This window comes from Cornus florida, unplaced genomic scaffold, assembly GCF_030987335.1.
Source record: "Cornus florida cultivar Cherokee Brave unplaced genomic scaffold, ASM3098733v1 CherokeeBrave_3.0.0_Hap2_Chr11, whole genome shotgun sequence".
Lineage (NCBI taxonomy): Eukaryota > Viridiplantae > Streptophyta > Magnoliopsida > Cornales > Cornaceae > Cornus > Cornus florida.
Genome location: NW_026775581.1, coordinates 65,829,884 through 65,901,972, shown reverse-complemented (window position 1 = coordinate 65,901,972; position 72,089 = coordinate 65,829,884). Strand labels below are relative to the sequence as shown.

Here is a 72,089-nt window from a genome sequence, read left to right as displayed (position 1 = left end):
CAACTAGTAGTACCAATCAAACAAACGATGAATATCTCACGAGACAAAGATTGCAACCTACACAAGAAACATCTGTAGAAAATAGAAACATAACAGACATGTATACTTGGACACCACAGCGTAAAGGATACAATAATACTCCAGCACACGATGCATGAACCATATTAGATATATCACGACACGATCCCCAAGATTGGTCAAGAGTAATCGACGATTGGGAACAATACTGCATTAGAACAGCTAATTTAACTCGGTTCGATAATAGGACTCAAGCATTAACTTATTGCGAAACTCTATTAAGAGGAACAATTCAAAACTAGTGACAATCTTATAAAGTTACTTACATTAATGATTACAACATCTTAAAAAATAATTTTACAATCCAACAGTTTACCAACTTAATCAAAAGAGTATTACTAGGTGAAGATAGATTATTAGATGAAACTTAACTTAAGCAAAATGAGGCCTTACGAAATTTAGAGCTATTACAAATTTGTGATTTTAGATACATACATGACTACACTAATAAGTTTTTTGAATACTTCGCTGCTACAGGAAAAACCGGAGACATAACCTTATTAGATAGATATCTTCAGAAATTATCAGGAAGTGTAGGAACTAAGATTTGGGAAAAATTGTTAGAAAATCCTCGAAGAGATAGATTAACTATAGGAGATAAAGTTAACCATGTTTATGACATGTTAAAAAAGGAATGTAGACAACGTAGAGAATCCAAGCAAATTAAGAAACAATATTTTGACGTATGTAAACATTTAGACTTTCTGCCACAATATCCACAATATGGTTGTATACCTTAAAAAATCTTCAAAAGGAATAAACCCAAAAAATATAAATTAAGAAAGAGTAGAACCTATAAAAATTACAATAAAAAACTATATTTTAAGAATTTTAAAAGTAATCCCAGACCATTTAGAAAGCGTCCTTGGTATAAAAAACGAAAAATAAATACAGATAAAAAGGATAACAAAGACAATAAAGATAATAAAGTTAATACACTACCCACAAAGGAATGAAAGTGCAAATGTTATATTTGTGGAGATCCAGGTCATATAAGACCAAATTGCCCTTATAGATATAAGTAGAACCCTATTAAGCAAATACAAGAGAAAATTAACATATTAGAGGATATTGAGGAATAGATAGAAGAGTTATATGAATTAGAAAGCGTTTATGATTCCGATGATGATAATGAAAGCATATATAGTATATAAAGTATTGACTGTGAAGATGATGAAGATATTGAACAAGGACTTCATTCTATTGAAGATTATATTTGCACTATAAGCAATTCTTCATGTCATTATGAGTTAGTTAAATTTTATTTCTCCGAATACAACTGTAAACAATGTAGCTCTTTTATTAAAGAAGGATATTATTGTAAAGACCATTGTAAAAACCTATTATGTTACGCATGTTATAATAAATACGAAAATAAGTTAGAAAATACATTAGTTGAATCTATAAATTCCTTATATAAGCCCTTTAGTTTAATCCAATTTCCAGTAACATTAGAATTTAAAGAAAAATTAATCCAAACTTCAGTTATGTTGGATACTGGAGTATCTAAAAGCATAATTCAAAAACATTTAGTACCGGAGGAAGCATTAATAAAATTAAATTATAATGTTAATATGGGTCAATATAATAATGAAAAACTACCAATAACTCATTGTGTTCAGAATATTCCCATATTAATTAATAATAAAAAATTTGTGTTACCATAAACCTATGTAATTAACAATATTCCTAGTACTTATGATTTTATTTTAGGATTAAATTTTATAAATTCACTCACTGGAGTATTTATGTATATCCCTACGGGTTTACAGTTCTTTAAGAAAGAAACATTTATTCCATCCAACCCTCCTTGTATTCCACAGAAAGAAAACGGAGCTATTACTTATGTCAATACTTTACCTACGACAGACGAAACCACAAAAGAAAATCTATTTGATGTCACTGAATTTTTAGAAGATGTTTTTGAAGCGTTAATGTTCCTTAGCCACTTAGATGAACCAAAGATTTTTCTTAATAATAAAGCTATATTAAAAAAATCCTAAATTAAATATTGATAATCTTATACGATTAGCTGAAACTACTGAGATTCTAGGCGAAGATCCTCAGAAACACTGTTACAAAAATGAAATTGAGGCCAAATTAAATATAATAAACCCATTCATAACCATAAAAACACAAGATAGTCCTCATACCTTAGATGATCAGGAAGAATTCCAAAAACAAATTAAATAACTTTTATCACTAAAAGTAATAGTAGACATAGGAGTCCAACTTTTATGGTTCGAAATAATGCTGAAATAAAACGAGGAAAAGCTCGTATGGTTATCAATTATAAAAGATTAAATGATAATACTTATGATGATAGTTATAAAATTCCTAATAAAGATGTCTTAATAAATCGAATACAAGATAGAAAATGGTTTTCTAAATTTGACTATAAATCTGGTTTTTGGCAAATTCGTATGGCTGACGAATATATTGAATGGACTACTTTTACATGTCCTGAAGGACATTATGAGTGGTTTGTTATGCCTTTTGGATTAAAAAATGCACCACAAGAGTTCTAGCGAAAAATGGATACTATATTCAATAAACATTCAAAGTTCTGTTGTGTTTACATAGACGACATATTAGTGTTCAGTCAAACAAAAGAAGAGCATAGAAAACATCTTGAACTTATATTCAACGAATTTATAACACAAGGACTCATTTTAAGTAGTAAAAAGATAATATTAGAAAAACAAGACATTGAATTTTTAGGTTTATATATAAAGGATGAAAAAGTCGAATTACAATCACGTATTGTTAAGAAGATTTTAGACTTTCCAGATAAATTAGAAGAAAGCAAATTAGTACAAGCATTTTTAGGATTATTAAATTATGGTCGCAATTTCATTCCTAAATTAGAACAATTAGTAGGACCATTATACTTAAAACTAGGAAAGCATGGACAAAAATATTTTAATACTCAAGATATAGAGTTAGTTAAGAAAATTAAATCTTTAGTCACTCAGCTAGAGCCTTTACAACTCCCACTTGAAAATAGTTATAAAATAATCCAGACAGGTGCATCAGTCAAGGATGGGCAGGTTTACCTCTTCAAAAACCTACAAAGGAATCTTCTCGAGATGAAGAACAAATTTGTAGTCATGCTAGTGGAACCTTTAATAAAGCACAATCTATTTTACCATCAACGGACCTAGAAATTTTAGGAGTCACAAACTCTATTGAAAAATTTCAGATATTCCTTAATAAAGAATTTCTTTTAAGAACATATTGTGATAACATAGTTAAGTTTGCCAACAAAGCAAAGCACAACGGATGTCTGCAAAGAGATGGATTTCCTTTATTGACTGTATTACTGGAAGAGGCTTTAAACCCATATTTGAACATGTCAAAGGAAAAGATAATTATTTAGCAGATATTTTATCCCGTTTACTAATTGATTGTTAAATTTTGCAGGTATGGAAACAAAGAGCAGCAACAGTTATAGCCTTATACTAGGCACTTCTAATCTTCTTTTGATTATCTAAAACCCAGCTCAACAGTTCCGCGCTAGATATAATCTTTTTCCAGATCAAAAACTTATTTTATATAATATTTGGTTTCTAGAAACAACCCCGATAAAACACTCGTCAGAAATCTAAATACCTTAAGTGAATATTTTGTATCATCTAATATGGCATATCAGAATTTACAGAAGGAACACGAGACTCTTATATCTCATTATAAAAAGCTGAATTTAGCTTATCAAAAAACGACAGCAAACCCCACAGAACTAACCATTTCTGAGCAAAGGACTAATGAAGACGAAAATTTTCAGAAAGTTCGATTTTTGCAGGTACAAACCAAGTATGCCAAGCTTCTACCCATTTTTTCTCCAACCTACAGAGAAATCCTAAGACAACAAGTTGAGCTCCTCTTCCCTGATGATCTCAAGGACCTTAACCTTGAAGAAGCTAAGTCTGATGGTTTCAAAGAATGGGTTGATATCCAAAACCACCTCAAAAACAACAGTCCACCCAAAGGAACCCGCTATAACTATTTTTTCCTACGATTTATGCAAACAGATAACCTTACACCTATGGCCATTATCTTGTTAGATGTCGATCCTATTTTCTTTATTCCTTTTGAAATAACCAAGAAAACCCTTTTCTCTACAAAAATAACCATTTGTTATCTAAGTACGCTATTAGAATTAGGAATGATCTACAGTATCACCATACCAAAAGACACGCCTTTAGAATACCTAAATTCTTGATGTAATTTTCCCAACCGTCTAAATCAAGCCATTGCCTTCGAACAGAAATTAACTCAAAATTTTATGCCAGAATGTCCAATTCTCCTTCAAATCCATAGTACTCCTCCAGAATGGGTAAAAGATGGAACTATTATTTTGGGACATCATCAAATTTACATTCATTCTGATCCAACTGAAGTCAATGTTCTAACACGACATGTTGATTTTGCAAATAACTTTCGTAATGAGATAGAACCAACTACCTTCAACCATTTGGTGTACTATAAAGCTTATCGTCAAGTTAACCCAAGTTACAATCCTGGTTTCAGACTATACAATTGTAATATCAACATGGAAATTTTTGTCAAAGCAAGAATTCCCCATGTCATTAAGTCTCCTCCAAAGATTGAGATCTTTCCAGAAGTTAAAGAAATAATAAATGAAGAAAAGATGTTGTTGGAACAATTTGAACTAGCCTACAGAAATGAAGAGACTAGCTCACCAGACAGCACCGATGCATATTTGGCCTGCATGCACAGTGATGACAGTCCACCAGATAGCACGATTGACAAAAATTTGTCCAATATGCAGTTTACAGTTTATAGATAAAGGCAGCCTCAGCATCTAAGAAAAGTAAACTCAACAGTGTAAATATAAAAGCAAATCCACCGAAAGTAGATTCTCAACAGTTAAAGCTGATAAGACTCTGACAACTACAGTTCAGCAATAATTCTAGCTTATCCCTAAAGCATCTTTAATCTCAGTCGTATATGCAGCATCTGCAATCTCAACCGACGATTCATTTCCTCCTTTTTCCCTATAAAAGGAGCCTCTCTGCTTAAGCAAGGATCATCGAGTTTTAGAGCCATCAAGTCTGGAACCATCAAACATCCCAACTTCAGTTTCCAGTGTGTTTTCTTTTGTGACTTCTTTCAGTATATTTCCTTTGTAAAATATAGTGTGAGAGTGTACCCATGTATAAACAGTGTGTATCCATGTATATATTTTCCATAAAATAAATCATCTAATTTGCTCTTGTTTAATAAATTTCTTTTCCTTATTTAGTATTTGTAGTACCTTCGGACAAAAGACTTCTGTCGACAAAAAGATCAAATATATAGATTTTATTTAGCCAGACAATGTAAATCCTAGAATTTTATTGAATCCAACCAATACAAGTAGCCTTAGTTTTAATTTAGCAATTTCTTCTGTGAGTTGACTCGAACTGTTGGCTTGCTGGTTCGTTCTTTGTCGGTGTTTAAGCGTTTCTACAAGACATTATCAGAGAGTTATCAGGTTTGACAATCATTTCTGTGATTTAATTGTTAAATATATTCTATGTAATTTTGCATGCTTCTATCCGGTCGGATCCTACTTAATTTTGGTATCAAAACTTATACTATTTCGTTAAATTTAATTTATATATAAGATCTTTTGTCTAAAGAAGTCTATAAGTCCATATTAATCCATCTTAATTTAAAAGTATAAATAAAATATTAAATAATTTTTAAAAAAATATTAAATAGTTTGTTCAAGGATCTTTCGGTAAGCTTATTCTATGTTTTAAAGCTTTTATGATATAATAACATATTTTGTTGGGTCAAAGTAACAATATAAATTGTTGTGTGGTCTAAAGTAGAAAATAATCCATTTTAGAAAAAATAATTGAATAGTTTTTTCATTTGTAAGAAAAAAGTTGTATAGTCTCCTCATTTTCTTGATAAATTAAGAAGTTGACTTCATCTTATGATAGTATTTGAGCCTTAAGCCCATGTATTAGTAAAAATCCCAGGAACAAGGTGGAGAGATAAAGGAGGAAAAAAAAAAAGTTATCTTATAAATATTTGAGGCGGCCTAATTACAAAAACACAAATAAATAAAAACAAACATAAGAACCGAAATATAACAATTATTAAGACATTAACATATGCACGTTTAAGAGCAATATTCAGCGCTTATCAAATCACAAAAAAGTCCACATCCATGGCAGCAAATCCAAATTGAAAACCAAAAATAATCATTCAAACAATTAATCATTAATCACCTAAAAACCCAAATCCATGGCAGCAAATCCAAATCCAAACCCAAAAATTAATCACTCAAACCATCAATCACTAATCACCTTAAAACCCACATAAATGGCAGCAAATCAAAACCCAAAAAGTCAACCAACAAACCCAAAAAGAGTTCTCCCCTACCTGTTCAACGCCACATCCATTGCAACAACTTGCCTCCTCATAGATCAACCCCCTGAATTCATCTCTGCTAGCGTCATTAGAGTGAGAGCAGCCACTTCCATTGCATTGTGCTCTATATAGCGAGATCGTAGCTGGGGGCTATAGTAATCAGAACCGTGATAACTTGGTGGGGCACTTCCATTTAATTCATCAAACCCATGCTTCCAACTAATCACATCTTTCTCGTACTCTAGACGGACTCCCCACTACCTTGCCTTGTATCCGCCATCTTGGTAAACCTCAAATTTGCATAATTCATTTAGATTCTTACCGAGGAAGCCAAATTTGACTATTTGAAAAACATGTCATCCGGAATCAACTTTTATAAATTAAAAAAAATAAAATAAAATAAAAACTCACATCAGAAGAAGCCAGTCAAAGAAATACATAAAAAAGTTCATCTCTGCTAGCGTGTGGGCTTTCATCATCATCATCAGAATCAGAATCAGAGTCAGAGCAGACACTTCCATTGTCTTGTGCTTCATCTTTGTGGTCATAGTCATCATCGTCATAGTGTGAGCAGCCACTTCCACTGGCTAGTGCTTCATCGTGATCATAATCATTGTCAGAGTCAGAGCAGACACTTCCGTTGCCTTGTGCTTCATCGTTGTCATAGTCACCATCAGATTGAGAGCAGCCACTTCCACTGGCTAGTGCTTCATCCTCATCATAGTCATCATCAGAGTCAAGAGACACAGCAGACATTTCCACCGGCCAGTGCTTCATCATCACCATCAGAGTCCGAGCAGTCACTTCCATTGCCTTGTGCTTCATGAGAGTCAGAGCAGGCACTTCCCTTACATTGTGCTCTATATAGCGTGATCTCATTCCGGAGAAAAAAGTAATTAGAAAAGTTATAGCTTTCACCATGAGAGCAAGCACTTCCATTTAATTCATCAAACCCATCATCCTTCCAATTTATCACATCTTTCTCGTACACTAGACGCACTCCCCACTCCCTTTCTGGCCCCATCTCAGGTGGATCTAATGAAGTAAGCCCATATTGGACAACCTCAAATTTGCCAAATTCATTTAGATTCTTACGGGGAGGAAGCGAAATGTCACGATTTGAAAAAAATGTCAGCCACACATGTCCAAAATCAAAGTTTGTAGCTGGGGTCGCACAACGTTTCAAGGCACTAAGATATGATTTATTTTCATGGTTTATGAACTGGAGCTTGATACGAACAAAATCACATTCAGTAGGGAAGTCAATAAAAACACACACGGCAATCCCCAAAATTCTCTCCTTATACCAATCTGGAGGCAGTTGCACAGATGCTTTAATATTCCAAGACCTATGTCCGAACCACTCTGGAATCTCTCTTCCCGGCAAAATAATATTCAAACCAGACGCCATATGAGGCATTCTCTGCACCAAGAAAACATGTCATTCATTCATTCATATATATAAATTATATATATATATATATATACACACACACATATATAGAAAGAGGGGCAGAGAGAGAGTTACCTCAATCGCAAATTGCCGCGCATATATCAGCAACATATCAACCCCCTTTTCACTCCCTTTATTCTGTAACAGCTTAGAGCAATTTCCGAATGTAGCGAAGCACAGTGATTTATCATACTTTGTATACAGATCTCCAACGCTTATTAATGATTGGCAATCCTTTGCAAATAATTTAGAAAGACTTGATGGAAACTCTGGTAATGCTTTTAGCCTCTTGCAGCCTTCTACATGAAGCCTTAGAAGTCGAGAAAGTTGGGAGATGCTTGCTGGTAAACTAACAAAATTGTTTCTGCTTAAATTCAACTCTATCAAAGAGGATAAGCTGCCAAGGTCGCTGGGGATCCCTCCTTCAGACAGATTGCAATCACTAAGATCAAGTTTTGTTAAGGAATATAGACCTGCTAAAGAAGGAAGCACCAAACACAGAGAATCTTCACGTTTCCTTGGTAAAAACCAAAAGGGTGACTGAGTCAACATTGTTCCCCTGCATCCACTAAGGGATAAGACTTTGAGCTCTTTCAAAAGAGTAATGGAGGATGGTAGTCGTTTGATACCAGTTTTATTTGCACGAAGCTCCACTAAACATTTTAAATTTCCCAGTCCTTCTGGCAATTCCTTAAGTTTTGAGCAGCCAGAGAGTTCGAGAGTTTTCAGACAGCTCAACCCACAAATGGTTTCCGGAAGACTTGAAAGGTTTTTGCATTCACTCAAATCCATCGAAGTAAGGCTAGTGAGATGTTCAATTGATGACGAAGGCAATTCTTTTATGGCACTCCTATCCAAATAAAGTTCTGATAAACATACCATATCCCCCACAAATTTTGGAAACTCTTTTAATTTCAAGCAACCTGATAGAATAAAAGTCTCGAGATATATCGAGTGAATATTGCTTGGAAATTTCTTAAGATTTGCGCAGTCTCTCAAATTTAATAAAACAAGCCTCTTGAGAGCTCCGAGGGATGGGTGAACCTCTTCCAAACTAATACAGTCCTCAAAATCCAGTTTCGTCAGCTTTGGAACGTCTGTGAAGTCTAGGGTCCTGGATAGCCGATGGGAGTGACTGAGGTTGATGACTTCCAACTTGGGTAGAGGCTGTTGTAAGAAATGGAAAATATTAGAATAACTGACTCTCACGAACATGACAGTATTCAATAAAGTTATAATACATACTACTGATCATACCTTTATTTCCTTCCAAAGTCCTACAATGCGGCTATAACACATTTTGAGTTCAACAAGATTCTCTGCCCGAAAACTTGCTGGCAGATAGCTTGAAGGGTATGCATGCCAATCAAGCCACCTCAACTCATTTGAAAGATGTGCAGGACCATGAGAAAACAACACATTGTGCAATATGAGCACCCTTAATTTGGTCATCTTTGTGAAGGCTTCCGTACTGCAGTCAATATCTTCCAGTTCAAAGAGTTTCAAGACTATGCCTTTAACTTTTTCTGCCCCCTAACAACCAGTAACACAAACCATAAGTAAACAACACAATATAATATGAAATGTCTCTTCGGATAATAAAACTGTGGCTTCTTCAATAAAATTTAGTATAAAAGAACTGCTTTTTTTTTTTTTTCACAAACCATCATCTTACCGTATTTCCTGCCAACACTAAACGAATATCCATAGGGCGCCACAACCTGCTACGTTTTCCAGGTTCCTCAGGAGATTCTTGATCAACAATATACCAACCCATTTTTTGTATCAAATCATGCATACAAAGCCTATTTTCCGAAACATTTATGAGAGACTTTTCTATAAGAACAGGCATTTCAATCCCTGGGAAGAAGCCGCAACTCTCGAGTATTCTTTCTACATAACTCTTGTCTTCCCCTTTGTAGAAACATGCAATATCAAGGAAAATTTCCTTCTGCATTTCATCTAGTCCGTCGAAACTGATTTTAAGCACTTGAATAATTTCTTTGTTAGGAATTGTGAGCAGCTTACTCAATGTGCTTTTCCATTCATGAGTTGTTCTACCATATAGAAAAGAACCCAAAATTATAAGGGCTAATGGAAGCCCACGGGCATAATCTACTACCTGGTTTGAGAGCTCCAAATAACCTTCAGAAGGAAATCTTTGATTAAAAGCTTTCCAAGAAAGGAGCTGAAGAGCTTCACCACTTTCCAATGCCTTCACATTGTATATTTTAGTCACTCCATGAGTGGTAAGCAGATGTTCATCTCTTGTAGTTATGATGATTCTACTCCCAGAACCAAACCAATCAACCTTTGCGAACACTTGTAGTTGTTCTAGTTGATCCACATCATCAACAACAAGAAGAACTCGTCTGCGACACAGCATGTTCTTTATCATATTTAGTTCTCCACCAACAGATGTAATCTTTATATTACTTTGATATAAGATATCTGAAAGTAGTCGTTTCTGTAAAGCTTCCAAACCTTTCTTTTTTGAGATTTCTCTAACATTTGCAAGAAAGCATCTACCGTCAAACTGTTGGGAAATCCGATCAAAAACAGCTTGGGCAATAGTCGTCTTTCCTATGCCCCCCATTCCCCATAGACCTACAGAGCGAACATCATTCAACTCCATATGTAACAATGATTTCACTTCCTCCACACTGGACTCTATCCCAATCAGATCATCAGCAACAATTGGAATTAAATGGTTCAGTTTGCTGAAAATATCTTCAATAATTTGTTGGATAAATCTTGCCTCATGCCTGTAAAGTTAGAAAGTTGCCTATATGGTGAGTTGGAATAAATCATAATGAGACAGAAAATTAATAGATGTTGCGATAGTTAAATTTTGTTTTTGGAACTAAACATACACAAATTGATTACAAATGGATGGTTCAGAGTAACGGATGGAACAATAGATCTAAGTGTATTGACACCTATGTATTAGGTTTTAGGTAGGTATGTTGACCTGGTTCAAACACTAGCTATCTTACTTTGGAAAGTACATTGATTACAAAGAACAAAAGTACCTCTGGTTTTCCCAAATATTGAACACCTTGTCCTGAAGAGCTGAAAAGAATTGTTATATGCCTTTCAGGTTTGAAAGTACTATTTGACACTTTTCAAAAGACAGGAGAATAGCATACTTTCGGATAGAATAAACAAAATTGAACTTTATCCGAATGTAGGTCTAGAAATTCAAGTGTTGAATGATTTAGTATTAGGAATTACAATTGAGTTCCAAGTGACATAAAGAAACCATGGAGAGAAAAAATTTGTGTTTGAGATCCCCCTTTTATAAATACTAGTAAAATGGATATGCTCAATGCACATGACTAAAACCTTACAAAATCATGAGAAATTTTAATTTTAAAACTAGCTATAGGACAGTCTTTATATAAATATATACAAACTATTAATTTATGTTAGTTCAAAATTTGACGGTTTCTAATCTGTAATGTTTCTCAATTTTTCTATTTTCTAATTTTCGGGAAAATTTTTTCAATTTTTCGGATTTTTATTTTAATCGCCTCGTTTTGCGTGCCGGACACCACGAGGTGTGCCGGGTGAGTCCCGAGAGTTGATTGGGGCATTTCTTTAAGTTCGGAACTCTTAGAAATGCGTCGTTTGCCATTTTGGCATTTTTTAATTTTTCAGGCCGGAAGGTCCTAGGCGAGACCTGCTACCAGAGTTGTTAAGCACGGGGATTATTTTTCGGGATCATTGCATTTCATACATTATTATTTGATGCATTCTTATGTGGTTATGTAGTTATTAAGTGTTGAAGCATAAGTGTATGTGTATATGTCCATAAAGTGACAAATTAGATATTTTGTTTCGGTGGCCTACCATTACATTTGGTCATTAGAATAAGGTCATTATCTGACCACTCCTTTTCTTCATTTCGTGCACCAGTTTCTTCTTCCCTCTCTACAGCTTCTCTTTTCTTTTTCTCTTTTCTTTTTCTTTTTTCTTTTCTTTGTCACTTCAAAGCTTGATTTCATCATCCTCTTGAGAGATTTCAACTTTGCCTTCAATAGCAAAGTTGACAAGCTCGGCGAGGGCTACGATTTGATCGGAGCCAATTCCCGATTGGACCACTTTGAGACTTCAAATTCTTGGGCTGATTTGGGGCTTTTTCCCTAAATTGAGGTAGGGTGTTCTAATACCCATTTCTTTGAGTTTTGTGAGTTATTTTCTCAAATTGATTATATAAACATGTCTTGGTTGTGTTGGAATTATTTGCGTCTTATGTTGTATACATATAATTTCTATGTTTTGTTTACAAAGTGAATTACTATGTTTTAGCTGTCCAATTGTGATGAAGCATGCTAAATTAAAATTATTGCTTGTCTTGTATGTTTAGAATGCTGAATTTTTATTATGTCAAAACATGATATATTTTCTTGTGAGCTTCTCATAAGCATGCAATGTTGTTGAATTTGAATGAACTGTATAAAAAATAAAAAAAATAAAAAATAATTATTATTGGCATGATATTGAAAGCATGAAGCATTCATGCATTGCATTGAGCAAGAAAAAGGGAAAATTGTTTTGAAAAGAAATGAAAAATCATTTTGTGAAAATGTTTTGAAAAATGGTTTGCGAAAACCCGGGCGCCTAGGAGCTGCCTAGTGGTCCGTAGTGTTAATGTGATCTAAAGGGAACTACGGAGAGACCTTAGCATGGTTGAGCTACCTAAGCCCGAAACAACGCCTTGGAAATGCCATGTGGTCGGGGATAGCTAGCCAACCCTTCTCTCGTGACGCCATAGAGCTGCTATGGGTCGGGTTGCATTAACGGTTTGGAATGGTAAAACGGAAATGTTTTGAAATGGGGAGCGACATTGGCATATCATTGCACTTCATTGGCATACATTGTGCATATATGGTTGGATGACCTATATATTGTTGTCGTAGCTGTTTTTGTGTTTCCCCTAAATGACATGATCCCGTATATCTTACTCTATGCTTTGTGTGGATTCACGGGGTCATTAAGAGGTATGTCTTAGGCACTTCCTACTAAGTAGCTGTGCTCACCCCTTATATTAATAATTTCAGGTCTTGGGAAGGAAGTGGTGGACGACGTTCCATCACAGACATAGTTGGACTTGAGGGCTATTTTTTTGTTGTCTCTATAATTAGGATTCCATTTTTGTAAAGCATTGTATGATATGTATAACCTTGAAGTGGTTGCTTGTAATCTACAACTCTGAACCATTTGATGCAAATTGAAGTAACTTAGATTATTTTGTATTGGCCATTGAAAACATGTTTGAACTATGTTGTTACCTTAGGATGAGGTACAGGTTATGCATTGACATAGGAAAGAACGGTAATGCCCTTAGATGACCTCGGGTTCAGGTAAGGACTCGGTTAGCGATTCGGACTTCCAAGTTCGGGTCGATACAAATTTGGTATCAGAGCTTTAGGTTCGAATACCTTTCGGACGACGGGTACTGGCTTACCTAAATGGGGTGAAAAGTTAACCTGCATTAATTGCATGTTTTGTTTTTACGTGTTTACTATATTAAGGAGCATGCCTACTTGCTACTTGTTTACGCGTTATGATTTTAAAGGACATGCTTACTTCCTATGTGTTACATGGCCATGACTACAGAATAGTTATGTGGCCTACCCATGTAAATGAAAGGTGTATGTAATTTGAAAGCATGTTATACATAATAAGATGACAAGTATGATATAAGCGGTAATAGCAAGTGGTAGGCACGGTTTATGTTGTTATGTCTTATAAGATAAGATGACAAGTAGTGAGTATGGATTATGACAAGTATGTTGTGCATCGTAATGTAATGGACAGTCGAGCACGATTTGTGCAAGTGTGTATTATATGGAAGCATGATGAGGATGAACGGGATGTTTATATTCATAGAATGATTTAATGGACACGTTGTTTAAATGGATGTGATGGGATACGGTTGTGTCAAGGTTTATGTTCCGGTTATATATATATATATATATATATATATGCATGTATAGGAGTATGCGATTGAGTATGGGATGGTTGCTAGTGTGGTTGAGCACTTGCTGCGACGTAGATGGTTGTGTGAGTTTTGACCTGAGTAGACGAGGAACTCAGTTGCTCTAGGATTGTTGGGCACTAGTTCTTATCAAACAAATGACATAAGTCTTTAGCTCTTGGATTGGGCTATTCGGTGCGTGGTTGTTTATGTTTTCGTGTTGTTTTATATGTGGTGTGGTGCTCGGGGTATGACCTTAGATTGATTGTGTGTTGCATAGTTAGGTGTCCAGGGTGAGGTGCATGGGTTTCATGTATTAGCGTACGGGTTTTGGTGACTGTGGATGTCAAGTGCACGATGTGAGGTTTTCGCGAGGTATGTATGACTTTTAGAGGTTAGTGTTCGTGACTTAGGCCACAGTTTGGTACGGAGATTCTCTTCGAGCCGATTTGTGGTGGGTGTGATAGCAGTTGCTAGAGTCGCGAGTGTAGTCTATGGGTTGTAGACGTGTATTTTGGATATTCTGGTACAGTCCAAGGAAGCGTGTTGGTTATGATTATTGAGGGGACTAGTTGGGCTCTGTAAGTCTAGGGTGACGTAGGCATTGACTGGAGTCATGCCAGTGCTGGGTGACCGACTGCTAGATGTAGTTCATTTCATGGTTTTGTAAGAGTCTGTTTTAGAGACTATTAGTCGAGAGGGATTCCCATTTTGGGAAGCTACAAGAGTGTGTTGCAAGTAATTGACTCTCGAAAAGTTGATTGCATGGCTCAGTTGATAAGCGGGGCAATAGGTTGGCACGGTTGTCGAGAGAGTCTCGAAGTGGTGTATAGTGGTCAGTTTTGGCGGTGTAATGCGGGATTGCACAGTAAGGCAGGTAGGTATGGTCATTGGAGTGCTTGGTCGTTTGTGAATGAAGTGATAGATGATGGGTACTGTGTTATCAAATGGATTGTGTTTTAGAAATTGAAAGCTGTGGATTAGCGTTGTATTTTAAATTGCGTCTGGAGTATCGGAGGTAGTACTTGTTGTTTAAGGATCCAAAGAGATAGACAGTTGATTTGAATGTTTGGGAAGAGAGTGATCTCGTAGGTTTAGCTAGTAGCCCCATTTGATTTTTGTCGGGGCCAAGGGTATTCTGAGGAATGGTGAAGAGGAGAGGTATTGATGTTGAACTTAGGGCGTGAAGTTATTTTGACTAGGCGCGTAGATTGTCTTGGGAAGAGCAGTTTGAGTAACCGGTTAAGTGTTGGTGACTGATTGTGTTGTAGATGGTTTTGAAGAGACAGTTAGGTATTAAGCACTTTGGTTTCAGTGCTCATTTTTCCTTTTTGAGATTTGTCGGCATGGCATTGCCGTATAGAGGTTCTTTTCTAGTGGTAGTAGTGGTCGTTATGGGGAGTATTGAGGGTAATGCATACTTTCTTGTTTTGATGGTGTTATCCTAAGGATGTTTGAGGAAGAATCGTTTGGTGATAGCTTGTTGATCCGGTAGGAGGAGAGGTTCGAGTTGTCATTCAGGAAGAATGGTAATAAAGGTGTTATGGTGTGATGTTTTAGTGCCAATAAGCAAAACTGTTTAAGGCATGATCCGAGGGTGGATTAGAGAGTATAAGTTGTTTATCTTATGTTATTAGGTAGGTGATGGGGTTGCGCGTCAGTCGAGGCGATTATGGACGATTTAGTCCTTAGAGCCAGTGAGGGCGATGTTGCCATATAGGAACCTTTTTCTTTTGACGAATCTTGTGGGTTGCTATGACTGAGGTCACGGGTGTTGTGAACACGGTGGTTGAGGCAGTGTCGCCTGGGAAGGTAGAGATGGAATAGGTGTCAAGGTGTCGTTTCACGACATAGAGGTTATCGATTGGGAGTGGCTAATTCTAGGTAGAACGGGACGCGGCGTCCAACGTACAATGATCGTTCCTAGTGTTAGTATGTCGTGAGCATTGATGCTCTCATCTGATGGTCATATTATGGGATGTACCCTAGTACTCGACGAATGGGTGGTATGAACCTGATTTGTTTTGGTTAGCATGGGTATCGCGGTGTAGCGTATGCAAGGTTCCGGTGTTGATAGTGTATGAAAGTCCGTTAGCGGCGAGATCACCTAGATTTGAGTTCGTAGTTTTGTATGGGTATCCGGTTGGTTCTTCTCCAAATGTGTAAGGAGTTCAGTTCATCTCATGTGAGGTTAAGTGTCCACAGTTGGACGATTGGTCAGCAGAGTGTGATAGGGTGTCAGGTGCATTCAGGTACGAGTCGTCAGTCTCTTGTGAGAGCGGGGTTTGTTACCCTGCCATTTTTTTTGGTCCCGACAAGGACGTCGTTTGTTGTGAAACTTGTTCTCCATTTAGAAGTTGTACACGTCCGCGGATGGGCGGACCCGTGTGTGGTTTGTTATATTGTTAGAGTTCATCGGTAAAGGTTTGGTTGTATTAATTGACTCACTTCCACAGAGGGAGGTGGGGTCTTTGGTTTTAGTGGTGCTTGTTCTAAGAGTGGTTTTGACCGGTGGTACAGGAGACATAAGTTGCTGATTAGGGATTTTGTATTCTTAGTGTCTGGTACTAGCGGTGATGGCAAGGGAACGTGTCGTGAACTGTGAATTCGAGGACAATTAGGTGATGTGATGTGAGTCATGTACTCGGATGTTTACATAGACGTTGGGTTCGAGTAGTGTCTTAAGGACAGATGTTGTTATCGATTTAGTACTATGTAGTTAGAGAAGTGAATGTGGGATTTCGTTGAGGAATGATAGGAATGATTGATTTTAGTTTTGAGATTTTGGGCATGAGATAGTCGTACTGTGAGTTTTGATGAGGTAAGAATTGAATCAAATGATATTATGGAATTGTTTACCTGGTATGGGTGTTATGAAGAGATTGGAGAGCTTTTATGCTGGTCGATGATTGTGGCGTTTGGTGCCGTGTTATTTTTAGCTTGTTATGGGTTGTGTGATTAAGGCATGATTGAGATTTTTAGACCAAGTATGTGACGGTATAATTGTTGAGGATTACGTAGAGTGATGGATTATTGGTGAGTGGATCTCATGGTTGTTTTGTGGACTGTGTGAGATTGTGTTTGAGGTTTGGACCTGAGAATAGGAACGACGTCTGTGTTGAGACCGAATCGATGATGAGAATGGCCTAGCTTGTGATGTTTCTAAATTTTGCCATTTTCCATTTTCTGGAAATTTCTTTTCCTGAGAGTATTTTTGTCTTTTCTCGTTTTGCGTACCGAACATCGTGCAGTGTGCTGGGTGTGTCCGAGAGTTGTTTGAGACATTTCTTTGAGTTTAGAACTCTTGGAAATGTATCGGTGGCCATTTCGGCATTTTTCTATTTTTCGGACTGGGGACTCGTTACCGGAATTATTGCATACGGGGGTTTTGTTTGGGTCCACTACATTTCATACATTATTTTATTACATATATTTATTTACTTAAATGATTAATATGTGGTTGTGATTTAATATGTGCATATATATATATATATATATATATGTTTGTGGTGGAAATTAATGGAAAAAGAAAAATCTTTTTGGGGGACCCACTTTTTTTTTAAGAAAGGGCCAAGAAACCATTTTGGCCTCACTTTTTCTCATTCCTCCCTCCCTCTATGAATCTCTCTCTCCCCCTCATTCTCTTTTTCTTTTATTTTTCCTTCAAGCTTCAAACCTTGATTTCTCTCTCATCTTTGAGAAATTTTTAGTGCCGTTTGTGGCAAGTCGGAGAGCTCATCAAGATCTTCGATTTGATCGGAGCAAAAGTGTTTTTGGTGCACCTTAGGAATTTCAAATTCTAGGGCTTGGAATTGGGGGTTTTCATCTAGCTTGAGGTAGTGGTTTCTAATGCACAATTTCTTGTTTCTTTGTGAATTAACCTTCTTGATTTGTTGTCTAGCATGCTAATTTGTGTTGATTTTCTTTTAAAATGATTGAATTGCTCTAAATGAAGTATATAATTGTGTGTAGTTGATGTTGTATGAGAAAGTATGTTTAAATGACTATATTCCATGCCTTATTGTGTATTAAGTGCTGAATTTTGTGTTTTCGAAGCATGATGTATATTTCTATGAATTTTCCGTAAGTCATGTATAGTGTAAATATTTGACTTGTAAGGAATAAAATTCTCCATTTGGCATTGCATTGAAATGTATGAAACACTCATGCACTCATTGGGAAAGAAATGGGGAAGGATGTTTGAAAAGAAATAAAAAAAGGGGTTTTGGGGAAAAGTTTTGATGAAAGGGTTTGCGAAAACCCAGCCATCTAGGAGTTACTTAGGGACCGTGGCGTTAGTGGGACCTAGAGGGTACTAGGGAGACTGCCCTAGCGTGGTTGAGTTACCTGGACCCCAAATGACGCCATGGAGTTGCCATGGGTCAGGGACAGTTAGCCAATCCTCGTCTCGTGCCGCCATGGAGTTGCAATGGGACGGGTTTCACTAACAGTTTGGAAATGACGATGGAAAAAGGTCTTGGAAAATAAGGAGCGACATTGCATGACATTACATCCCATTGCATGGCACGATTCATTACGATTTTGACTCGTGATTGTTGATATTGTTGCTAAGTTTACCCCGTCATGGCATAATCCCGTTTTTCTTATTTGTATTCATTTTATGGATTCACGGGGTCACAAGAGGTGTGTCTTAGGCACCTCCTACTGAACTTATGCTCACCCCTCTATTTATTTACATTTTTCAAAAAATGGAAAAGAAGTGGCGGATGATAATCCACCACCGCCCTAGCTTGGATTAGAGGACCGACTTCTTTGCTATCTTTTGTATCTAAACCCCATTTTGTAAAGCACTAACTGTAAATGTATCATTTTGCGATACGTAATATATTTAGAATCATTTTTTTTGTATATAACCATTGGGGTATGTAAGAATTACAGTGTCGTATATTTTGAGTGAATGTAATGTATTTGGATTTCCTATTTCTCTCATGATGATGATTATGATGGAGGGATGGTATAGATTGCTGCCGTGATTTCGGACTTAGGTTGTCTATCAGGTTGGCTCATAAAGAGCTTAGCATTTCAGATGTTGTGTGCTACAGATAGCAGCTTCCCAGGGCTGTCGGCCGGCTGACAAGGACTACCAACCAGCTGACAGTGCACATTTTAGCATTCCAGAGAGTTAAGTCCTGAGAAACCTTGTTTCGGTCGGCTGAACTCACTACCAGCCAACCGAACCTCCTTTATCAACCAGCCGAACTTCACTTTCAGTTGACCAATGAACCACTTTAGCAAAGTCCCTAGAGTTTGCAAATTTGAGGATCATTTCGACCGACTGACCATCTCAGTCAACCGGCCAAGTATGCAGTTTCAGCCTGCCGATGAATGGCCACCAGCCGGCTGATCTTGCCCTTTGACCACCTCTGACCCTCTCCTTCTAATATGTAATTTTGGAGCACTTTAGGCCTAGTAATGAATTCAGTATAACCGATGAGTGTAGGAAAGGACGGTATTGCCCTTAGTTGACCTCGGGTTCGGGTAAGGACCCGGTTAACTGTTCGGACCCACGGGTTCGGGTCGTTACATGGCCAACCATTTCTCCTGAATCAGTCCCTCTTTAGTACGATGTCGGGTCAAAAATCAATGATTATTTCGACTTGTCAAGGATAGTGAGAGCATCATATTGTGCGTTGTATCAGTGTGATTACGCGAATTCAGATGATTTGTCTCGGGTGATGAGGTGTGCTAGGTAGGACCAAGTGTCCGATGAAGGTTTGTGGTATGACTATTGATTATTGAAGATCTTGTTTTGGGGAGTTGTGTCCGTAATGCTTGTTAGTACGTTGTGTATTTAAGTGACTCGTGTTTATGTGGTGTTAGGAGATTTGTTGTTTAGACATCTTGAAGATGTTAAGTATAATGGTTGCCATGTAGTGCAGGTGGTAGTTACCAGTGCGAATATGTGATGATACAGCTATGTGTTAGATAGCGAGTGCTTGGTCTGACAGAGATCTGTGGATTTGGGTTTGAGCTTGATTTTGAGATGGACGGGGTTCCTTGTCTGGGATTTTGTGTGTCCTTTAAAGAATGAGTTGAGTTAGATGTTGTCATTTTCGGTGGTCTGGTGACCGTTCTTCTTTCGGGCTTTGGAACCTTGCGTAGTAGTCTAGAGTTGACCGATGTCCGTTTTGAGTCGGGCATAGAATCCAGCGGAATTGTGTCATGATGTTGTGAGTGATGAGTACCCTCGTAAGGTAGTCAGCATTGTGTTTTAGTGGCTGTGGTGTGTGATTGCCTATTGACGTCTGGTGTCAAATGCAAAGAGGTTGTAGAGCTTATAGTCTTGCGGTTTTGTGAGGTGTTTCTCAGGAAGGTGTGTGGCTGTGGGCCTCCTTCTTTAAGGAGAGTAGATTTTGAGAATGAAATCTTTTTAAGGAGGGTAGATTGTAATGTTTCTCAATTTTCCTATTTTCAAGAATTTTTTTTCGATTTTTCGGATTTTTATTTTTATCGCCTCGTTTTGCATGCTAGACACCGTGGGGTGTTCCGGATGAGTCCCAAGAATTGATTGGGGCATTTCTTTGAATTCGAGACTCTTAGAAATGCATTGTTTGCCATTTTAGCATTTTTTAGTTTTTCGAGCCGGGAGGTCCCATGCGGGACCCGCTACTGAAGTTGTTGAGCACGGGGACTATTTTTCAGAATCATTGCATTTCATACATTATTATTTGATGCATTTTTATGAGGTTATGTAGTTATTAAGTGTTGAAGCATAAGTGTATATGTATATATGGGCATAAAGTTACAAAATTAGATATTTTGTTTTAGTGGGGCCTACCATTTCATTTGGTCATTGCAATGACCATAAGGTCATTAACTGACCACTCCTTTTCTTCATTTCGTGCACCAGTTTCTTCTTCTCTCTCTACATCTTCGCGTTTCTTTTTCTTTTTTCTTTTCTTCATCACTTCAAAGCTTGATTTCATCATTCTCTTGTGAGATTTCAACTTTGCCATTGAAGGCAAAGTTGACGAGCTCGATGAGGGCTATGATTTGATCGGAGCAGATTCTCGATTGGACAACTTTTCAAATTCTTGGGCTGATTTGAGACTTTTTCTCTAAATTGAGGTAGGGGTGTTCTAATACCCATTTATTTAAGCTTTGTGAGTTATTTTCTCAAAATTGTTATATAAACATGCCTTGGTTGTGTTGGAATTCTTTGGGTCTTATGTTGTATACATATAATTTCTATGTTTTGTTTACAAAGTGAATCACTATGTGTTAGTTGTCAAATTATGATGAAGCATGCTAAATTAAAATTATTGTTTGTCTTGTATGTTTAGAATGCTAAATTTTTATTATGTCAAAACATGATATATTTTCTTATGAGTTTCTTATAAGAATGCAATGTTGTTGAATTTGAATGAAGTGTATAAAAAAAATTATTATTGGCATGATATTGAAAGCATGAAGCATTTATGCATTGCATTGGGCAAGAAAAAGGGAAAATTGTTTTGAAAAGAAATAAAAAATCATTTTGGGAAAATATTTTGAAAAGTGGTTTGCGAAAATCCGGTCACCCTGGAACTACCTAGTGGTCCGTGGTGTTAATGTGATCTAGAGGGAACTACGGAGAGACCATACCATGGTTGAGCTACCTAGGCCCAAAACAACGCCTTGGAGATGCCATGTGGTCAGGGTTAGCTAGCCAGCCCTTCTCTCGTGTCGCCATAGAGCTGCTATGGGTCGGGTTGCATTAACTGTTTGGAATGGTGAAACGGAAATGTTTTGAAATGGGGAGCGACATTGGCATATCATTACACTCCATTGGCATACATTGTGCATCTACGGTTGGATGGCCTGTATATTGTTGTCGTTGTTGTCGTTGTTGTTGTTGTTGTGTTTCCCTTGAATGACATGATTCCGAATATCTTTACTCTATGCTTTATGTAGATTCAGGGGGGGTCATTAAGAGATGTGTCTTAGGCATCTCCTACGGAGCGGTTGTCCTCACCCCTTATATTAATAATTTCAGGTCTTGGGAAGGAAGTGGCGGACGACATTCCATCACAGACATAGTTGGACTTGAGGGCTATTTTTTGGTTGTCTCTATAATTAGAATTCCATTTTTATAAAGCATTGTATGATATGTATAACCTTGAAGTGGTGGCCTTGTAATGTATAACTTTGAACCATTTGATGCAAATTGAAGTAACTTGGATTATTTTGTATTGGCTATTGAAAACATGTTTGAACTATGTTGTTACCTTGGGATGAGGTACAGGTTATGCATTAACATAGCAAAGGACGGTAATGCCCTTAGATTATCTCGGGTTCGGGTAAGGACCCGATTAACAATTCGGATCCCCGAGCTCGAGTCGTTGCATAATCATATGAAGAATTTAAAACAGTGGATCATCATAACTATTTATGGAGAAATAAAAATAGACAAACAAAAAATTGAGAGTGTGGAGGAAATCTATAGAGATTTTGATTCAAATAGCATGACTATAATGTAAGAAGCAAAGGGTATCAGGTCCAATCAACATCAAGATTTTTTCATTCTTCGATAAATCCAATTGACATCAACATTAAAGAAGAAACAAAGGATATCGAGTCCTAAAACATCAATATTTTTTTGTTCTTTGATAAATGCAATAGACGCCAACATTAAACCTGTGATCCTTCTTTCGAACTAAGAATAGTTGTTCCCTATGCCCTTTCTCTCTATGTACAAATAAATATAAATAAGTAGCAACATGTTCTCCCATCTATATATTATTCCCCCAAAGTCTACACATCTTCTAAAAGTTCTTCTCCACTGTCATATTTCTAGTTTAGGCTTATATTTTGTTTATGAAAATTCTTGTTGGGGTTATAAGTGGGTTCCAAGGAATTATAATCCTTGTCCAACAAAGAATTATATAGATATTTAGGTTATGAGCTGAGACTTTTGAGATTGAAAGAGATGTAGCTTGTGAGGCAGCTGATGGATGTGTGAGGGTCTCTGGTCCTTTATGTCAAACAGCGCCTAGAGATGTGGTTAGTGGTTAGTAGAATGGATGGAAGGACGAAGTCTCGTGGAGTGGTACAAGTGAAAAGCTCGGGTATTGACCACGAGACCCTAAAGTGAGAGGTAGGTACAGAGTCCGGTATTGGCCAGGTATTCTCTACGGTTGTAATATTTAAAAATAAATAAAAAACTACAATGAAATCAATATTATCCTATAACTGCCGAACTAGTAAAACTTCATGTTCTTATGTGATTGGTTTATTATTTGTTCTTGGATCTCCATGTGTGTTCATTTCTGCTGTCCCAATAGTTTGGTTAGGCTTAGCAGCTTCCTCCTACTATTTTTTCCTTTTAAACTCTTGAAGAATAAGGTAATATTTTGATCCCCACCTCCAACTACAATACAAAATGGATATGCTGTCACTTGGCAAGAATATTTTTTTTATAATATTAATATGAACAAATTTTAGAGTTTTTGATTATTTTATTTTTTGATTTGGATAACGTAATAAAAAGGGATTCAGTTTCAAATGAATTCCATACTTGATCTTAACAATAGAATTCTAGTCAAGTGAAATTCCAATCCAAATCAATTCCTATTTTTTTTTTTTTTTATGTTTAAATTCATGATGCATAATGAGATTGAATAAAACAGCAAAAGGCTAACTAGAAAATTAAAGTAGAGTGAATTTCTGGAGATTACCCATTTGCAGTATCCTGTAGATTATGTCCGGCTATATTGGCTGCTTCTTCAAGAGCTGTCTTCCATCTTTGCACCTTCTCCTGCATCTTCCCACTCAAATCTTCTTCATGTTTTCTAAAAGCTGCTGCAAAGCTCCCTGTTTGTTTCCGCACTTGCGAAGGATCCACATCATAGAAGATTGGAACAACTGTTTGCCCCATCTTCTCCTTGCATTCAATGATTTTCACCAGTTCATCCAAACACCACTTGGAGGAAGCATAGCGTTTGGAGAACACGATGAGAGCGATACTCGATTCTTCGATTGCTTTCAAGAGTGCGGGTGAAATTTCTTCCCCTCTTCTAAGTTGTTCGTCATCTTTGAAGGTGTAGATTCCACTCCGAGACAAAGCAGCAAACAGATGGTCTACAAAGTTCTTGCGAACGTCTTCCCCTCGGAAGCTCAAGAATACATCGTATTTTGATTTAGGGGTAGGGGTAGAAGAGGATGATGCAGTGTTTGTGCTTGTGGAAGCCATTGTTGGGAACCAAAAAGGCCTGTGATTGTGTGAAGAATTTGAGGGGTATGCAGAAGGAGTGAATTGTTTAGAGTAGTTCTTCCTCAAATTCATCTGAAAAACACTCCATGTTTGGTCGAGGATGATTTAGATCTTCTAGCCTCAATCAAGAACATTGAGTGTCACAATAAATCAGTTTTTATCACTTTCCTTCACGTACTTCAAGCATATAGTATCATACTATGATAATAAAGTACTTACTAATCTGTCATTTTCGAAAGTGGCTTGCAGGTGTGATTTTTTGAAAAACTCGAATTTAAATTAAGCTAAAGTTGTGCTGGATAAGTGCTTTTCAACAGCTTTCACAGCCATGCAATTGTTTATTGGGTAAAGTGTACTAAACTCTCCTGCCCTGAAGTATAATTCAATTGCAAGAAACCTCCTGAACTAAACAAAACTCTCTTAAATTATCATTTTATTGCAACCAGTTATCATCTGTCAAGTAATCGTTAAAGGAAAAGGGAAGTAACCGTTTAGCCCTTACTTGAACGGCCCCGTATGGATTTTATTTTGTTGTTTGGAAGTTGATGTGGCTATGTAATCTCCAGAACTAATAAAGAAGTGATATCTAGTCAAAGTAATCTTATCATTAACTTCTGGTGTATCAAAATGGAACAATGACTGAGCAACAATTTATAGCGCGCCAAACATGTCCTCCCAACAAACAACTCTCATCCCAATCATGCCAATAGTTTAACAATGTAGGTAGTATCTCTAGTTCGAATGTGTGTATCTTGATGAATACATATAAAAGGTCAATATATAATAGTCATAAGGGTATATATGGTATTTTAAATTTTGACCAACACCCATGAGTCACGTGCCTCAACTCACCGTTAATTATCAGATTATTTGTAACAAATGAAAAAATTTAGGGGGCTAAGTGTATTTTTTAAAGTTTAAGAGGGTTTACTGAGAAAGAGAAAAAAATTTAAAGGGCTTTAGTACACTTTACCCTTGTTTGTTTATATATATATATATATATGGAGCATTGAGAATACAAAGAGAGTCCGAAAATTCAAAGTCATATGACAGGCCATGTTCAAAAAGCCTGTTACACTAATTTTTTTTATTTTTTTTCACAGAGCTATAACCCATGCGGAAAAGTTTAAAAGCATGCATAAAAAAGTAATTTGTAATCAAAACAAGATGCCTACCCACTAGTCAAGTAGTCGTGCCGAGTGCACCTTCAACAGATGCTCCTCTCCTAGTGCCTTAAACTTGGTGTGGGTAGTGAAGATTGTAACGAAATTTTCACAACTTTAAATATTATTTTATTTTTTAATTTTTTTTTTTTTTTCATAAAAGTATACAAAAAAATTATGAAATCGTGGAACCAAACTGAACTGAACCGGAACTTCGGTTCTGGTTCTGAAAATCTAGAACAGTAGACTTTCGGTTCGATTCTTATTTCAGACCTGTGAGAACTATTGAAAATCGAATTAAACTGTATACATATATATATATATATATATATATATTATTAATTACATATTATTATTGTCAGTCTTACACCAATAACACGTGGTCAACCTTAGACCTTAGTCTTTTTGTTACGAGTCACTTGATGTAAAGTTGTAATAATAGTATACAATACATGAGAACACATTATTGAAGTATGTGTTTTTATTTAGTCTTTATGTTTTTAAAAGTTTAAGAAACCCAATATGCTTTACTGGGTGTAGTGATTCATTTTGTCCCACTATCCCAGCTGACCCCACACGTCTCCCATTTTGTCCCACTATCCCAGCTGATCCCACTAACCAATACTCACATTCTCTCATTAAACTAACGGTTTCTTAAAAAAAATATACTTCACCGTTAAGGTATGTCAAAAGTACATAATGATATAATTTACCTGTTTTTAAAATAATAACACCCCTTAAAAGATCAAAAAGTGGACAAAAGCACTCATATGACCAACAAAAATTAACATTTTGCCCTTTGACCGTAAATGGCCTTATGGTTACAAATATGATGAGGGCATTTATAAAACAGATCTTTGGCTGAAATAAATGAAGGTAAGCTTCAATGGACGGATATTCCTTCCCACACAGTGTCTTCAAGAAGTCCCCTGCAACCTCCACTATCGCAAACTTTAAATTATATTGAACAAAGGGTTCTGGGAAAGGTACGTAGTTGTGTTTCTTCATTAGACGAAGAAGGTTCGTTGCTTCTTCAAGTTTCCTTTCTCCTAAAAGCTTATGGATAAGACTTTTTGTATGCAGTGCCAAGGTCATAAACAAGCCACCATCTATCCTGTTCCAGCTAAGAAATCCATTTAACAAGACATCCAATAGATCGGCATCAGCATCACAATTTTTCTCCATCATCTTTGCAAAACAAATTATTGCCTTATCAAACCTAAAAAAATTTCCATGCAACTGATTAGTAGCATAATGACCCGGGAAAAAAAAAAAAAAATAGTAGCATAGCTATGGAGAAACAGTGGTAACCCTGGTGTTATTGCCCGAATGGAGTATCTATAACTTGGTGGCAACCCTACAAAATGAGAATATATACGAATCAACTACTCGTAACTGCGAATAAATGATAAGGAGAGAATGTCTAATCATCACCGGTATATATTGGTATTTTCCAAAAACTCTATAGCACACCTTTAAAGATTGGTGCAAGTGCAATTCTAATAACAACTGGAACAACTTGATGGTTCCAACAAAGGTATTAAATTTAACTCAAGTTCTTAAATGGTTCAACAGTTGTTTTGGTTCTCAATATCAATCCAACATTCCAACTAAATGAATAAATATATAAATCCACCTCTAAACTAATGGCTTTGTCAAATATGTATGTCACAAAACAAGTCTTTAACTGTTCCAAACCCATTACCCGACTTTCTTCTAGGTTAGAAAAAGGACGGAAAAATAATTACCAAATAAAATAGTTGTTGCTTCACATTTCCTGCATTGTATCATTGTTACAAACAAATATGCATCCACCAAGTCCCTCATTCTGAGGAAATGTCTCTGCTTTTCAACGCCAATTCTCAAAATCAACACTATAATGAAAAACAAATGTTAACTGGGTGTCATGATTGAAAAAGGCAAAAATGGTGATATTGATACTCGAAATTAAATGAGTAATACCATAGCACAACTTAAGTTGTTCAATGCAAAAGAAACAATTATGAAAATCTCCCAATCGCTCTGCTCCCACTCGAAATTACAAAAGAACCCTTCTGGTCCTAAGACACAAAATGAAAAAGTCAATCATGCAAGAACAGATTCTATTTTAATTGTATGGCTTTGTAAGAAATAACAGTTTTTACTGAAATTTTTTCACGACTGAATAAACATACGCACTTATATATCTATATATTCATAGATCATGGTGTAAGAAGGAAGAGAAATGTTTGAACCGAAGGCAGAGGAGTGTTTGGTGTAAGAATCTATTATTATCTTCCGTTAAGGCCATCTTTGAATCGAGTGTCTCTCCCATGTTTGTCATGCTTTGCAAAGATCGTGTTTGATGAACATTTTGTATCACTTTCTAATTAGAATTTTGCTCTACAATTTTATAAAGAAAAATAAGGCAGAGAAATCCATCAATGGGCAAGATCATTTCTGGAATCTATGAGCTATGAGTTCTGGATCACTCTATCCACAACTTACTATAGCTCCAAAGCATACATCTCCACCAGGTTTGTTGCTGCTTGTACCCATTCTAGTAGGATCACTTCTGAGTTCTAACTGTTCAAAAATTTACCACCTTACCTCACAAATATTCCTTATATACCCAAACAACATCACACAATATGTCCTCATTTTCTGTAGAAACACTAAGAAATACTCCGTACTTGTTTCCCGTAAAGAATCAAAATTGCTTGATACTACAACAAAAACAATGAAAAGAATAGGGTTATCATTGTTTATGCATTTTACAAGAATAAGTTTGTTTCACGTATGTTTATGCACAATTTTTATACACATATTAGAGTCCTGGAAGAAAACCCCAAGAGCATAAACAAGGAGTGCCTCCAGCGTATATTGACCAAATAAATTCAGAAACTTTAAATCCGAGTCCGAAAGGCCCCACTTTTCTTGCTTTAGATAGTCCTTTGCAGGAATCAGATCTTTTTCTTTTTCCAATCAACAGTTCGGCCAATTGTGGATAACTACTTAATATGTTCAGTTCATTAAAATGAAGTGTCATCTCTTCTATTTTAATTGGGGACCAAAACATTTTTGAGGAACTTAATTTCTATATGCAAAACAAAGTTAAAAAATTTATTGAGTAAGCATCCTAGCAAAGACTATTATCTGGACATTTTATCGTCTATATATACATATAGATATATATAGTTCAAAGGCAAGTCTTATATTACAAACAGATTAAAAATAATGACTTACATGATTCTTAATTGTCACCAAAAAAAAAAAAATGATACCCATGAAAATAACAAAAAACTTCAATTCAACAATGCATCATGAAATTTATAAATTTGTATTCTTTGAACTGAACGAGTTTCTTACCCATATCAACAAAAAAAAAGTCCATTTGTCAGTCAAGAAATTAAGTGCAGCAAAAGCAAAGAATAAAGTTTTGGGTATTCTACTGATAAATACCACAAAATTTGGTTATTTCTATTTGATAAATACCACAAAAACCAACTAAAATGAAAAACTCTACTGAGTCTAGAGTTTTTATTTCATCTTTTCTTAAACAACCAAAGCAGTTATCTCAATGAAAACTGAAACTTACAAGATATAGTCTTTCCTCGCTTCTCTCCTACTGTTTCTCTGTCTCTCGTGGTTATAGCATCATTCTCCTTGAGATATAGTTCAGTCAAAGACTTTGTCTCTATGCACCTGCAAATCCATTTGTAATACACATACAGATATATCCCGAACTCAGCCAAACTTGGATTCCAATTAGGTGGATATTGTTTTAACTGCAATCAATTGCTACTCACTTAAAAAGTTGAATATAATCGAATAACTCAATCACACAGCTTCATGTTCTTCCATTTTTGTTTTCCTCTTATTGATTTTGTTAAAATTGCCGGAGGTAGTACCTCAGTCCAAGAGGTGCAAGAGTAAGCGTTTAAATGTTAGGCTATCCAACTTCCCCTCTACTTCTCTGTTTAGTTTGAATGAAAATTATAAATAAAACAAATGAACTGCGCTGGAGTTTAATTAATACAAATAAAATAGTATAAAAAAATTGTGTAAAAATGTATAGATACAGTAAAAATTGCTTACACTTCTAATAGAATTATAGATAGGTAGATAGATATATATATATATATATATATATATATATGCCAAGTATGGCCCGCAATAATCTATCTTCCGGTGCATACGGTGATTCTTTCTACTAAAATATCCCATCCTTTTTGTTGGGTTGTAATGTAAATAGTACATGGTGGAGCTTGAGCAGAAAGTATTAATTCATTTCTCGGGGGAAGGGATCTAGGGTTAATGCTAATCAATAAATTGGAACAACTTCGTAAGTATATCTTCGATATAGAAATAGAAATCGAAAGAATCCAATTCGAGCAAGTTTCCGCCCAAAAAGGAAAAATTGTTGGAATTGATAAAACTCTTTCGATCCAAGGTGTATCGCGCGGGAATCCACCGTTCATATGATTCTTTGATAGAAAGAAATCACAAAAAGGGTATGTTGCTGCCGTTTTGAAAGGATTAAGGATCACCGAAGTAATGTCTAAACCTAATGATTCAAAACAAAGATAAAGGATCCCCAGAATGATAAAAGATAAAGGGTATATATATATTTATATCTGTATCTATCTACCTATCTATAATTCTATTAAAAGTGTAAGCAATTTTTACTATATATAAAAAAAAGCAAATTAAAAGTAAATTACAAGCAAAAGGATTATGGATATCCTCAGCACAATTATGACAACTCTAGCTGAAAATCAGAATGGATGCACTAAAATGTATAAATATTTATTCATTAGAAACAAAAGCAAAAGTCTTCTACTTTGCATCTACAATATCAAAACAACCACTCAAACCTTGTGAACTTCCCAGATATCGTACTACCACCCTCACTTCGCGATAACTTAATGATGCTTCAAACACCCAAACATAAAAAAACGAAATATCTGGATGGTAATCTGCAGTGTGAAGAACTACCAAGAACTAAGTTCATTTCTACAACAAAGATCTGAATATGAATTAATTGCCTTCAAATCAAACAGCACCAGCACTTCTGCTCTCTGCAGAACCAAAAAGACCGTAAATGGCCTTATGCTTACGAATATGATGAGGGCATTTATAAAGCAGGTCTTTGGCCTCAGAATGTCTGCCTTCCTGAAAGAAAGATCGAAAAACATGAAGGTAAGCTTCAATGGATGGATATTCCTTCGCACTCAGTGCCTTCAAGAAGTCCCCCGCATCCTCCACTGTCCCGGACTTTGAAATATATTGAACAAAGGGTTCTGGGAAAGGTGGGTAGTTGTGTTTCTTCATTAGATGAAGAAGTTTCATTGCTTCTTCAAGTTTCCTTTCTCCTAAAAGCTTATGGATAAGACTTTTGTACGTAGCTTGCCAAGGTCTTAAACGAGCTTTATTCACCATCTCAACCAGTAATTTGTATGCACCATCTATCCTGTTCCGGCTAAGAAATCCATTTATTAAGATGTCCAAGAGATCAGCATCAGCATCACAATTTTTCTCCATCATCTTTGCAAAACAAATTATTGCCTTATCAACTTCTTCAGCTGCACAATGCCCTTGTATCAAAATGGTCCAAGTCTTGAGATCAGGAATACATCCGCTTGCTTCCATCTGCTCCAGCACCTGGCATGCTTCTTCTAGCCTCTTTGCTTTACAAAGTCCATATACCACTTGGCTGTACGTTATGTTATCAGGTTCATACCCTGCATTTCTCATCGTCTCCATAATCTTCTCCGCTTCATCAAATTTACCCACGCTCGTCAGAGACCTGTGAATCCCATCATAAACAGCCTTAGAGAGGAAATTCCCGGCTGCCTCAAATTTCTTCACAACTCTAAACACCAAATCTAAGTCTGGACTATTACTTCTTGATATGGTCTGCAAAAGCACACTGCAATCCTGAACTGAGGGCTTAAATGGCCCATCCATCATAAGCTCATATAGTTCCACTGCATCCTTAAACATCTTAAATTTCTGAAAGTGCCTCGAAATCTTTATGTAAGTATCAAGATCCATCTCATGTCCTACACTCTTCATTTCCTTCACCATACTCCAAAACTCCCCAATTGAATCATCCCGACCTAGAACTCTAACAACTGCATTATAAGTAACACTCTCGTGTTCAAAACCTGAAAGCGAACCGACCCAATTGAAAAAACTTAAAGCTTTTGATGGATATCCTCGAAGCTCCTTCAATACCCTCAATACAAAATTATAGGACACCGAAATTTTCATCTTCTCCAACTCTTTAACAACCTCATGGCCCCAATCATTCCCAATAACAACTTCAACCACATTTTTCACTACACTATCAATAGCACTTTCATCAACCATTTTATTGTAGAATTGAGTCAAAGCTTTGGCATCGCTTGCCATCTTTGAACTCCGAAAAAACACAAGAATTGTCTTGTACGTTTCTTCATCAATATAAAGCCCTGTATCTTTCATTTTCTTAATTGTGATCCAAAACTGCTTGATTGACTCTTTGCTAGTAAAAATTCTAAGCATTAAGCTAAATACAGAAGAACTGGGTTTAAACCCATTTTTGTCACAGACCCAATTGAAGAAATTCGAAGCCTTTTCTGGGTCTTTATCGAGTCTCTTCAAAATGTATATAACAGTTTCATGGGTCAATGTTGTGGTGGTGTTTGATAACTCAACCTCCAATTTTTTGGACCAATCATTGGCCAATACGAGATCAACAATAGAGTTTGGATTTGATGAGAAGAACAGCTTTTGATGGAAGTACAGAAAATTGAAAGCGTGAGGTTGTTTAGAGAGAGAAGGAGAGAGAAATGGAGAGAGGTGAGAGAAGTGAGTCACCTGAAAGTAAAGCGAGTGGGTTCGAAGCATCCGAGTCGAGTGAAGCGAGTTGGCCAGCTGGAGAGAGCTCAGTATTCTTTTTGCTCGATTCATTGCCGCCATTTTGAGATTCTCAACACTCACTGAAGTTTCAATTTCGTTTACAAAATGAAAGCATTGAAGGGTTTTTTTTTTTTTAGGGCTTAGGCAGAAGAAAAATGACCCATATTGATACAATTAGGGTCGGATTCAGTAACCCAAATGTTGTGGACTCTCTTGCTCGTCTTTTACAGATGGTTAGGGCTTGGTTTGAGAAGCTTGGATCGAATATTTTGGTTTTTGGGCTTGGGCCTTGTCACCAGGCTTTTCTTCGGCCTGTTTGTTTATTTTTTTCTTCTCCGTTTGGGCTTTTTTAACTCATTGGGTCATGCCCGTATCAACACTCGTACGGTACGTTTCCATTTTTATACAATTGCTTTAATTTCGGAAAGAATTTGAAATACGTTCTTTCTTTTTTCTTTTTCCTTTTAAAACACATTTTTTTTGTATATCTGAATTTGAATAGTGTTTGAATATAAGAAATTTTAATAGTCGGACAAATTCAACTAATCACATAAATTAATTGAAGTTGTCTGACCTAACTTTCGGACTCCTAATACACCTTTTCTATCTCACCCTCTCCATTTGAATTCTCTATGTTCAACGTAAACAGTACAAATGCTAGCAAACTTATATATATCGGATTATAACATAAATTAAAAACTAAGTCAAAAATTGCGAGACAAAAATATGTTAAATATTTTAATTAGGGGCTCCGCCCCCTAGTCCTTCGTGGCACACTCAAACCAAATAAGAATTCAAATAATAACCTATCACTCTCATTCTTTTTCTTTTCCTTCATAATTAATGCTATCTTTTTCTATTGCCCAAACATGCTACATGTAAAATAATGTTATCTGTTAAATATTAAGAGTCCGTTTGGCATTGGTATTAGAATACAAAAAGCACTTTTGTTGCTAGAGTTGTCAAAAAATTGCTTAATGAAAAATATGTTAGATGTTTGGTGACACATTATAATAAGTATTTTTTATAATTAAATTATTTTTTAATTTGTTTAGTAACAATATTTTTTAAAACACATGTATTTTCCAATAACATTTTTTAATATAATGTTATCATATTTAATAATATCAACTTTAGACAAGAATGGATAGAATTGTCTTTATAAAAAAATTAAAAAAAGGGACAAAATTATCTAAGAAAAAATAATTACCTTAAATATACAAACTCTACACAATTTTAAAAGCTATAAATTCTAACTTCATTAAAAAAAACAATAGTGACCTAAAATGTTAATGGTTACCAAAGACAAAAAACAATCCCAAATGGGCTCTATATAGTGGTAGACTACATGTTCTTAAAATTTTACCTAATAGGAGTTGGGAATAAATTTCTTTCCTTTTCACCCCACAAATTGGAGGTCGAAAGTTGGAAATTTTGTAAATGTGGGATAGGGATTGTATGTGCCCGATTGTAGATCGTGGGTGCTCTAAGAGGCCCAAAACCACCATCTTGGCCTACAACACAAGGTTAAAATTCTGTCTTTTTTAGAGTGGTATCTCCTTGATGAATGAAACCCCCCTTAAACTGTGCAGAAAAGGCCCAAAGCCAATCCCAGGAGCAGCTTCGTTGGGTCTTTCTATCCAGGTGCAAGCAATCCGTATTTTCACAGACATGCCTATTTCACCGAGCCTCCTTCCGAGACAGTGTTCAAATCGTTACACCTTTCGTGCAGATCAGGACTTACTCGAAATTCCTACCTTAGGATTGTTATAGTTATGACCGCCATAGGTTGAAAAACAAATAAATAAATCTTTCGTCTTCCATTAAAATTTCACTTTCACAAGACTTTGGCAATTCAATAACTACAAATTGGACCATAAAAAGCACTTGCTGCAAATAATTTTGCACTGGTACAAGAGCTGATTGATGGTCCAATTCTGAATTGAGATATCTTCTATTATCCAAGTCCATCGTGTCGTTTCCTTAAGCTGATAAAATGGATATTCGTGTGTTGTCAATAATCTGATTTGATCAAATCCAATGAGTCCTAAAATTCAATCTTCATTAAATAATATACATTTATACTTTGTAGTTTGTACAATACTAATATATATATATATATATATATATATAATTTTATATGTAAATCGAAAATTATGATTTCTCTTCTTCTTTTTTCATTGGAAAGAAACTTGTGTATCCATTTTCTCTACGGTGAAAAATTTAATCCTCACTAACCATTTGAAACATCTAATAATTTTTTGAACTTTAATTTTTTTATAAAAAAATATCCCATATTTAATAAATTTGTATAAAAATCACTTAAATTATTCATGTGTGTCTCAAATATAACTACTCTTAAAATTCAATCTTCATTACATAATATACATTTATACTTTCTAGAAAATTATATATATAATTTTACATGCAAATTGAAAACTGAAATAAACTCATTTTTTTTTTTCATTGAAAAGAAACTCATGTACCCATTTATCTATACGGTGAAAATTGAGTCCTCATTATTCATTTCAGAAGTAGATGAGATAAACATCAAATAGTTTTTTTTAGGATCGAGCATTGAAAACCTACTTTAACTTCTAATTTTTTATAAAAAAAAAATATCCCATATGTTAATAAATTTGTATAAATATCACTTAAATTATTGCAGAAACGTGTAAATACCTCCCTATTATCTATGGCATTAGAAAAATAATAGAGAGAGTTTTATGTTTTATGTTTTATATGATGATCATTTTTCCATTTTAATTAAATTTTTATTTTTATATTTTAAGTTAAATAACATTTTTTCACATACAAAGATACTTCTGTAATTTCATTTATTAAGCTGAAAAGCTTTTTTTTTGGGTTTTTGGGGGGGGGGCCTTAAAATGGTCCTTAAAAAATGCGTAGAAGTGGGACAAATGAATCACCAATTAACCATTTTGCCTTCAGCTGTACAAAAAGTATGAGGGGCCGAGTTGGAAATGCATTTGGGCCTGAGTCTGGACTCCTTCCACGCGAAGCTTGGGCCCACTATCCTTTTCAAACAAAGTGCATGCGATTTAGGTCCACTTTTCCATTACAACGTGTCAGTCCAGTCTCAAATAAGACGGGAATTATGGGTCCCAATAATATTGCGTGGACCGTGGGCGTAAGTGGTCTCCAGTACGAGACCAGAAAACTGACCGTTAAAAAAAGAGATAGAAGGTGGACCAGATGGTCCTCAACCGTTGATTGAGTTTCACAATGATTCAAAGCAAACTCCTTTGTTTGACCCACAAATTTTAATAAATTACAGGAAACTTACACTCAGGCTTCCTAAGATTTAGATCAACGTTACTCAGCGGACAGTCAACATACTAATTTATATTGATACTCCTAAAGTTTCAAAAGTCATATTTACCCTGAACTTCTTAATTGACAAAAATAATTCTAACCCTAACCCTGACCCTGACCCTGACCCTCACGCCCACCACCGCCATACTCTGTTGCAACCACACTCTACTGCACCCATCGCCACACTCTACCACATCCATCGTTGCAACCACAGACCCACCGCCGCAACCATAGACCCATCGCCAAATTAGTAATATTGTGTATTTTGATATTGTAATGGAGGAACTAAAATAAAATTTCAAATTTTTTAAAACAAAATTATTGTTTTTGTATTAACCAAAAACATAAAGCGTAAAATACATAGCAGGTCAGACGGCCCTAAGTGCATATAAACTATATATACACAATAAATTTGATATGATATACACTGTATACATAGTACAACTGACATATATCCATGTGCATATAGTTACTCCACCTCCTCCAAAGTATACCAGAGCACAAAGACAGCTGGTTGTAGTGCAAATTTCTAATTAGATTGGCTCATATATCAAGGAAGTCAAATATCATAAAGCCACGAGACCTTCAAACAATGTAACCCCTAAGGCCACAAAAAAGTTTAAGTAAAAGCAATAACAAAAAAAAATGTAAACCCCTTTCTTAACAACCGACCCAAAAAAACAAAAAGCAACAGTGAAGAGCCAAAAATTCAAACATCACACACACAAATAAAGAAAGAGACCCTTTTGAAGGGGTGTTTATGCCTTTAATAAAGAGCCCCAGCTTTAGGGCACACCATGCTTTGCCTTCCATAAAATCGCACTCCAAACACTGTCCATCCCTTTCCCTCCCCTTCCATTTTCCTGTGGAAACGTGCCACCTCCACTGTTCATTAAAGAGAAACCTTGCATGCGGGAATATACGAATATTAGGTTATATATATATATATATATGCTTGCTCCACAATTCTACTAACTATGCATATCTAGACATAGCTTTCTTTCTACTCTCTCTCTTTCTCTATATATATGTGTGTTTGTAGTGTGTGTTTTGTGTGTCCTCTCCACTTCCACATAACCTGCAAGCTTCAAGTCGTTGTTTCTCTCTTTTTTCTACCACAAAGGCCATGGCTGCTGATTTTGTACCAATATTCATCTCTATTTCGATGTTAATTTTCCAACATGTGCAGTTTAGGCTGATTGATCTCATCTTTCATTTTCACGAAACGGGTGGTTTTTATGGTATTCCTATTGGATGATTTAAGAGGTCTTTTCGTGAAAATTAGCATGATCAAGAAGTATGGAGATCATGCATCCATGGGGAATCAAGCGTTACTGGTCCGATCAATCGCTAGATTAATTTAATTTTCATGTTCTTTCATATATATGTATGTATATTTAGTTTATATATATATATATATATATATATATATATATATATATATATATTATATAGTTTGCCACCAATAATTAACCTCATATATATGTTAGGTAATGTTCTGTGATCTTTGCTGATTGATTTCTCTTTGGAGTATTATTTTTTGTGTGTTGTGGGTTGTGTGATCATTAGCTCGCATATTGATCTTGTTAGAGTTTGCAGAATAAAGTACAAGTTGAGATGAAGAGTGAATGTAATTCTTGCGTGCAAGTGCTTAATTGCAATTAAGTTGTATTCAAATGTAATGATCAGTATATTGCACTCTGTGTGTGCGTGTAAAACTTGTTTAGTATATACCTATGAATGGTTGTACTTGAATCAAGAACAATGAAGTCTACAATATTTATATATTCATTTCTTATATGTACTGATTTTATATTTCTATATATAATCTGTTTAATTTGTATGTATATCACCCATATATGCAACACAGCATTGCTTTTGATGAGATTTTTTATTTTTTATTTTCCTTTTGAAGAGAAATTAATTAATCAAACTGCGGATCAATATCTAATCACAACTATTAATTTAATTCTTGATATATCATATGAGCTATCAAAGTCATCAATAACAACACATACTTCTTTTTTTTTTTTTTTTTTTGGGTGGTGTTATATTATACGAACGAGAGAGGACGTAGTTTTATTTTAACTTTTGATTTTCACTGTAAGAAAAGCACATGTGCAATTAATAAATTTAAACCCTAAAATAGGAAAAATATACTGACTTATGATCCATATTTTATAACATTTGTGATCAAACATATATGCAATATAATAAATCAACCTATAAAGATCTAATAACCTCTTGTTCTCTCATTATTATTATTATTATTATTTGGATAATGTTAAGACATCAATCATTACCTGAGAAATAGATTGTTCAAATGTTTGTACTTTTAATAAGTTGTTTAAAGGAATTAAAGAGGCGGTGGATCTACTTTTGTCCAAGTTAAAAATGCTGCTGTATTTTTGGTGACAATGAGAGAGATGAGTATTAATTTGTTCCTTTTCCCACTTTTAGGTAACATCTTAATTTGCAAAACCAATGTAAAAAGTGCAAAGATTAGGAATCACCGCAATACTCATAGATGATTAGGGCGCTCTGATCCTCCGCTATAATCTCCCTTATTATACGTTTTTTCAACATATTAAATTTAATTGGAATAAGTAAACGTGTATATATATATATTAAAAATATATATAATTGCGTTGAAAAACTCTATATTATTACAGTTGGAGAGATTCCGACAAATGACAGATCCGAATTTATGATTAAGATCAACTTAATCGTAGATGGGATCCACTTTAAAGTTTATAAGTCTTGACAAAAAAAAGTCACTCACATTATTTTTATCTTTATTATTTTTTGTAATTTTTTTGCCATGATTAATTGTTGCCACTATATATGATGGTTAGAGTTGACTCTATGCATGGTTAAAACCTTGATTCACTGTTCAGCTACCGACCTTTACACCTAAAGTTGATACTCAAATGGGTTAGAATTGATCCATAGGAACACAAGATCAGTGGGCAGCTGACATTTTAATATGATTGGATTCTTGACAAATATTTTACTTTTTTTTTTTTCATTTCTTTAATCATAATAAAGGTTGAGTTGACTAGATGATCAATTGTTTTTAACCAAATTATTGATATGTGGGGGTAATAACATAATAAAGCTTTCTCTTTATTCTGTGTTTATAGGTTAATCATAACTATTAACTAAAGTGGTTGTTTAGGCACATCCATCAAGGAATGCTCATTGCCCCACCTAACAAAATCATGAAAGTTGATTAGAAAAATACTTATTACCAAACTCTTTTGCAGTTTTCCACTTCTCCCTCCATTTTTGTTTTAAATTTAGGCTTGTTTATTTCAACTTTTTTTTTTTTTTTTTTTTTTTTGGGAAAAATATTTTTCTTTTTTAGATCAAATAATTTTTTAGTTTTTATTTTTAGTATTTGGCAAGTCTAGGTTGATGTTGAGGTCTAGTACATGGACTTATATCCCCTCCATTGAGGAGGTCGTGTGCCTCAAAACAAGGCACAATAACTCATCTTTATTATAAACTTTTTAAAAAATAATAAACTTATCATTATTATATTTATTTATTTTTTCCTCTCTCTCCTTACATAATTATCACACTATTGATTTTCACCACAGGAAGGGATTTGGATCTCCAGTTCATCGGATTGGGCATGTAAAATAACTTATCGAAAATTGATGGGTAAATTATTTTTGTTAAATTTTAATATTTTTTTCTTCGAAAATATTTTATGACAACCAAACACAGAAAAATAAAAAAATAAAAAAATTTTACATCCAAGCAAATGAAACCTTAGGAAATGATGTGTTACGGGACTTTATATATACATATATAGGCCTAAAGATTCAATGAAAAAATAAAAAGAAAAAAATTGACATAACGTGTACTCCACATTAATTCATCGAGTGAATATATGTATATATATCTATCATCACTCTTTAATTAATTTATCATTGCATCAACCATGAGAGAAAATTACAATATAACAAACCAATCTAATAGCTTAACTTTTTTACTTTTTTAGAATATATGATTGCTTGTCGCATACTAATAGGGTTATATATTTAAGAAATATTGAATTATAACTTAATTAAATAGTTAGGTAACATTTTAAGAAAAATGCAGAAATTTTTTACAACGGAAAGGAAAAAAATAATAATAATAAACTAGTTTAAAAAGGTGCACAAATGGGTGTTCTCACACTTTGAGTTTACTCTTACTCTCATATTTTTCGCGCTCTTACTTTTATTTTCACTCTGTGTGACTTAAATTTAAATTTATTTTTTCTCTCATTTCTACTCTATATAACATGGACACAACTTGGCTAGTTTCTAATACTTAAGATGGGCAAAAATTCATATCACTTATAGTCAATAAAGCCTTAAATTAATCTCAATTGTTGCTAGAAAAAACAAATCATTTTTCCCTATTCCACTCTATCATATTCCCGATGATTTCGTGCCAGTCTTTTCTGTCTAAGTCAGTTCCTTTTTTGCCCCTCTCTTATTCTTGTAATACTGTCAAACTTTATGTAGATCATATATTTATATACAATCGAAAAACTAGAAATATTGAGGAATATGTGATAATTAATCATATAGTAAGAGTTAATTAACTCAGGGAAACACATTAGCATTATTATAGAGTAAAAATGCTAACTCAGTGCATCAGCTAGCCTTCCATTGTTACAAAAATTGAAAAATATTAAGCCTCCGTTTATTTAGATGTAAAATATTTTTAATGCTAACTCAGTGCATCAGCTAGCCTTCCATTGTTACAAAAATTCAAAAATATTAAGTTTCCGTTTATTTGGACGTAAAATATTTTTTAAAAATATATATATTTTTTTTAGTGTTTGATTCTCGTAAAATATTTACAGAGAAAAAAATATTAAAGTTTAACAAAAATAACTTAAACATCACTTTTTGATTTAACCTAGATCTTTACCAAACATTATTTTATTTTAAAAAAAATATATTTTGCATCAAAACAAACCAAACCTAAATGTACCCGTCTTACTTTCACATCTAAAAAAAATTATCAAATTTTAAAGCGGTGATCTTTGATGGCCCTCAACTAGAGAGTACTAGGAACTGATAAAAATCAGGAGAAAATAGTAAAAGCTAGTGAGACTAACTAGATTAGAAGTAAAGCCTATGAGATGAAACGTAAAGGTGAAGTAAAAGTAAAAGTAAAGACCAATATGTGCCTGATATAAGAAGGATACTACACAAGAAACAGAGTACGGGACCATGGAGTCAACCAAGTAGGCTTAAATTACCAAAATTAATAAAACCAAAATTAATAAATAAAAAAATTACCAAAAATAAAACCAAGTAGGCTTAATTAAAATAATCTCATTCAGAGTCAAGAATTAACCGGGAAAATGAGATAAATATATTAATTGAGACGGTCTAAAAAGCCATGACTAAGAGAATTTAGGACGAAAAAACGTTCAAATTCTCCTAAGGAATGGAAACGGAGAAAGAACAATTCAGACGTTTAAAGCTGAGAAGTTTCTTGGTTTGAGTAGCATCAGTCTGCAAGTATTTTTTTGTTAAAAAAGGTACACATTAATTTTCAGTCTGCACTAAAGCCCGGCTTTATCGATTCAAGTTTGGGCAATAATCTAGGTGTCTGGGACTTCGCATAGATTAATTCATGAGACTGGTGCAAAAGCAATCCCTCTACACAAATCGAATAGAACTCAGACTATGCTTGCAGTTGTGAGACTCAAGGGCGGAGCCAAAAATTTAGTTCGAGAGACATGTTAACACCGACAAAATAATTATTTTTCAAGTAGGACGAAAATATAGTGTAACAACAGTACATTAGAATAAGTGACTAAAAAATGAAAAAAAAAAAAAAAAAAAAAAAAAGAGTTATTGCACATAAATTATGCACGAGTGCAAGAAAAAAGAAATTTTAAGAAGAAAAATGAATTTTTTAAGAAGAAAATGAAATAAAAAGAAAAAAAAAAAAGAAGAGAATTTTGAAGGAAAAAATATGTTTTAATTGTAGAAAGAGAATGCAAAAGTTTTTGAAGATGACAAAAAGAAATTTGAAGAATAAGAAGGAAAAGAAATAAATAATTAAAGACATTTTTAGAAATAGATAATTTTATGGGGATAATTTATAAATTTTATGAGAGTGTTTTATAAATATTTACAAATTATACGCACAAAATAAAATAAAATTTAGTAGATTCAGGGACAAAGGGACCATTTTAATAATTTCAGGAGGGACATTTTATCAATTTTTACAAATTTATGTATAAAAAAAAAAAAAAAAAAAAAAAAAAAAATTATAGTTGGGCAGCATGGGCAGGGAGGGCAGCTACCCCCGGGCACATGCTGCCTTTGCCACTGGTGAGACTTAATAGTTTATGAAGCAATAAGTCCCAGAGTTTCACCACCAGAACTAACCGCTATTTCACAGAGTATTATTGGAGCGGCGTTTATTCATTCTAAACTATAATTTCATTTTGCCCTTCATCATAGTTAAATTCCGTGACTCCGTAAACATAATCAAAATTTTGGATGAAACACATAAATATGTATTCTTATTTCTTTTCCTTTTAATTTTAAAACATTTCCTACATCTTAAATAGGTTTCTTCCGCCTGTCCTGGTGATTCAAAATACCACACTAAAACTTTACACGATATAAACAGAAAAAGAAAAAAATAATAATCAAAAATAAAAAATCAAAAGAATATACAAAATTAACACCTTTTATTTTAGTCAATATACTTGTGGATCATCCTACTTATATTAAAAGGATAATGATTTGAAGTTCGAGAGTGGGATAACTCCGACTAATTAATAAAATTAGTCAGATTTGTCATACTCTAAGTCACATAAAGTAGGAGCGAGAGCAAAAGTAATAGCGAATTCGAGAGTGGCAGCGTGAAAACGATAGAATTAAGTCATACGTAATAAAAATTTGAACGAGAGCGCGTACAAAGCATAAAAATAACACCTATTGAAAAGAATTGTGTGCCTTAAGTCAGCTCCATCTCATTACTTAAATGATATATATCCATATCCGGGTGATTATTGGATTGCATAGCCAGAATGAAAACTCTAGGACAAAAATGACAGTTGGCCCAATTAATTTGGGCCTAGTATTTTCCATTCCAATTAAGGCCCAGAAGCACAAATGAAAACCTAAAGCACTAACTAAAAGAAACTGTTTCTGGCTCACATAAAGCTCAAGAGCAATAATACCTGAGAATGGAGCTAACCCAGGCAGGCATACTCATTATTATTATTATTATTATTTTGTTACTTTAATTTTCTATACACCTATTTTTTTATTTTAAAATTTTACAATTTCAAAAATACCTTCTTTTTTTTTTTTTTTCGATAATTGAATGTTCAAGCAAACACACGCACACTCATTATATTTTGCCTCTATCGAAACTCGATCGCACAACATCTTCTTTTAAAAAGAATAGTTTATCCAAAGTTTTTATATTTATTACTTTTTTCTAAAGTTGTCCCCACAAATGAACTCCTGCGAGAGACAAGACTCCTCCAGTTAAAGCCTATGTGAAGAAAAGAACTCAGATAATCAATAAAGCCACTTGAAAATTGATGGGTTACTTTTTTTCCATTTCCTCTCATAGGTTCAATCTGTCCTTTCCACTTTCCATTCATTTTCCAATATTATTTTCCAAGGTAGATGTCCCACCATAATCTCTCTATGTTGTGTTGTTTCCTCCTTTTCTATGTGTAATGCACCATCCAAAACCAACCTTCATGCATTGCCTAGTCACTTGGTCACCATCCTCCACACACAAGCAACATTTTTTCCAACGTGTTTGCTCATGGTTATGTCTCTTTGTTGGTTTGTCCATTTTAGGAATACAAATTACTTAATTGTTAATGAATCTTTTAGGTTCCTTCCATATTTTAATGTACAAAACAGTCACTTGCTTTGTTTTTATACGACTTGTTTGATCACACGTTTTACTTAATCTTTAAGTCACACGGGTTGTAAATTCAACAATATTTAATCTACCTCTAAAAATAAAATGAGTAGAATGTTATTTGTCATATATATATATATATATATATATATAAAAGGGTAAATTAGATTCACATTTTTTTTTTTGGTTGAATGCTTAAATAACAAGACTTGCCTACTGTGAGTGTATCATTCACAGTGACCGCTGATGTGGTCCAATCACAAATATACAAATAGTGCGTAAATATAAAATTTGAAAAGTGATAAATAAGGAAATCCGTTAGGTGATTGAATTTATTCCAAGAAAATATATTGTCCTTATTTATCATTTTCCATAGTTTGTATTTATTCAATATTTGTACATTTGTAATTTGACTATATCACGGTAAGAATGACCTACTCACCAGTGAGTAGGCGTGTCCAAATAATAATGACCTTTCTTCTAGTTTCAAAAATAACAATGACATTCCATATAGTTCTGGTCAGAGCAACACTGACCTCCTAGTCATAAAATTCCTTAATTATATGCTAATATAATGTTTGAAATTTATTTAAAATCTAATTTTACCCTTAGAAAGTTTGAAAAGACAACATTTTGTATTAAAAAAAAAAAATTAAAAGTAGGTATAATTTTCATTTCATGCCTTTGGTTCACCAACATTGATAGGGGAATTTAATGTTATTTTTGAAAGTATAGAAAAAATTCTTATATTCAAACATTCAACAGAGGATATTAGTGTATTTTATCTATAAAATAATAAATAAATTTAAAAAGAACTAATCTACTTCATTTATGTTGTGTTTGAGAGAACCCAATAATCCAATTAATTGAAAAAAGTAGTCTAAATTTTTAACTAATTTTTTTTAATTTCAATTATACGGATTTAATATTTCTATATATAACCTTGACTTTAAATATTGGAGAGAACAAGTAAAGACTAGTATTTTTGAAGTGCTAATATATTTGCCTTTTAAAATAATTAAAATGTTATCAATGCTTCTTAGAATTTGACCTCGTGGTACCGTGACTTGAAAAAAGTAAAAGAAAAAAGGCCAAAAAACCTCTCTATATATATATGTATCTCTCTATACGTTATATACGTAGATTATATAGCTTGAGCAATAAATTCTCAACCTATTGTTCCGTTGGCTGTCCCGTGAACCCACTCTTCATTTTCCCGCGAAAAAACTGACACCTTCTCGCCGGAAAACTGACGACCAAACAAATGGACAACTCCTGGGCTTTGAGAGTTCACTCAGCCAAGCACTTCTCTGCCGTCCAAGCGGCCCATCTCAACAACTCTGGTACAAAAAATCTTCATCACATCTTTTTATTTTTAGAATTTTTTTTTTCCTAAATATATAATTTCTGGGAGATTTCACGAACTGGGTCTGAAAATTTTGGGGCAATCAATAGTTAAATGGTGAGTTTTTGGGACATATTTTAATTGTTGTCAATTAGTTGGTGAGATAAGTGTGTGAGTGCTGTATATGGTAGATTTCAGATGAAGTTCCTGTTTGTGGACACCCACATTTTCATTTTCTTTGAATATATACATTTTTTATTTTCATTTTATTAGTACTGAATTAAATTAAAATTAAATGGGACTATAGCTATTGACTTGGACATTACACTGACTTCTGTAATCTGATGTTATTTTGTTTTTGCTTCAAGAACTTTCTATTGATTGAACTATCAGTAGGATTAACAGAGGAGTTGGTTTAATATTCAATTGGGAAATTTAATTCAACATTTATCTTAATAGCATTCCCTTGCAATTAGTTTAATATTTACTGAATTGGGAAATTTAATTTATCATTTCTATTCCCCACCAGTCATTTTGTAAGATGTTATTAAACTATGATTTTATTTTCTCCCAAGACCATTGTTCAATTTTTTTTTGCCGGTATTAGGAATTGTACCAGTTACATATATATATATATTTCCTCTGTGAATCAGTTAGATTCTTGAATTTTATTCATGCCACTTTTTTTTTACTTAATATCGAACATATAATCATTTGAATATTGATGATATAGAAGGAGATGACGATGCAGGAGCTTGCTTTCCATGCCCCTTCTGCTATGTAGATGTCGAATTTCCAGTGCTTTGTAGTCATCTGCAGGAAGAGCACTACTTCGACTTCAAAAACGCGGTACTGAATATATTTGAATATGGTTTATTTTTACTTGAGTTCTTTCTTTTTTGTTGAAAAAAATAAATACTAAGTTGATAACTAATTGTCCAACAATGAAGTCTTCTTTATTTTGGATCATATGTCTCTCTAGTTGCTTTTGAGCAGCATACCTTAATAAACTATTGAAAGTCGAATTTGATGCGTTAAGCCTAAAAATCTTGCAAATATGTGATTGGGACATTGATGAGTGAAAAATGTTCTTCTGATGCCATCTTGTGATTTGATGATTATAATTACCACTCGAGACTTCTGTTTCAGGTTTGCCCTCTATGTGCAGCCAACCTAGGGAAAGATGTAATTGGGCATTTTACAGTGCAGCATGCAAATTCAGTGAAGGTAGTGTTTTCTAGTATTGGTTCTTCGTATAAAAGGTAGAAAATATGCAGGACAAATTTATTAACCATTACTGCATTTTTTGCAGAGGAGAAAGTCTCCAAAATCCGGTTTCTGGACTAATGGTTCGGTTATGCTTGGCAAGGACCTGCAAGAGGTAAGCCTGTTTAATGGTTCGAATTCAATGAATGTTAGGGGCAACGTGCATGAATCTGCACCTGATCCACTCCTCTCACCATTTATCTTCAACACACCTCCTTCGGACCCTAAAGACGAGAACCAAAACGATGAATGTTGTAGCTGTGGCACCGCAACTGCTTTTGATGTGAAAAGGTATCTTCTTCTTTGAGTTGATTTAGTTTATTACAATATGGCTTCCATATGCATGCAAGTTATCAAAATATTGAATTTGTGAAGCAAATAACCATGGAAAGGAAAAGGTATACAATGTGCTGAAATTTAGACTTGTTTATCCACATATAAAATGCAGTTTTTCCTTTTAATAGGATTTTCAAAAGATGACCATGAACCTTACTTAATGGTTATAAGACTGGTAAAAGTAATACAGTTGCCAGGCAGTAAAATCTAGATGTTCCATCCCAAATGTATTTTAGAGCAGAATGATATGCTCCTTGTAATTATATATATATTTGAAGGGTAAAGTAAACACATACACTCATATTTTGCCCCCACCGGGGCTCAAACACTCAACCTTTCCAAAAAGTTGTTTGTGTGTAACCAAAATTTTGATGAGAGAGTAGTGGAGATGGTGTTTGTTGAATGTTTTTAGAATGTGGAGTTTTTGTACTGATAATATGTGAGATTAAGAGCCAATAATTTATTTTAAAAAAGGTAAAAAAGCATGTTTGGGATTGATTGCATAATCCAAGTACAAAATGTAAATATTGATGGATAGGATAGAGTGCTTTATAGAATCTTAGGACAATTGGATTTTTTGTGACCTGGAGAACTAGATGAAAATATGTAGTTCCCAAACATATGGGGCATATGAATTTGAAATATGGGTATTACATTAACTATAAAAGCCTTGAATGATAGTTTTTTGAAGTTCAAGTAATGACTTTCATTTGAGGTTCTTGTTCTCAGTCAGATAATGATAAGAAGCAAGAGTGGGAGGCCTATGGATAAAGTAAAAAATGATTTTAGAAGCATAATTAGAATGTATATATTCGAGACAAATGTCAAGGATGCATACACATGATCAAAGTCACACATTGGGTGTGTATTTGGAGGTCATGGGCTTCTTAAAGAGCTAGCCCAATGCACGATATTCCCGCCATTGCGGGGTCTGGGGAGGGTTGGATGTACAGAGCTTTAAATAGTTAAATACTTAAATGCATGCAGCGAACTGCATTAATGACAAGCCTTTTTGGGTGTGGAACTGGTTCCCATAAGTGACTAGTCCTTTTGGATGTGAAACTGGTTCTATGACACGAAAGTGGCAACCTTGAAATTCCAGAATATATGCTTTGAAAGTGGTGTAAAAATTGAATTTGAATTGTTTATTTTTTATTTTTATCCTGGCAGGAAACTCACACCTACAAGCCCCTTTGGGGACTTGACCTTCGACCTTCTGTTTACGAAGGTGAGGAAGTAACAACGGGTTACATCCCTTGGTGGTTATTGAGTGGCTTTTGATATCAGTGAAAATTCTTTGCTCTCCCATTCATCAACATGCCAAAACGTTAGGGTCTATAAGAAAACTTTTCAGTTTAAGACATGTCCAGAGAGAATGATTGCTAATTCTAATTTTTATTATTATATACATCAGTTGCTGATTATGTGATTTATAATGGTACCAGTTAGGTTCTAGCTCTATGAATATCATGAAAGAGCCTTGATGGTACTAGTAGTTAGTTGCTGTGAACCTAGGCTTTGGTTCAAGAAGTGAGGTGTGACTTGTGAGTAACTTGTATGATTACCCCTTTTTCTTTCTTTATATCATATGTTTTACAGTCCACATCACACTAGTCAATGCACTTGTCTAAAAATAGCCCTAAGACCATGAATCTAAGTTTACCTTGATGTCCAAAATCTATATCCTTAAGACCATGAATCCAAATTTACCTTGATTTCCAAAACTTGATTTTCCATTTTTCAGCCTCAATTACTTCAGCCAATTGCATTGAGTTATTTATTTCCTCATTTATTTGAGGAAAAAAAATCCTAAAATTTATCGCTTATGCTACCATTCAATGCTTTGATGATTGTTCCTTCATCTGGAAATTGGTAATGACTCTAATTTCTCCTATGAACTCTATTTGTTATTTGCTTTAATGTTATCAGAATCGAACCCCAAGCAGCCAGTTGGAACTGGGAACTAGACTCCAGAACATAAGAAAGAATGGTTTACCGACTTAATTCATGATGAACCACTTGAATTGAGTAGCAGTTCAATAAGAACTGGGTGGGTTTAAAAAGAGATTTATTACGTACCCTGCTTTTAAATGTATCCATGCAAACTGAACATGTCTTCTTAGTCTTTCAGTTCATTAGGCATACAAAATACCATTTTACATGAATTTAGGTTCTTTATTAATATTGTTGTAAACTAGACTTGAAATCAGGTTTAACGGGAATTTAGTCATATTTGTCTCTTTTAAGACTCCTTTAATACACACATAAATTTATAGATATACATACACCAGTATAACTTCAGAAGTGCATGACAATGTTCACCATTTATTATCTATGACTAGATACATATATCCAGTAATTTTCTTAGTTTTATCATATAGTAATTTTTCATTTTAGTTCTCAATTATATAACCGATTGATTGGTGAATCCGGTAGTTGAATCAATGTACCAGTAAACTGGCTTTTAGACTGATACATCTGTTTGCTTTTTTTCCAATCACCAAATATCTCACATCCTCCCTTCTCAACGAATGGACATCTAAATGACTAAAACTGGTTTTGGAGCTTGCAAAATCACCTTGTAAATTTCTACTCTTTTTCACTACAACTTGAATGCAATTTGTTCACCATTCTCACCTGCTATTGAACATTGCTTTTTAGGCTTTCGGTTCATTAAGCATGTGAAATAACATTTTACATGAATTTTAGGTTCTTCATTTATATGTTGATTGGTGTAAATTAATTTTCCACATCACTAGATACATATGTGTAAATATATATATATTTCAAGTAAATTTCTTAGTTATATCATTGTTTTCTTTTTATTTTTATTTTTCGTTCTCAGTTAGATAAACCAATTGATTGGTGAATCCGGTAGTTGAACCACATCACTAGATACATATGTGTAAATATATATATATTTCAAGTAAATTTCTTAGTTATATCATTGTTTTCTTTTTATTTTTTTTTTCGTTCTCAGTTAGATAAACCAATTGATTGGTGAATCCGGTAGTTGAACCAGTGTACCAGTAAACTGGCTTTTAGACTGAAACAATGTCCCAGCCAGTTCGATTCTGGTAACTGTCATCTGCTTGCTTTTGTCCCAATCCACCACATCTTCTCATACCATCCCTTCTCAGGGAGTGGAACTAAATGTCTAAAAAACGGTTTTGCAGATTGCAGAATCATCTTGTAGATTTCTTCTCTCTTTCGGTACAACTTGAATGGAAAATTGCGGTTTGTTCACCATTCTCATCTGGTGGATTGAAGAACATGGTTCAACCCTTTACAATAAATTGAAGCATTAGCCTGCTTGTTTTATATACCATAAGTTGCATCACATTTCCCCTAATTATGCCTGCATGAGTGCCCGAGGGTCCATTTATAATTATTTTCTTGTGAATTCGACATGGATACTACCACATATAATATGCAACATTATATTATTTATGAATTATGAACATATTGTAAGCAAATCTTGCAAAAGCTTCAGTTCTTTTTACTGGTGAAGCTAAATGTTTAACAATGTAATTGAGAAAACAATGATCAATGGGTCATGACAGCACTACATGCTTCATGGTCCTAGTTATGTGCCTGCAGCTGATGCTTTGTGTATGTGCAGTGCTAAACCTTGTATCTCGGACGATATTCAAGCAGAGGATAATGAAGAGAGGAGGCAAAGAGCAGCATTCTGTCAACAGTTGATCCTGTCAACCATTTTCTAGGACTTGCTGTGTAATTTAAAATCTCCTTGAAAGTTTGTTTCACACAATTCAGTAATAGATAACACTTTGTACAAACTTACATATATATATGTACAAACTTATCTATATATATATATATATATATTGAAGCTCAGTTTAGAGCTCAAGCTTGGGGTCAAAGTTCATCATCTTGGGTCGTTCTTAAGTCCAAATTGACAGCCTTGAAGTCAGCTTTCCAAGGATATAAACCATATCCTCAGATTCCAATCACACCGTGAGTTACAGTTGTGTTTTAGTGAAGTAGTGTCGAAAAATTCTTTAAAGGTAGGAAACCATAGTTATGACCATTGCAACTCGTGGGATGGGTTTATATGGTAAAAGTGATAATAGAAAGCCCTATTTGATCCACTTGGAGTATCTCCATATTTGACTTAAATCACCTTTCAGTATTATTTTAGGACATAACAGAATGGAAAGTCTTAAATTATTTAAATCAGCAATCAATAACGGGCAACACATCATTCATTGGTGATCTAACTAGGAGCCACTGTAAATAAGTCTAATTCCAGATAATCCTTTTCTAATTCCAAATAATCCTTTCAAGTTCAAATAGAGATATTTGAGACAATAATTGTAAGAGTGCAAGAAAGAAAGAGTGATGGGAGAGGTAACGAGTTACCGGCCATACCACGGCAATGAGTTTCCGGCAATCTGGTACTAGATCGGGAAGATTGCTCTAGGATTTAATGCGGGGAGGAGCGAAGATAGGAAGTAAGAAACAAAAATCTTTAGTTTGGTACAGAGGAGGTAAGGAGAGAAGACAAAAGAGAGAGATAATTCATCATTCCTCTTTCACAATTTATTTTTAGAAAAAGGCAAGCTATTATAAAAGATTTAAATTATAAACTTTCTTTATTAATAATTTATTTATTTATTTATTATTATTTTTTTAACATACCAAATAAGGTATTATCTCAACCATTTAATCAAACTCATTCATCTCATCTTCTCTCCATTCCATCAAATTTTCGTAATTTCTACCAAATGGAGCACAACTCGCTGTACCAATGTACATGTTTTTCCTCTATTAATTGTTTCAAGTTCGTCCTCTTCTAATTTAAATTTAATATCCTCCAATATATATCAATTGAGAATATATTCAGAAAATAAAAGTATATATAAAGAGTTATGTCAAATTGAGAATGTATCTTCATACTGGAAATAAAGTAAACTAAATATATATAAGTAGTTCGGTAAATATAGAATAGGTAAAAAAAAATTTTTTTAAAAAAATACCATTTCAAAACACATAAATAGAAAAAGGTAGAGGATATAGATATTAGAACCATATATATATATATATATATATATATATGACCAAAAGTCATTCACAGATCATAAGGATTCCATTTAGATTTGCATTTCCTATATATATATGTATATATATAATTATATTTCATGTAAGGGTAGTGACAAAGATAAAGTCACGCTACCACTTTTTTTTTGGAATTTTAAGCAAGTATTATAAATAAAAGAAATGTTTACAGATGTGGGCCAATTGGCCAAACAGCCCCTTTGGGGAGAACAGGCCCCAATTAGGACCAAAAACAAGGAAACATTAAGGCCAGGCCCATGTACTGCCTACCCTAACATAAAAAGCCAAAACAAATAACCATAATTAACGGTTATTAATTCCCGTTAATGGAGGTTATTTGCCACAACAATCCGGTGATTCTAGGGCAATGATTCCGGCGACTGAGCCGGCAATTCCTTCAATCTGGTGGGCGCGGCGGAGGACGAGGACGACAGCATAAGGGATAGGGTCCATTATGAAAGAATTCTTCGGACTGTGGTACAATCCTGAAGAAAACCAAGCTTTAGAATTGCAGTGGGTGGAACAAAAACAAATCCGTCATTTTGAGAGCATAGCCTTTGAACTCTGTCAACAGCTGATCCTGTCAACCTTTTTTAGGGATTAAAACTATTGTAATTTAATAGGTTCTCTTTCAATTCAAAGTCACACAATTCAGTAATACATAACACTTTGTACAAACTTACCCATATATATATTATTCAATAATTCATACTCAGTTTAAAATCGAGCACTGAATAATGTATAACACTTTGTACAAACTTACCTCTCTCTCTATATATATATATTATTCAATTATTTATACTATTCGTCTATCTAATTTGTAACCTAAATAACCTAAATTTTAAATGATCATAACTTTTTCAAATGAAAATTAGGGAATTCTGATTCGTCTATTCTAATATCCTCCAATATATCAATTGAGAATATATTCAGAAAATAAAAGTATATATAAAGAGTTATGTCAAATTGAGAATGTATGTTCATACCGGAAATAAAGTAAAGTAAATGTATATAAATAGTTTGGTAAATAGCACATTTGGTAAAATTTTTTTTTTAAAAAAATCAACATTTCAAAAAACATAAATAGAAAAAGGCAGAGGATATAGATAAAAGAACCATATATATATATATATATATGACCAAAAGTCAATCAACAGATCATAAGGATTCCATTTAGATTTGCATTTCCTATATATATATATATTTTTATTATTATTTTTGAGTGGTCATGCATTTCTCAACATTATATTTCATGCAAGGGTAGTGACAAAGATAAAGTCACGCTACTTGACTTTACCAAAATGGTTTTGAGATCATAGGCTTTGGACTCTTTAATTTTTTTAGACAGAAATATATTCAAAATTGGGAGATGGACTTGAAGCCTATGATCTCAAAACTAGCCAAGAATTTTTTTATTCTCTACGAATTTTTATTTTTGATGTATTTCATAGAAGATGTTCTTAGTAACATATAAAAATATTCTTAAAAAATAGAATAAAAAGAACCTAAGTCTGCGTGTAGTGCAATCTTATAAACAAAAAATTGTTTGTGGGTAATCAAAATTTGGATGACAGAGTTGTGGAGATGGTGTTGGTTGAATGTTTTTAGAATGTGGAGAGTTTCTGTGCTGATAATATGTGAGATTAAATGCCAATAATATATTTAATAGGAAATGCGAAAAAGCATGTTAGAGATTGATTGCATAATCCAAGCACAAATGTAAATATTGATGGAATATAGAGTGCTTTGTATAATTTGGGGACAATTGTTTTGTTTGTGACCTGGCAAACTAGATGAGAATATGTAATTTCCAAACATAAAGGGAATAGGCATTGGAAAATGGGTATCATATATCAACTATAATGGTCTTGAATGATAGTTTTATGAAGTTCAAGTAATGCCTATCATTTGAGGTTCATGTTCTTAGTTGGATAATGATAAAGAAGCAAGAGTGGGAGTCTTGTGGATAAAGAAAATTAGATTTTAGAAGCATAATTAGAACATACTAGTATTATATATTAGGGACAAATGTCAAGGATGCATACACGATCAAATTACACATTGGGTGTGTATTGGGTGGTCATGGGCTTCTTAAAGAGCTAGTTCAGTGCACGAAACTTCGTTATTGTGAGGTCCGGGAAGGTTGGTGGTGTAGAGCCTTGAATAGTAAGCATAAATGATAAGCCTTGCCTTTTTGGGTGTAGAAATTGAATTTTGGGAACATTTGTCATTGAGTGGTTTTTTTCTTTTTTTGCCTAAAAATTTATGTAGACTTGAACCCTCACCTTGAAAGTGAAAAAGTATCACTAAGTTACAACCCTTGTGGTTATTCATATCAGTGAAATTTTTTTGCCCTCTTTATTCATGAACATGCCACAACTTTGGGGTCTGTATGGAAACGTTGTAGTTAAGACATTTCCAGAGAGAATGCAATGCTAATTCTAAATTTTTCATGAAAATTACACGAGGCTTCTCTTAGTCTTTACTGCCAGTTATCCAGTACACCAATGAAATGGCTGATTATGTGAAATGTGATTGTAATAACATAAATTGGTGATTATGTGAAGTATAATGGTACTGGTAGTTAGTTTCAGTTCATTAAGCATACAAAATAATATTTTACATGAATTTAGTTTCTTTATTAATCTGTTGATTGTTGTAAAGCCATATTTGACTCTTTTATGACTCCTTTTCTTTCAGTATTAAGTTGAATAGAAAATTGCCGGCATTTGTTCACCATTCTCATCTGGTGGATTGAAGAACATGGTTCGACCCTTTACAATAAATTGAAGCATTTGCCTGCTTGTTTTATATCCTATGAGTTGCATCACCTGTCCCAAAATTATGTGTGCATGACTGCCAAGAGGGTCCTTTCTTGTGAATTCTATATATAATATGCAACATTATAAATGACCTTTACATGGAGATATTCAAAGCAAGTCTGGCTAAATTTTAAGTTCTTGCTGGTAAAGCTAATATGTTTAACAATGTTATTGAAGAATGATCAATGGATCATAAGACATGTTTTATACGCATAGTTATGCACTGATTCTATATATGTGTAGGGCTAAACCGGACAAAATTGAAGAAAAGGATTATGAAGAGAGGCAAACAGAGGATTTTGTCAACAACTAATGTTGTAAACCATTTTCTATGACCTACTGCATCAATTTAAGTTGTTGTCTGTCCATACAAAGGTTGGAGACGGATCCAGTAATAGATTACAATGTACATATACTTGCACATTATTGATGCTTAACTGGGGGAGTACAGTTTTTATTAGTGTTTATGAAAAAGAGAAAGACCAAATAGTTTCTTCTCTCTTGAATTCCTGCTACATCATTCTGTCATCTTCTAATCTAAATTTAATATCCTCCAATGTATCAATTCAGAATATCTTTAGTGAAAATAAAAACGTATATAAATAGTTATGTCAAATTGGGAATGCATCTTCAACTACTTTGGCAAATAGTAGAATTGGTAAAAAACAAAAATACCTAAAACATAAATAGTTAAAAGGCAGAGGATTTAGATAAAGAATCCATATATATGACCAAAAGTCATTCACAGACCATGAATATTCTATTTAAATTAGCATTTCCTATTTTTTATTTATTTTTGAGTGGTCATATCTTTTTTAAGGTTATATTTCATGCAAGGGTAGTGACAAAGTCATGCTTCTTGACGTCTCGACTTTACCAAAATGATTTTTAGATCATAGGCTTTATTTAAACTCTTTCAAAAAAAAAAAAAAAATCTTTAAACAAAAAGAATTTCTATTATTCAAAATTGGAAAATGGTATTGTCACCCATGCAATTTTTTTATTTTTTAAATTTATTTCATCAAAGATAGACTTAGTAACATGTTAAAAAACTTTTAAAAAATAGAATAAAAAAGAACATGTGTGTAGTAAAATCTTATATATAATTCACAAAGTCTAGGAGCAAAAGCTAGAGTGAAGAGCAGCAACAAAATTAAACTTTGATTAGAGCGGGGTGCCTGTAAAGTGCATGTTTGATGATGAAAGTATTGAAGGTGGAGTCACAATTAATTTACCGCGAACCTTTAAATTTTAATTTATTGAATTAAAACTGATTTGATGATTATTTATTATCAGAAAATCGACTCTCTCTTCATATCTTTGGAAAGTACGAATACACATGCAATTGGCATTTTTTTTGCAAGAAATATTTTATAATTAATTATTAGAATTAATTCAGCAAATACAATAGGAATCCGTTTATTTACATCTGAACTAATAAAATGTGTCATGAGGCCCAATGTGTCTCTCTTCGGTCTATTAAAATTAAAAAACAAATGAAATATAAATATAAAATTGGGTGAATTACATTAAACCCTCTTTTTCTATTTGTGTTTTTCATTAAACTCCCCTTTTTTATTTTTTTGCCAAAAAACTCCCCTCAACTATTCAAGGGGGGTGATTTAACTAACGGAAGTTAGTTGAAAGAGAACTGAAATATAAATTGACTTAAATATGCATTAAGGCCTATTTGAAAAATCTACTTTACTTCTTATTTTTTTATTTATTAAATAACCTAAACGACATCATTTACAGAAATTAAAACTTATATTGTTTTAACATTTTACTAGACTGACAAGTTCACATTAGTCGCATGGAAGGAATTTTTTATTTTTTTATAGGAAAAAATGATATTGAAATGTAAAAAAAAAAAATAATAAAAAAGAAGAAGAAGAAGAAAACATACAGGCATAAATATTAATATAAAAAAAGAAAAAAATTAGGCATTATTTCTTGTAGTGACCCTTTAATAAATCTATATAAAATAAAAATCAATAAAAACCAAATAAATGAATGCACAATATAATTCTCAAATATATATATAGCAGATAAATTTCAAGAAAAAAAAAAACTTAAATTTATAGGGTATATTAAAATAGGTACAAGGACATTTTTGTCTAAAAAATATATGAGAAACTAAATGTTCAAATAGCTCCCTTTCAGCTAACTTCCGTTAGTTAAATCACTTCCCTCGAATAGTTGAGGGGGATTTATTGAAAAAAAAATAGAAAAGGGGGGTTTAGTAAAAAACACAGATAGAAAGGGAGGTTTAATGTAATTCATTCTATAAAATTACTATTTTGTACATTTAACAAAACGATTACATTAAAAATAGGGTAAATTACACTCAAATCCCCTGAGTTTAGATTATTTTTCATCTAGATTAACATTTTGGTTGTAAATTTCACTTATATTTGAATTAATGGTTTAACATTTCATTTACACCCTAAATGTTAATTTTTGTTGGGTCAGAATATTTTTAAGGTATTAAATGACTATATTTGACCTCATGTTAACTCTTTTTGTGACCAAACTACCCCTCTATTTTTCCGCATGGCATGGCCCTTCTCTCTCCTCTTCTCCCTCCTCCTTAGACCATCATCATCCCCAATCCTGCTCATCCATCACCCAAATCCCACCTCACCAACGCTGCAGCCCTAACTCTCTTCTCTTTCCCCGGTACTGTTTTAGTGTCGGCGATGAGTAGTTCCGGCCAAATTGCAGACGATATTCATGTCGAGAATCATCCTTGGCTTTCTTGGGTAGAAAAATTAGGGATTTTGATGGAGAGATGTGGAGGAGAAAATTGGGGCAAGTTGAAGACAAAGATGAAGGTGACGATCAGTTGAAGACGAAGATGGTTATTCCCAATTCCATCTCATTGTCTCTGTCTCTCAATCTCCATGCCGCCGCCGCCACCATCTGAAGATGCAACACATCTCTTACTTTCTCTCTCAATTTGAGCCGCCAACGCATAATGATGATCTGAACACGGATCGAAGCATGATTGTGTTGGTCCTTCAATCTCTTTCCACTCATCGTCGCCGGAGATGATGGGTAAGCTTATGGGTCGCAAGAACTGTTCATGCTTCGGGTTCATTGGTCTGAACTAGGCTTTGCTAGACTTGGGGCTCACTAGATAGAACTGGGTCGTGTAATTTGAAGTTTCGCCTGACTGATGGCTCTCGCCGGAGATGATGGGTAAGCTTATGGGTCGTCGGAACTGGGTCATGCGGATGCAGAGGTGACTACAACTTTCTTTGATCCTTTGATTCATTCCATGCTGATCCAGTCTTTTTCTTCATTCAAATCTCTAAATATAAAGAGGTACTAAAGGAGCAGTTTTGACACAGCTTGGTTCCATCATCGATTATCCATGTGTTGTAATCATTGACCATCAGAGTTTCAATATTGGTGATGACAAGAAATTAGAGAAATGATAATAATCAGAAATTTAAATAAATGCAATTATTAAAATAATACACGACAGTAGAGGAACATAAAGCAAATCCCCTATGTCAGTTAGCCATGCTCAATTGCAAACACCTTCCATCTCCTTCATTATATAGGGAATACCAATGTGCAGAAAAAAAATTGAATCTTAGTCTACAAGACCGCAATTCAATTCCTAGGACACCAATACCCATTGTTTGAGGGATTATGGGTATCCGAAGGGATTAGGTCACCCATTGTGCCCCCAACCCATAGACAACAAAAGAATAAAATAAAAATGAAGAGCTCCAACAAGCCGGTTGGTTGTCACAGAAAGAAATAATATACTGGTACTTGCACATGAAACGGGTGTGTGGTGGAAGCAGTGGGGAGCGGATAATGGTGATGATAGCACGACAGCAGTTGGCAGGTACATAGAGGGGCTTTTTTGTCATTTAAAATTATATATATTTTGTATTAAAATTTTGAGGGTAAAAGAGTCAATTCGCATGTATCAGATGCCAAAAATTAAATTGGGATGTAAGTGAAAGTTAAAATCAAAATTTCATTTAGTTGAAAAATAACCTAACCTCAGGGGGTGTGAGTATAATTTACTCTTAAAAATACCGAAATCTCAAATTGACGTGAAAGATCGAACGAGACTACGGTTTTGCTTCAATGACTGAAACCGAAGACGAAACTCTATGACGGAAATCAATCCACGAGAAATTTGTTGGGTTTATTTCCTTCTATATGGAGGAAAGCCAAAGTGGGTTTTATTAAAGCCCAGCTCTTTAGGGTAAATAACCCTAAGGAAGTCAAGATAAAAAGAGAAAGAGGTTAGCTGCAAGTTTTAGAAGAAAGAGAAGGAAAAACCGAAGCTTTTTTCCATTCTTATCAGATTTCATCAAACGTTCGATCCCGCTTCGTTCGTGGTCCGATCGAGTTGAAATTTAGAGGAGAGGTTTATGACTCAATGAGTTAAAATTTGAACGGTGAAGATCGGATTTTGAGCTCAAGAACAGTGATTCCTACCCGTGAACAGCAATCAGGTTTTGGTTTTTTCTATTTTGCCCAGATTTCATCAAACGTCCAATCCGCTTCGTCCGTGGTCCGATCGAGCTGAAATTTAGAGGAGAGGTTCACGACTCAATAAGTTAAAATCTGAACGGTGGAGATCGGATTTTGTGCTCAGGAACAGTGATTTGTACCTATGAACGGTAACCGGGTTTTGGTATTTTTTCTCTCCAATTCTCTTTATTTTTGCCAAGATTGTTGTATCTTGATGAGATGTATTGTAACCTCTAATTGCGATTAGAGAAGACTTTGTGTACCCTTTATTTGGTTGATAGTGGAGATTTTAACTGGACCAGGTCCCGTGATTTTTGTTCCTCACATTGGGGAAATTTTTCACATAAAAATTGCTTGTGCTCTTGTGGCTTGGTGTGATTGTTTTTTTTTTCCCTATTATTTTCAGCACATATAAAAGTAGAGATATACCGTATTTGCTTGTATATAGGGAGAAGAGTTATTCCGCTATATTTATTTATTGTTATCTCCCCCAACAGAGTGGTATCAGAGCTCTTCTTAGCAAATATAGTATATCACTACTTTTATATGTGCTGAAAAAAAAAAAAAAAAAAACAAAACAATCACACCAAGCCACAAGAACATAAACAATTTTTACATGGAAAATTTCCCCAATGTGAGGAACAAAAACCACGGGACCGTTAAAATCTTCACTATCAACCAAATAATGGGTACACAAAGTCTTCTCTAATCGCAATTAGAGGCTACAATACATCTCATCAAGATATCAACAATCTTGGCAAAAACAAAGAGAATTGGAGAGAAAAAATACCAAAACTCGGTTACTGTTCACGGGTACGAATCACTGTTCCTGAGCTCAAAATCCGATCTCCGTTCAGATTTTAACTCATTGAGTCATGAACCTCTCCTCCAAATTTCAGCTCGATCGGACCACGGACGAAGCAGGATCGGCCGTTTGATGAAATCTGGGCAGAATAGAAAAAACCAAAACCCGGTTATTGTTCACGGGTACGAATCACTGTTCCTGAGCTCAAAATCCAATCTTCACCGTTAGATTTTAACTCATTGAGTTGTGAACCTCTTGTCCAAATTTCAGCTGGATCGGACGACGAACGAAGCAGGATCGGACGTTTGATGAAATCTGGGCAGAATGGAAAAAAACTGTGTTTTTTCCTTCTCTTTCTTCTGAATATTGCAGCTAACCTCTCTCGCTTTTTATTTTGACTTCTTTAGGGTTATTTACCTTAAAGAGTTGGGCTCTGGGCTTTAATAAAACCCACTTGGGCTTTCCTTCATATAGAAGGAAATAAACCCAACAAAATTTGATGCTTTGTGCAAGTTCTTTGTTTCTTTTATGTGCTAAAGTATGTACAAAATCTACAGATTGATTGGTGGGAAGAGAGAATTTGGTGGGGAATTTATTCTTCTTACCAGGATTAGTTTCTTACTTATATTTCTTGATTTTATTGGGATTTTTTTTATTTATTTAATGTCAATTATCAGAGTTTCTCTCCACTGGAAGAATTTTGGTTGATTGGTTATTTGATGGAGGAAGCAAAAGAAAAAGGAGGATACTAACTTCAACATGTTCTTTGCTTTGTAGGTTGAGTAAGGCTATTTAGACCAATTACTCTAATCTATTTGTCTTGTCGAAGGGGTTTCTATGTATTTGATGTAGCAAAACCTTAAGCCTAATAAATAGATTTGAAAAATCCATCTAGAAATCATTTTCCTATACGAGTATTATCACACACTAAGCATCATTAACGAGGGTGTTGTAGAAAATGGTAGGCATCAGTACCACTGGTATAAGTATTAAGTAGGTTTGAGTTTGGTGACATGATAAATTGATTCTGTACCAATAGATCTGCTCATCCTGAAATATAAAGCAAAAGTTCGTTTTGAGATCTACTTGAGGTTCTCAGTTTGTCATAAACACACTTTAAAAAATTTAACCCAAAAAATGTTTCAAGAATTCTATACCATCTATGAAATATATATATTAAGAGTTGTGGATTAGAGAAAATTGCTGCCCACCATTAATGACAATGAGTGATGCATTGGAAAATGGGAATCATATCAACTGTAAAAATAGTCTTGTATGATAGTTTTATGAAGTTCCAAGTAATGACCATAATTTGAGGTTCATGTTCTTAGTAGGATAATGATAAGAAGCAAGAGTGGGAGGCTTATGGATAAAGAAAAAAAATGATTTTAGAAGCATAATTAAACTGATAAGAACATATACTACACTTAATCTTAGCCAAAAGGCCGAGAAAGGTATTTTTGCGACGCCAGCACAAAAAATAAAAAATAAAAAATAAATCAGGAAAAAAAGATTTTAGAAGCATAATTGGAACAAACTATATGGTCATGGGGCTTTTTAAAGAGCTAGCTAATTGCACGAGGCTCCCACTATTGTAAGTTCTGGAAAGGTTGGATGTAATGCATGCAGTGAATTGCATAAATGATAAAGCCTTTCTGTGTGTGGAAATCGTTCTATGAGACGAAAGTGGCAACCTTAAAATTCCATAATATATGCTTTGAAAGTGGTGTAGAATTTGAATTTTGAGAACTGTTGTTATTGAGTGTTATTTATTTATTTATTTTTTTACCCTGTCTAAAAACTTATACACCCACATACTCTTATGTGGACTTGAACACTCAAACTTTTTACTTTGAAATGTGAAAAAGTACCATTAGGTTACAACCCTCGGTGATTATTGAGTGGCTATTGATATCAGCTAAATTTCTTTGCTCTCTTATACATGAACATGCTACAACTTTGGGGTCTGTATGAAAACGTTTTAGTTAAGACCTGTCCACAGAGAATGCATTGCTAATTCTAATTTTTCATGAAAATTATACAAAGCTTCTCTTAGTCTTTACTGCCAGTTATCCAGTATACCAATCAATGAAATGGCTGATTATGTGAAATGTGATTGTTATACATAAATTGGTGATTATAAGAAATATAAATGGCACTGGTAGTTGGTTTCAGTTCATTAAGCATACAAAATAATATTTTATATGAATTTAGGTTCTTTATTAATCTGTTGATTGTTGTAAACTAGTCTTGGAATCAGGTTTAATGGGATTTAGTCATATTTGACTCTTTGTTGAATCCTTAAATACATACGTATATAAATTCACCTTGTAAATTTCTACTCTCTTTCAGTTATTAACTTCAGTGGAAAATTGCTGTTCACCATTCTCATCCGGTGGATTGAAGAACATGGTTCGACCCTTTACAATAAATTGAAGCATTGGCCTGCTTTTCTTTTTTTATACCCAAATTATGTGGGCATGACTGCCAGAGGGTCTTGAGCATGAATACTGCCACGCATAATATGCAACATTATAATTGACCTTATTCGAAGCAAATCTTGCAAAAATTTAGTTATTGCTACTGATAAAGCTAAATGTTTAACAATGTAATTGAGAAAGAAATGATCATTAGGTCATGAGAGTACTACTTCCAGCGAAATCGGACAAAATTCAAGAAGAGGATTAAGAAGCAAGAAGAGGATTAGGAAGAGGGAAGGAAAATACCAAAATTTCATCAACGATGATGTTGTCAACCATTTTATACAGTAATAGATAACGCTTTACATATATATATATATTATTGATGCTGAATTAATGGAAAGATTAAAGTTTCTATTAGTCTCTATAAAATAGAGTGATTGGTGCTACTAACAATGTACCGGCCGGCTAATGATCGGAGTACAAACCGGGTAAGAAAAATTAAGTTATTACTAAACCGGAAAGATTTATATAGGATTTAAGGGTTCAGATCAATACACATGCATTTCCATACTTGAATTGCAGCTGAGCAGTCTGTCATCTTCTAATCTAAATTTAATATCCTCCAATATATCAATTAAGAATATCTATAAATAAAACTATATATAAAAATAGTTATGTCAATGTATCAGATAGTAAAAAGGTATTGGATTTAAATAAAGATACCATATATATATATATATATATATGACCAAAAGTCATTCACAGATTATGACGACCATTTATATTGCATTTCCTATTTTTTATTTATTTTTGAGTGGTCATACCTTTCTTAAGGTTATATTTCATGGAAGGGTAGTGGCAAAGTTATGCTACATGACTTTGTCGAAATGGTTTTCAGATCATAGGCTTTATTTAAACTCTTTCAATTTTTTTTTAAACCAAAAAAATTGGAAAATGGTATTGTCACCTATGCAAATTTTTATTTTTATTTTTTAATTTATTTCATCAAAGATGTGCTTAGTAACATGTAAAAATACTACTAAAAAAATAGAATAAAAAAGAATCTGGTTGTAGTAAAATTTGATACATAATTCATAAAGTCTAGGAGTGAAGAGCAGCAAAATTAAAGTTTAATTAGAACAGGATGCCTGTAAAGTGCATGTTTGGTGGTGAAAGTTTTGAAGATGAAATTACATCCCCACAGGAAAATTACTGAAAGGAAATTGATTTTTTGACTATGGATCCATCTCAATGGTTGTATTTTTTTTTTTTTTTTTTTTTATTTATTTATTTTGGTAAAGCCAACAAGAATACAAAGATCAAGCCAAAAAATAAGTTGTTTGTGGGTATTCAAAAAAAAAAAAAAAAAAAAAAAAGTTGTATGTGGGTATTCAAAATTTGGATGACAGAGTTGTGGAGATGGTGTTGGTTGAATGTTTTTAGAATGTGGAGTTTTTGTGCTGATAATATGTGAGATGAAATGCCAATAGTTTATTTAATAGGAAAAGCGAAAAAGCATGTTAGGGAATAGGGATTGATTGCATAATCCAAGTACAAATGTAAATATTGATGGAATATAGAGTGCTTTGTATAATCTTGGGACAATTGGATTATTTGTGACCTGGCAAACCAGATGAGAATATGTAATTTCCAAACATATGCATTGGAAAATGGGAATCATATCAACTATAATAATAGTCTTGAATGATATTTTTATGAAGTTCAAGTAATGACCATCATTTGAGGTTCATGTTCTTAGTAGTTAGTAGGATAATGATAAGAAGCAAGAGTGGGAGGCTTATGGATAAAGAAAGTTTGATTTTAGAAGCATAATTAGAACATACTATATACTAGGGGCAAATGTCAAGGATGCTTACACATGAAAATCACACATTGGGTGTGTATTGGATGGTCATGGGTTTCTTAAAGAGCTAGTTCAGTGCACAAAATTCCTGTCATTGTGAAATCTGGGAGGGTCGGATGTTCAGAGCCCTGAATAACAATATGCATACAGCATAAATGATTAGCCAAGTTCAGTTCATTAAGCATACAAAATAATATTTTATTCTTTATTAATATGTTGATTGTTGTAAACTGGTCTTGGAATTAGGTTCAATGGGATTAAGTCATATTTGACTCTTTTATGAATCCTTAAATACATACATATATATAAATTCACTTAGTAAATTTCTACTCTATTTCGGTATTAAGTTGAAAGGAAAATTGCCTTTTGTTCACCATTCTCATATTCTAACCAAATGTTGCAAAAGTTTCAGTTCTTGTTACTGGTAAAGCTAAATGTTTAACATTGTAATTGAGAAAGAAATGATCAATGGGTCATGAGAGTACTACATGCTTCATGTCCCCCTCAGATGCCTGCCGTACTAAACCTTGTAAATAGGACAAAATTCAGGAAGAGGATCATGAAGAGAGGAGGAAAAGACCAACATTTTGTCAACAGATGATATTGTAAACCATTTTATACGATAAGTCTTTACATATATATATATATACATTACTGATACTGAATTATGCAGAGATTAAAGTTTCTATTAGAAACTATAAAATATAGTGATCGGTGCGAGTAACAAAGTATCAGCTGGCTAATGATCGGAGTACCGGCCGAGTTAACAAAAATTAAGTTATTACTATATCGGAAAGATTTATCTATGATTTAAAGCTCCATATCAATATACATGTTTTTCCACTCTTGAATTGCAGGCACAAATGTAACATACTGAAGTAATTGAACATACTATTCATTACATATACCTTTCGCAAAATTCAAAACAAACAATTACACAGGTGATTAGTACTACTACGGGGTTGTCACCCATCTTATCAACTTTCCAAATACACCCACCTACCCACTTGCCCATCAACTTATTTTTGTTATCCAAATGCTGAATAATGAACCGAAATCGTTAGGCTGACAGAATCACGCTCCATGTAAAAGTCATGGTCCCAGCTGAGCTGGGTTTAATATTTTATTTAAAAGAAGTAATTCATAATCATCCGGTTAGGATATCAATTCAGAATATTTTCATAGTGAAAATAAATAAATAAATATATATATATATATATAGTTATGTCAAATTGAGAATGCATCTCATACTGAAAATAAAGTAAATATATACAAGTAGTTTGGCAAATGGTAGAATTGGTAAAAAAAACCAAAATACGTAAAAGGCAGAAGATTTAAATAAAGAAACCATATATATGACCAAAAGTCATTCACAGACCATGAATATTACATTTAAATTCGCATTTCCTTTTTATTTATTTATTTTTGAGTGGTCATACCTTTCTTAAGGTTATATTTCATGCAACGGTACTGACAAAGTCAAGCCACTTGACCGTCTTTGACTTTTACCTAAATAGTTTTGAGACATGGGCTTTATTTAAACTCTTTCGAATTCTATTATTCAAAATTGGAAAATGGTATTGTCACCTATGCAATTTTTATTTTTTGATTTATTTCATCAGACTTAGTAACATGTAAAAATACTCTTAAAAAAAAATATAAAAAAAAATATTTGGGCGTGTAGTAAAATCTTCTACATAATTCACAAAGTCTAGGACCCAAGAGCGGAAAATTAAACTCTAATTAGAGTGGGGTGCCTGTAAAGTGCATGTTTGGTGATGAAAGTATTGAAGATGAAGTCACAATTAAATTATCACAAACATCCAACTATTAATTTATTGAAATAAAACTGATTTCATGATTATTTATTATCAGAAAATCAACTCTTCGTATCTTTGGAAAGTATGAATACACATGCAATTGGCATTTTATTATTTTATAGGGTAAAATGCAAAAAAAAAAAAAAAAAAAAAAAACCTCAACTATTGGAGTTTTGCAAGAAAACTCGTGAACTACAAAAATCCCCCTAAATTATGATTTTGTTGCTTTTTTTTTACTAGGTCGTTTTAACCTTTCTTCCCAAAAAATCTGCTAAGTCTTCACAAAAATCCGTGACCTGCTTTATCCTTCTATATACATATACATATATTCTCTCTCCTTTATGAACTGCTTGTTCAATTCATTTATGAACTGTTTGTTCTTCCAATTTATATATATATATATATATATATATATATATATATATATATATTGTTCTATATATAGAATCTCGATCCCAATCTCCACAATTGAAATCCTAATCTTAAATTTCTCAAAATCATGTTGTTTCTTGTCTCTAATTCCCATGTGTTCCAAATCATACAACTATATATACAAAGGGTATGTGAAGAAGATGAACAGTATCACCACGAGTGGACATGGTGACGCGGCCGGAGGATTTTGCCATCCCTTCTCTCTTTCCTCTCTCTCCTCTCCAACTCCAAACTTGATTACAACGATTTAATCTCGCATGACAGGTTGCAAAGTTGAAGACGAATGGTGAAGGACACCCAAGCCTAGAAAAATTGAGACTGTAATTATTACTGGTGTTCACGGTCACCAAAGTTGCTGGATGCTAAATATTTGGGTTGCCAAAACATTCCGATTTGGTTTAGATGATATGCTCTGCTCCAGTTTGGATTTGGTTTGTATGATGAAACTCACTGAAATTGGGTCAAGGTTCATTATTGCTCCAGCGAGAGGAACGGTGGTGTTTATGGTGGTGGTGGTGGCAGACGGTGGTGGTGGTGGTGGCAGACGGTGGTGGTGGTTATGGTGGTGGTAGTAGCACCAATCTGAATTTGGGTTAGGGTTTTATAGATTCGGGGAATCTATATATATATATATATATATATAGATGTATAATTATATATATAAGGGCGTGTATATATGTTGAACCAAACAAGATAAAGACAATTTGGTATTTTCATATATGGAAGGGCATTATTGTTCAAAAAATTGCTGATAGCCGGATGCGGTGATTTGCAACAACTTTGTATAGTTCAGGAGGTTTTCTGCAATTTTTGTAGTTTAGGGGGTTAATTACAAGTTTACTGATAGTTCAGGGGTTTTTTGCATTTACCTTATTTTATAATCAATTCTTAGAAATTTTTTTAATAAGTAATAATGAATTAAAAAAAGGCCTTCAAAAGGAGAACGAATCCCTTAAACCTTAAACATTAGAGCAACTGGGGTCTAAGGCCCCAAAGAATCCAAAAAAAAAATTAAATCATCGGAGGAGGAACAAGAACTCCTCTTCACATAACTACATAGAGAACGAATAATAAGTTTAAGTGTTACCGTAGACGACTCCTTCCTTTCAAACATTCTACTAATAATTAATTCTTAGAATTAACTCAGCAAATACAATAGGAATCCGTTTACTTGCATCCAAATTAATAAAACGTGTCATAAGGCCAACTGTGTCCCTCTTCAGCTTATTAAAATTAAATAACAAATGAAATATAACTATAAAATTACTATTTTGGGCATTTAACAAGACGATTACATTAAAAAAACCAAAATCTCAAATTAAGATTAAAGATCGAACGACACTAGGTTTTGCTTCAATGACTGAAACCGAAGACGAAACTATGTGACTGAAACCGAAGACGAAACTATGTGACTGAAATCGATCCACGAGAAATTTGATGGTTTGTGCAAGTTCTATGTTTCTTTTACGTGCTAAAGTATGTCTACTTATTCCGCATTTTCATTGAAAGAACTATATTGAGAAACTAGAATCATATTCACTAGGGGCTCAAGCATCTGATACCAAAGTTTCATAATTTCAACTAAATTAATAAGGCTGCGTACAAAATCTACAGATTGATTGGTGGGAAGAGAGAATTTGGTGGGGAATTTATTCTTCTTACCAGGATTAGTTTCTTACTTATATTTATTTAATGTCAATTATCAGAGTTCCACTCCACTGGAAGAATTTTGGTTGATGAATTATTTGATGGAGGAAGCAAAAGAAAAAGGAGGATACCAACTTCAACATGTTCTTTGTTTTGTAGTTTGAGTAATGTTATTTAGACCAATTACTCTATCCCATTTGTCTAGTCGAAAGGGATTTCTATCCATTTGATGTAGCGGATAAACTCAAACATGGGCAAACCCTTAAGCCTAACAAATAGGTTCGAGAAATCAATTTACGAATCATTTTCCTAAACGAGTATTATCACACTATGCATCATTAATGAGGATGTTGTAGAAAATGGTAGGCATCAGCACCACTGGTATAAGTATTAAGAAGGTTTGAGTTTGGTGACATGATAAATTGAATTCTGTACCAATAGATCCGCTCATCCTGAAATATAAATCACAAGTTGGTTTTGAGATCTACTTGAGGTTCTCAGTATGATAAACACAGTTACAAAAATTTAACCCCAAACATGTTTCAAGAATTCTATCTACCATCTATGAAATATATATTAAGAATCGAGGATTAGAGAAAACTGCTGCCCACTGTTAATGACAACGAGTGATGCAATTATTGAAAAAAAAAAATGGACTCTGCTGACCAGACGCACTAATTATACACCGAAACATAAGAAAGAATGCATCTATTTTAATGGGTTCTATCACTATGTGTCCCTCTTTAATTAGTGAGTAATACCATCTCATCACTATACAGGAGCATTTAAGTTTTTCTCGTAAGCAAGGGATTTGGATTTCTTTGCAAAGAAGCACCAAACATCTTGACAAGTGGCGCCACCCGTACATGTATAATAAAAGTTCAAGAAAAGAAACAAATGTTTGGGAAAATGAGGCTTTGGGGTTTTCAATTGAGAATCTTTAGCAGACACAAACTCAGTGGAGGAAAGAATGAAACATGAAAAGTGGAGAAGATGACCAAGAATGAGATTTTATAGGGGTTCATACATAATGGGTTGGAAGGGCATTTTAGACACCGAAAAGGTATTTTGAGCGTTAAATTTGTAATTGGTCACATGTCTGTTAAGTCTAAACGGTAAACTAACAAATGGGGATAGTTTGATTTATTTGTCCAAACCTCAAGTCGTGCAACTTACCCTTGATTATTCCGGTCATGTGTGTGGACCTTATTTTAATCTTTCTAATAATGATATATTTTCACTCTAGCCTTTACTATTGGATTCTGTGATCAAAAGAGTTGTAATCGTTTATATATATATGCCCTATGATTCTCCAACTAAACTACACATTTCACACTTAACAAGAACAAAGCTGCAGAATATATGAGACTAAATTCAACTCAAAATGTTGCACAGAAGGGAAGAAGTGAAGAGCACATGAAGAAGCACAAGCTGGGTCATTTATCACTCAATAGTGGACTGAAAAACACCAGCTCCAACATTCCCCAACTAAACTAAGTCATTTAACACTTAACAAGAGCAGGAATAAAGCTGCAGAATATATGAGACTAAATTCAATTCCAAGATGTTGCACAAAAGGGCAAAACTAATTTCATAAAAGTTAAGGATATAAATTTTGAAACCCCCAAAAGTGAAAAGCACAAGTTGAGTCATTTCTTACTCAATAATGGACTGAATAACACCAGCTCCAACAGTCTTTCCTCCTTCTCTGATAGCAAACCTCATCCCCTGCTCACATGCCACCGGCATTATCAGCTCCACAACCATCTTCACACGGTCACCGGGCATAACCATCTTCGACTCCTCATCCTTATCGTTCATTATAGAGGTGACCTTCCCTGTAACATCAGTAGTTCTCATGTAGAACTGCGGCCGATAACCAGCAAAGAAAGGCGAGTGCCTTCCACCCTCTTCCTTCTTCAACACATACACAATGGCCTCAAACTTGGTGTGAGGCGTAATCGTCCCCGGCTTTGCCAAAACCATCCCTCTCTGTATATCAATCTTCTGAATACCTCTCAGCAACAACCCCACATTGTCACCAGCCATTGCGTCATCAAGAATTTTCTGAAACATTTCAACCCCTGTCACAGTAGTGTTTCTAGTATCCTTCAAACCCACAATTTCAACAGTCTCTCCGACCTTAATTGTACCTCTTTCGACACGCCCTGTGGCGACTGTGCCACGACCGGTGATTGAAAACACATCTTCTATTGCTAGAAGGAATGGGAGATCAGTTTGGCGTTGAGGAATTGGGATATAGCTATCCACATTATCCATTAATTCATAAATTTTATCGACCCATTGATTGTCGCCTCTTTTGAGATTAGGGTTTGCCATTAAAGCTTCTAAAGCTAACAATGCAGAACCAGAAATGATGGGTACATCATCACCAGGGAATTCATAAGAGGAGAGAAGTTCTCTTACTTCTAATTCCACAAGCTCAAGCAATTCCTCATCATCCACTTGGTCCTGTTTGTTGAGGAAGACGACCATGTTGGGGACACCCACTTGTTTGGCGAGGAGGATATGTTCTTTGGTCTGAGGCATGGGTCCGTCGGCCCCGGAGACGACAAGGATTGCGCCGTCCATCTGGGCGGCGCCGGTGATCATGTTCTTCACGTAGTCTGCGTGTCCGGGGCAGTCGACGTGGGCATAGTGGCGGTTCTCGGTCTCGTACTCGACGGTGGCGGTGTTGATGGTGATGCCGCGGGCACGCTCCTCCGGGGCGGCGTCGATCTCGTCGTATTTCTTGGGGGCACTGTTGCCCATGGAGGCTAGGGCCATGGTGAGGGCGGCGGTGAGGGTGGTCTTGCCGTGGTCAACGTGGCCGATGGTGCCGATGTTGACGTGGGGCTTCTTCCGCTCGAATTTGCCTCGAGCGGCACGGACGGTGAAACAGCGGCGGCGGCGGACGTTGGTGGAGGGATTGTGGAAGATAACGGTGGAAGGACTGGTAATGAAGGAGGAGGAGAGTGTTAGGTTAGTGGGTTTGGTGCGAGAAGTACCATTTGGGAGGGTACAGATGGTAGATGGGGACGAAGAAGGCGAAGGTGAAGAGTAAGGGTATATGAGGAGCTTTGAGGAAGATGATGTTGTTGCTGCTGAAATTGCCATGGAAATTTTGCGATGGAGTCCAGAATTCTAGTATAGAGAGAGAATCTAGAGAAGAGGAAGAGAGGTTTTGTTCTCAACCTCTCGTACTGGGTTTATCCTTCTCTGCGTCGTAGTAGGTAACAAGAAGGACCGTGGACTGGTGATTTCATGAAATCTCTGTGCTCTCTAATGGCAATGTGACACGTTTAAAATGTTACTGTATTAACTAGGGTGAGAGCTAGATGTGGTTAGTTCGGCTAAAAGTAGTATCTTGCTCCACTTACAGAATAGGACTACTCTGCACTAGTTTAAGTTATCCTTTTTATTTATTTATTTATTATTGGAGTATTATTGTTTTATCCTAGCAAGAAAACTCAAATACAACAATTATTTTAAGGGTTAAAATCATAAAGCTGCCATTACTTTCAAATTTTAATAGCAAAACCCATGAATTTGATCCGTTCGGATCGAATCGCTACACCTACGGATTAATGACAGATTCAAAAAAACTAAATCCGTAGCCGATTCAAAAAAATTGAATCCGTAACTCACGAATCGAATTATGAATTGGGCTTTTAAAATCCGATCCGCAAGATTTATATATATATATTTTCAAAGAATGTATTAGATAATTTAATTAATTAATGGTCATTTAATGGACTCTAGAAATGTAATATTAGTTAATGATCTTTTAAATATATGAATTAATGTTGATAAATTGAAATTTTATCTATTGGGCTATGGCTAAAAAATAAAAAATATTGAATAATTTAAGGAAAAAAAAAAAAAAAAAACAATATTGGACAATTTAAGAAAAACCCCAATTCGCGAATTTGATTCGTCATTTCACGAATTCGATCCTATCCGTTATCCCACGAATCAGTGGCCAATTAAGTTTTTTTCTAATCCGTTGGGAGCAGATCGGATTAGGATTGATGCCTAATCCGATCCGTGGCCATCCCTAGTAAAATTAAATTTTAATTACAAAAATTATGTTTGAAAACTCTATTGATAGTCCCTAAATATTAATTAATTTATAGGTTTTTAAAAGTGTAACAAAATGACTACTCTCAAATCTCAATATACATTTATTTATCTAATCCTCCTGCTTTCACCCGTGACCACCAAGCAATTCAAATTGTATTGATAAATCAAACCATATTCAACTTAAAAACAGGGTAGAAAACGATACGGTGCTAACACAAAGATAATTGCATCAGAGTGACAAATTTACTA

General features: G+C 34.3%; 4 protein-coding genes and 1 pseudogene across 4 annotated transcripts; 1 reads left to right on the top strand and 4 right to left on the bottom strand.

The window, feature by feature from the left end:
* Positions 1-5,987: 5,987 nt before the first annotated feature.
* LOC132281220 (TMV resistance protein N-like) lies at positions 5,988-24,267 on the bottom strand. The gene is made up of 5 exons (XM_059782943.1): positions 23,579-24,267; positions 9,594-10,683; positions 9,176-9,451; positions 7,994-9,085; positions 5,988-7,888 (listed from the first exon to the last, which is right to left on the bottom strand). Exons 1-5 carry the CDS (start codon positions 24,184-24,186, stop codon positions 7,202-7,204), a joined length of 3,753 nt encoding a protein of 1,250 aa, XP_059638926.1. The 5' UTR covers positions 24,187-24,267; the 3' UTR covers positions 5,988-7,201.
* Positions 24,268-30,040: 5,773 nt separating this feature from the next.
* LOC132284844 (pentatricopeptide repeat-containing protein At3g48250, chloroplastic-like) lies at positions 30,041-32,366 on the bottom strand. The gene has a single exon (XM_059786980.1). It carries the CDS (start codon positions 32,220-32,222, stop codon positions 30,312-30,314), a length of 1,911 nt encoding a protein of 636 aa, XP_059642963.1. The 5' UTR covers positions 32,223-32,366; the 3' UTR covers positions 30,041-30,311.
* A 12,178-nt stretch (positions 32,367-44,544) lies between these two features.
* Positions 44,545-50,233, top strand: LOC132284891 (protein DEHYDRATION-INDUCED 19 homolog 6-like). The gene is made up of 5 exons (XM_059787030.1): positions 44,545-44,758; positions 45,494-45,609; positions 45,910-45,987; positions 46,073-46,317; positions 49,985-50,233. Exons 1-5 carry the CDS (start codon positions 44,680-44,682, stop codon positions 50,085-50,087), a joined length of 621 nt encoding a protein of 206 aa, XP_059643013.1. The 5' UTR covers positions 44,545-44,679; the 3' UTR covers positions 50,088-50,233.
* Positions 50,234-60,928: 10,695 nt separating this feature from the next.
* Positions 60,929-61,029, bottom strand: LOC132287235 (U2 spliceosomal RNA; annotated as a pseudogene).
* Positions 61,030-69,174: 8,145 nt separating this feature from the next.
* LOC132282406 (elongation factor TuB, chloroplastic-like) lies at positions 69,175-70,974 on the bottom strand. The gene has a single exon (XM_059784075.1). The coding sequence runs from the start codon at positions 70,872-70,874 to the stop codon at positions 69,414-69,416; it is 1,461 nt and encodes a 486-aa protein (XP_059640058.1). The 5' UTR covers positions 70,875-70,974; the 3' UTR covers positions 69,175-69,413.
* Between the last annotated feature and the right edge of the window lie 1,115 nt (positions 70,975-72,089).

What these genes read in the sequence shown, in the direction of transcription:
- LOC132284844 (XM_059786980.1), bottom strand. Translation starts at nt 32,222, where the DNA reads ATGGCGGCAATGAATCGAGCAAAAAGAATACTGAGCTCTCTCCAGCTG.
- LOC132281220 (XM_059782943.1), bottom strand. Translation starts at nt 24,186, where the DNA reads ATGAATTTGAGGAAGAACTACTCTAAACAATTCACTCCTTCTGCATAC. An exon ending in TAGTGTTGGCAGGAAATACG is followed by an intron (nt 9,452 to 9,593) that starts GTAAGATGATGG and finishes ACTGGTTGTTAG; the next exon opens with GGGGCAGAAAAAGTTAAAGG. An exon ending in CGCGGCAATTTGCGATTGAG is followed by an intron (nt 7,889 to 7,993) that starts GTAACTCTCTCT and finishes TTCTTGGTGCAG; the next exon opens with AGAATGCCTCATATGGCGTC.
- LOC132284891 (XM_059787030.1), top strand. Translation starts at nt 44,680, where the DNA reads ATGGACAACTCCTGGGCTTTGAGAGTTCACTCAGCCAAGCACTTCTCT. An exon ending in ACTTCGACTTCAAAAACGCG is followed by an intron (nt 45,610 to 45,909) that starts GTACTGAATATA and finishes CTTCTGTTTCAG; the next exon opens with GTTTGCCCTCTATGTGCAGC. An exon ending in AGCATGCAAATTCAGTGAAG is followed by an intron (nt 45,988 to 46,072) that starts GTAGTGTTTTCT and finishes CATTTTTTGCAG; the next exon opens with AGGAGAAAGTCTCCAAAATC.
- LOC132282406 (XM_059784075.1), bottom strand. Translation starts at nt 70,874, where the DNA reads ATGGCAATTTCAGCAGCAACAACATCATCTTCCTCAAAGCTCCTCATA.